Genomic DNA, 72089 nt, shown 5'->3' on the forward strand with positions numbered 1-72089 from the left:
ATACGCTTCCCTAGCGGCTGCTCCACTGCAATTAGCTGCCCCATAAACGAGGTGCATATCTGCCATTTCGCTGTTCGTGTAGCGATTCATCCTTCTGCACGCTCATACACACAAATGATGCTTCATCCTGGCCACCAGTATCGTTCATTCGTCCTTCGAAACGTCCCGTTTTGCGCAATTGACTATGCAGACATCCGAACATGGTATGACAAGGGATGCATCTGTTGGGAAACCGGTAACGATTCACTTCCCTAGCGGCTGCTCCACTGCAATTAGCTGCCCCATAAACGAGGTGCATATCTGCCATTTCGCTGTTCGTGTAGCGATTCATCCTTCTACACGCTCATACACACAAATGATGCTTCATCCTGGCCACCTCCCCCCCCCCCCCGGCGCCTCCGTAGCTAGGTGGGAAGGAGCAGCAGTGCGTAGCACACGCTTCTTGATTAGACCGGGGTTCGAGCCCGTCACCACCAAATACGGAGGATGCGGAAAGGTCAGGGAATGACCACCGCATATCCCGGAGCAATATGGCCTTAGTTGCTAATGCTCCTAAAAACCAAATAACAAATAACAAACCTTTCCTCCCGACATGCAGGGCCCTCTTGCGCATCTGGGTTGCACATGCGACCATATGTTCCTATATGATTCTTGCTTGTTATCGTGTTCTTGACCTCCATGCACATTTCTGAAACAGTTCTGAATCACCCTGTATATATATATATTTACTATATATATACACAAAGACAAATGTGGTTATAATCAGAGACAACCACAGGCTACTCTAGAAGATAAAATCTTTTTACTACAAACTACTAAAGAATGAGGGAACACTTTTTACCACAAAAATTATAACAAAACAGCAAATTAATGCTACCAAGCATATACTTGGCTGGTGCAATTCTACTACCTGACTACAAAAACAGCCTACTAATCAAAATAAAATAACAACAGAAAAATAAGAAGGAAACAAAACACCACTCACCCTGAGTAGTTCAAATGCACAACTCCCTGCCCAAGGATATGCATCCTCACACACAACACAGTATGAGTGCCACTTGCACAAAAATTAAATTCAATAAAGACAGAGAACTCATAAGAGTAGAAAAGCTGCTTCTTGTCCAAATGGTAGTCGAGCATTCTGGTCTCTTGCCAAAACTATTGGTCGCAACTCTTGTTCATCTCTATTCCAACCTCTGTCAAAACCAGATGGTTCTACTGCCACTTCAGCCAAAGATAAAGCTGATCTGTTAGCATCCTAATTTTCTTCTAACTCGTGTATTGATTATCTTGGTAATCCATCTCCTATCATTAACAGTACACTCTATTCACTGCCTCCTCTGGTCTTCCATAAAAAGGATGTCAGAAAAATTTTGAAGTCTTGATGCCAAGAAATCATCAGGTCCTAATACTATTTCACCACTCATTCTCAAAACCTGTGCACTGCTGTTCTCTGTTATCTGTAGACTAGAGACGGTCGTGTTCCAAGCCGCTAAGTGGATTTTTCTTATTTATTGATTTGAAATTATTGTTTTTCTAAAACTTTTGATTTAATTTAGTAGTATAACATTATTTTGTGATTTTCTGATTAACTTGGTGTAATTATTCTTTACTCAGCCTTGTAATTGCATAAAAGTATCGGTAAAGGTTTCCACGTGTTTCAACTCCGGTACCGTTCGTAATTTTCCCGCCATTGTGATACGATAGTTGTATGCCGTACTAGATAGCGTTAGTTGAACTTCGTTAGGAGTTAAATTGTACGTTTAAATAAATACATATAACGACTTAGATTACAAACGTAATATAATTAATTATATTTAACATAATTAATAACATAACATAATTAATTAATAAATTAATAGAATCATGACTCAGACCAGAGCAGCAAAGCAAAAGGCTCAAGCTAATGGAAGCGCTGTGGCTCAGAGCAGAACTGAGGGGGGCAGTTGTCCTCTGACTCACAGCCTTATAAAACGCACTGTTTGCTTGATGTTTGCAGAGCGATCGGGTACGGGACATGATACTGCCAAGGGGGATGTCTTTGTGTGTGCGCGATGCAAGGAGTGTATCGATATCAGGCAACAACTCGGCGTTCTTGTGGGCCTATATGAGAGCTTGAAGGACAGGGTGGATGCCCTCGAAGAAACTAAATTGAGGGGCCCATCAAGCTCTCAGCTGCCCACATCAACGCCAGAGCTTGCACTTGGACATCGCGTGACACAGAGACAACCCCCAAGGCAAAATGCGCTGGTCCCGAAGGAACTAGTAGTTGTTGGTGACTCTATTGTCAGGGAAACGGGGAACATGCTTTGTAAAAAGGATAGGTGGAACAGGACCAGGGTATGTCTGCCAGGGGCAAAGGTTGATGACGTTGTAGAGCGAATATCATCTTTTAAGGGCACAAAAGGTGATATAGTTGTACACGTTGGCACTAACGATATTAAGAGTAGGAGACCGGCAGAATTACTTAACAAGTACAGGTCACTGTTGAACAAAAGCCGAGAATTAGGGTTGAATTTGAAAGCGTCTGCAATTCTGCCCAGACACGATAGGAGGGAGTATATGATGAGAGCCTTGTCGATCAATTTGGCCCTGGAAAGATTGTGCAAGGCTCAAGGGGTAGAATTTTTTTCAGCCTGGACTGTACTTGTTAACAGGAGAGATTGCTTCTACAGGGATGGGATACACTTAAATAGAAAGGGTGCAAGAATATTTGCTGATGCTATCGAGGCAGTGTTAGGTGAGTCGGAAAACTGCTAGCTTGGGGGGAGACAAAGACCAATAGATTGACAGTAGCCACTGGCAGAGGTGAAAGAGATTCTTGCACTGCTTCTATTAGAATGAGCAGAAGCCTGAAAAACAAGATGCATGGTATTTCAGAGACTGCTGGGAGCCATTGCGGTACAAGTAAACACATGGGTTGTGTTAGGGTAGCTAAGAATAGAAACAGGTGCAGGTATACTTGCGTGTACACCAATGCTAGGAGTTTAGTAAATAAATTTGATGAATTTGAGGTATTGCTCAAAACATCAAAGGCAGATATTGTTGGGATATCAGAGATGTGGTGTCACACAGATATAAGGGATGCAGAAATGCAATTTGGGGAGTACAACGTCTACAGAAAGGATAGACAGGATAGGAAGGGGGGGAGGGGTTATGCTATTAGTTAAGAAACACATAAAAACCAAGGAAGTGAAGCCAGTCGACATCGCTGGACAGTGCAGTGTTCAGTCAGTTTGGTGTGACATAAGCATTGGGAGATCAAAATTGAGAGTAGGAGTGTGCTATAGGCCTAATGACTCTGATGAGTATAATAAGGAACTGTACAGGGAAATAGAGTGGGCCAGTAAATCAGAGTCTTATAATGGGAGATTTTAATTTCCCAGATATTGACTGGAATTTGGGGGCTGGTTACTCACACACTAGCAGGGCTTTTGTGGATTTATTGGATGATTTGTTTTCTACATCAGCATGTTCGGGAGGCAACTAGAGGGAGTAATACTCTTGATTTGATTATCAGCAGTGATTCTTCATGCATTAAGAAACTGCAGATAAATGAACCACTAGGTGGCAGTGATCACAGTGTGCTGACGTGGGATTTACTCAAAGAGGTAACTACCATTAGGGGTAAAGGGAAGGGTTATTGCTTCGGTAAAGGCGACTACGATGGACTGAGACAGTATTTAAATTCTATACAGTGGGACCAACTGATGATGTTACCAACAGCAAATTCAAAATGGGAAGCATTCAAAGAACTTATCTTGGAAGCTACTAGGCTTTACATACCAACTAAGAAATATTGTTCAAGGTTTAGGCCAAAATGGATGTCAGATGAACTAATGAGGCATATGGCAGAGAAGAAAAATGCATGGGATACTTACAAATTAACACATGACACAGAAGCCTATGATAGATACAAGTTGATATGCAACCAAGTAACAAAGGAGGTTAGGCAGGCGAAGGCAGATTACGAGAAATCCTTGGCAAGGGATGCAAAGAAAACCAGCAAAGAGTTCTTTACTTATGTAAACTCTAGAAGGAAGGGGATGAATCAGATTGGTCCACTTGATATTGATGGGTCAACTGTTGATGATCCTGCTCAGGTAGCTAACAAACTAAATGAATATTTTGCATCGACATTCACACATGAGGAGTTATTCAGCAAGGGGAATGCCAGAGGTGTATTCAACTCTAGCAGTAAGCTACAGAATCTTGAAATAACTGGGAGTAAAGTGGAGAAGAAACTGTTGAAGATAAACACAAGAAAGGCACCCGGGGTGGATGGGATCTATCCAGTTATATTAAAGGAGGCAGCAAAGGAAGTAAGCAAACCCTTAGCCATAATTATGAGAGCTTCCTTGGACTCAGGGGAGGTACCCATAGACTGGAAATGTGCAAATGTGACCCCAATTCACAAAGGAGGATCAAAGGCTGACACAAGTAATTATAGACCTGTGAGCTTAACTTCTGTTCCAGCAAAATTAATGGAGGCACTGGTTAAAGAAGCACTGCAGGATCATTTAGACAAGACTTCAGTTATAGCTCAGACACAGCATGGTTTTGTTAAGGGGAAGTCTTGCCTGACCAACTTGATTGGATACTATGATGCAGTCACAAAAGAACTGGATGCAGGGAATAACTTTGATATTATATACTTGGATCTTAGAAAGGCTTTTGATACTGTTGCACATGGAAGACTGCTACACAAATTGGAGCAGTGTGACACTGGAGGCAAATTGCTGCTATGGATAAAGGGGTGGTTGAGGGGGAGAAGACAGAGAGTGGTAATCAATGGACACTGCTCATCGTGGACTAATGTTATTAGTGGAGTCCCTCAGGGCTCAGTGTTGGGTCCATTATTGTTTTCTGTATTTATAAATGATATTGATGATGGTATATCAAGCTTAATGTCCAAGTTTGCAGATGATACAAAGGTTGGCAGGGTTGTCAAGGACACTACTGACACTATGCTGCTGCAACAGGATCTGGAAAGGTTGAGCAGATGGGCTGAGAGGTGGCAAATGAAGTTTAACATTGACAGATGTAAAGTACTACACATGGGAAAAAGCAACCCCAGAGCAACGTATCAACTCTGTGGTACTACACTGACAGTGGTAGAGAATGAAAGGGACTTGGGGGTGATTGTGCAGGCAGATATGAAGTTCTCTGAGCAGTGCAGACGGGCTGCAAGAGTAGCTCATGGAGTATTGTCAATGATATACAGGAATTTTTCCAGCAGGGATAAGGAGGTGATTATTCCATTGTATAAGGCAATGGTCAGGCCACACCTAGAGTACTGTATACAGGTCTGGAGGCCTCATTTCAAGAAGGATGTAGAGCTGCTGGAACGAGTACAGAGAAGGGCAACAAGATTAGTGAATGGAACAAAGGGGTGCTCTTATGAAGAAAGGCTTAAGTTTTGCAAATTACAGTGTCTGGAGACTAGGCACCAGCGAGGTGATCTGATAGAGGTGTATAAAGCCTTGAATGGTTTAAGCATGCTCAATGCTGATGGGATTCTTCCTCTAGCTCAGAAAAATCACCTGAGAGGGCATAAATTCAAATTGAGGAAAGACAGATGTAGGATAGACGTGCGGAAATTTGCCTTTAGCCAGCGGGTGGTTGGTTGGTGGAACAGACTGCCATCCCTTGTGGTGGAGGTTGATAGCCTAAATAAGTTTAAGGCTCAGCTGGACAGGTATTTTGAACGAACAGAGGGGTGAAGTGGAAGTGGGTTTTTTTTTTTGGCTGATGCTGCATAAGCTTGCTTTCTTGCATCAAATGCCTCTACTAATGCTAATGCTAATGCTAATCTTTTTTACATTTTCCTATTTCACTGTTTTGTTTTTTTCCTCCCTTTTGCTTGGGAATTTGCTCATATCCATCCAGTTCCTAAAGAGGGTTAAAATCCCCCCCATTCAATTATCATCCGATTGAGAACTTCTACTCTAAAAGAGTACTTCTACTCTTTCTAAAGTAAGGGAGAAATCCATTAACCACTCCTAAACTATCTAGAAATCAACCATATCATAAGTCAATATCTCACAAGTTTCAATCCACTGGTGAGATATTGGCATTTTGTGGACAAATTTAATGGGAAAGTTTGGTAAAACTCAAGCAGTTGCTCTTGATATTTCAAAGGCTTTTGATTGTGTTTGTCATAAAGGCTTTCTAAATAAGCTCCCATCTTATGGTTTGCCAACTGTTTTCTCTCTGACCACTCATACACGGGTGATGGTAGATGCCTGTCTTGTCTTCTAACTTCTCCACTAATGCGGGTGTTCCCCACGGTTCAGTTCTTTCTTCTAGTCTTTTCCTCTTGTATATTAATGACCTTCTTCCGCCAACCAGAAATCCTATCCATAGTTTTGCTGATGATAGTATGATGCATTCCACCTTCCAGTTTGAGAAACTTGCCCTGCATAAAAAGCTTCAACTTCTCAAATATACAATACCAATTCCTTAAATGCTGATCTCCATGTATTATTCTCCAGTGGGGCAAAGATAACTTAGTTGAGTTCAATCCTTCTAAAACTCAGGCTTGTCTTATATCTCGCAAAAAAAAAAAAAAAAGGATTCTTCTGCTCCTATACGTATCTTCGATGACACTCTTATTTCTAGATAACATCCCACATCTCTATTAGGGATTATACCCTGACTATCAATCTCTCTTGGCATAAACATAAATATTGTGAGATATAAGAGAGGACTGAGCCTACCATGGAATACTGTTCCCGCATTCGGGGCAGTGCTCAGAAAACCCTCTCTCAGGTTTCTAGATTCCATTTGAAAGGGGCAGTTAGGTTAATTAATGACCCATATTTAACAAAGTCTCTCTACTCTCTGTCCCATAGACATTCTGTTTCTGCTGCACACCTTTTCTATAGATACTTCCATGGGCACAGTTCTTCTGACTTGGCTTCTGTAATTCCCACTCTCTCTTCCAAACCAGTCTGAACACATAATACAACCAGTCAGCATCCTTTTACTGTCCAAGTTCAAACTCACAGAACCAACTTTTCTTCTTTCTCATTTATTCCTTCAAGTTCTGTTTTTTAGAACAACCTCTCTCCATACTTATTTCCTGAAAATTACAACCTACCGAAATTCCGAGTCTAATGTCAACAAGTATCTTCTCAACCTTCAACCCATGCACAGTACTAAGTACTATACATTCTATAACCTCTCATGCTTAGACTTTTCATTAAAAAAAAAAGTAACACTTCTTTGGGGCACAGAATTGCTTATGGACTCTAAAAAGGATCATATTTCAGTCAATGAACATTGATGTTCTCCTGAAGAAGTAATACTTATGACTTCCCTGTCTTTGTTCAATTTAATTTATTGTAAAAGTGCCCCTCATACTTTGGTGTGAGAGTGCATCTCCTTGGACAGGGGGGGGGGGTCACATGTTTGCACTGCTAAGAGAAGTAATTGCTTTGTTTCTTTATTTTTACAATTTTATCTTATTTTGATTAATAGGATATTCTGGTACTCTATGTCCTATTATAATGAAAACTGCACCTCACCAAGTATAACCCTAAATGTAGAATTAATCTGTTGTATGAGTTTGTGGTACATTTCATATTCTTTTTGTAATGCAATGCATATCCTTTTTTTCCATTAAGTACATACAGCCAATGCCAAATAATCACAGATTATATGATTCATTTTTGGAAAGAATATCTAACGAGTCTACTGACAAAAATTTTATTAATTAATATCACTGTTTTATGCTTTTTAGTATAAATATAACATATTTAGTCTGGATAATGAATATAATATATTCCCAAAATATCCTTAATTATACATATTTAACTTAATAATATACATCTTTAATCCTTTTTGCAATCACAATTAGCACACTGTGTGCAATCATCTTTTACAGGTGGTTTGTAATTTGGTGTCCATGGTCCCAAACTATCTGATTCATAGAAGTCCATTGGGTAATCATTTTGCCATTCAATACTCTTCAAGGCAACACTAGCTTCGTAAGGATTCAAAAGTGGTTTATCAAATGCAAATCCCCAGTCAATTGAAAGCCTTGGACAAGCTATCTGTATCCAAGCATTAATTCCACTAAATAGTTTCAACTTCTCTGGAAATATTTCCGATAGTAAAACAACTACATGTTGTTTTCCACTTTCAGAGACCTGTTTCTTAATCTGCTGCATCACTTTTGGACTTCCCTGCCTTCCTAAAGTGCCAAGAATTAAGCCAATTTTTTGTGATACACTAGCTTTTTTTATTGCACTCCTACGAAGTGCGGCCATCCTTTCAATATCATACTGCTCGTGTGTGAAAGTTTTATCATGTGGATTATATCTGCAAAAGAAATATCCATTAGTATTATAATGGAGAGGATGGAAGAGTAAAAATAACAAAATAAAATAAAAATTATATAAGGTATTACAATTTACAGTTCCATGTCATTAACTAGCAAATATTTAAGTTTACGGCAGAGTTCCTAAACTTTCATATCTTGTGCCCACCCTTAATATATTTCATAAATTTCAACCCCTCCCAGAAAAATTACAAACAGATCTGACTTACAATTTAGCTAAGAGTATTTTTTTTAATATTTTTAAGAGTATTTTTTATATATATTTTTATGACTGTACTTCAATACATTAAATTTTAAGAATTGAAATAAAATATGCTTCATACCTGGATTAGTGGGATTACTACTTTTATTATTATGTTAATGGCCCCTGCACATAACCTGCTATGTGCATACACACACACACACAAGCACACATAATGGGCAAATTTGCATATTGTTTGGGCTGAAAAACCCGGAATAGCACATAGGGGAACCCTACTCTCTCCACCTAAGATTGGCCACCTACATCCTTGATTGAGGATTTTAGAAATTCCTCCCACCAACTCCTCTCCAGATGAATGACAAGTGGTGAAATCACTAAACTATCACAGAGGTCATCAGCTGAATAGTATAGTGAAACTATACTATCACAGAGATTATTATCAGGATTGATCTGTACATGTTTCATAAAAAAAAAGGGCTTCATAAAAACATGCTTCTCACCTCCCCAGACACCCTACATTTGGGTATATCTGGTCTTTTTGTGCCATATTTGAAATGAAATGCACAAATCAGTTTAAAATTAAGTTAAATATCGTTCTTTCAGTTTTACAGATTCTAACGTTAAATTTTGCTTAATCCACAGGAAAATATTTCTTCGTTGTGGTTGATTCAAAAAACATCACCTATATATATAACTGCAAAAGGAATGTAAACTGATTTTAATGTGATGTTTCCGGCTTAACAAAAGCCAGTTTTCATTCAAAAGGTTGGTTTTGTTCTAGCACAAAATGTTAGAATTAGTAATAGCCCCATGGTGCAAAGATGCACCAGCCAAAAATTAAAAAAATTAATAAATAAATAAAATTAAATAAAGTAAAATACTTGTGTGTCCATATGTATGTTCCTAACAAGGTGACTTCTGATTTCCTGCACAATGCCTCAACTACCTATGTTGTTAACTATTTCCGTTAAATAACTTGCTGGCTAAAAGAAAGTTAACTAAACTTCTCCTAACATAATCCAGTCTAAACGGTTCCTAACATAATTACATGCTCCTAACACTGTCTTGCTTGCTGCTGGAGCCTGGGGCTCCAGAGTTAATCATTGTTTCGTTAGAAAGTACCTTGTGGAGGTGCAGGGTTTTTTTCTTATGGCTGTGTCTAGAGCCTGCAGAACAGCTTTGATCATGGCTATGCAGGTTCTCTGTTGTAGGATATCAGTACAATATGAGGTTGTTGTTGTTGTTTGGTTTTTAGGAGCATTAGCAACTAAGGCCATATTGCTCCGTGGTGTCATTCACTGACCTTTCCGCATCCTCCATATTTGGTGGTCATGGGCTGGAACCCCGGTCTAATCAAGAAACGTGTGCTACGCACTGTTGCTCCTGCCCACCTGGCTACGGAGGCGCCGACAATATGAGGTAATTTTTCAATACCTGCAGTATCATCGTAGGAAAAATCTACCAGCTGGTGTGGGAGATTACTTTCTGAATCTCAATTTGTCAGAAAAATATGATATTGCTAGGCTTTGGACTGAATTTTTAGGATACTGGCAACAAAATTAGAGTGAATCTGAGTTAGGTAGAATTACAAATAAATTCATTCCTCATGTCTCGAAATATAATAAACAGATGAACTGGTTTAATCCTGGTCTAAAGGTTACATTTCTGATAACAGGACACAGGAGCCTTAACAGTAACTTATTTGGTTAGCTCTCCTCACTGTCATTGAGGTGCTCCTGACACTGTGGAGCATCTGCTATTTGACTGTAACATCTATTTGGATATTAGACATGAGCCACAAATCCTAACTGGGATATATGATTCAATCAACTTGGCTCGGTTCTTAGAGAGTAAGGATTATTTTATGGCTTTATCTGAATATGCAGATAAGCAATTTAACAGAAGAAAACGTATAATGAATAGAGATATACCTAGAAATAACTAACACAATTGTGGTCCATTACTTAATTAGTATGTGGATTCTAAGATTAACAGAAGACAATGATAAGATATTGAGCTGGTTGTTTCATGAACAGAATATTCCATATACAGCAGACTCTCGATTAACTGGGATCAGATTAACCGGGACACTTCAAGATTCCCAATTAAAAAAAAAAAAAAAAACAACCAGAAATCATAAATTTCAAGTAATAAATAGAATAGGTATAAACAGATGTTTTGAAAGTCATAAATAAAGCGGCATTATAAGTCATCATTGGAAGATTAGTGTGCCTATTATCTTGCAACCCCAGCTGTCTTCACATCCGCCGCTCAAAAAAAAAAAAAAAAAAAAAAAAAACGAAAAAGAGTACAAATGTTAAGTTTGTTTTAGTGCATTGCGTCGATTGTTGTGTTTTGTTGCACCACAAAAAGACAAATTTTGTTTCGTTATTTATGTCAGGGTTGTCAAAATTTTTTTTATAGTAAATTTTCTTTTTTTTTTAGAAATCGCGAAAATGATGGGTAAATACAAAGGAGTTGCACTTTCAGTTAAACAGAAACTTGAAATTATTCAAAAGTTTGAAAACGGTGCATCCATTAATGAACCATTATAATGTTGGTGACTAAACCATACGTAATATCGTAAATAAATATAGGAAAGCTATAGACTTAAAATCAACATTGCAAAAAATAAAGGGAGGCATCGTATTGGAAAGGCAAGGAGTGGGCTGTAACTTCTTTCGTTTTTTATCTATCGCCATATTTTTTTACGTAGGTTGCTGAACATATTTTCGATACAGTAAGTCCCGGACTTACGCAACTACGGATTGATGTAAATTTTTTTTTTTTTTTTTTTTAGTATTGTAAAATTTAAAATGAACAAAAAAAATAAATAAATAAAAAATAATAATAAAATAAGCAATCAATAACAATGATCACGGTACGCACAAATTGCACAAGTTAATGCCGGGAGCTCACATCTTGTGAGTATGGGCTTGGCAAACCCAGGGTCCTGAGTTGGATATCATCATTCTTCTTTCTTGGTGATTCCTCTCTCTCTCTCTCTCTCTCTCTCTCTCAGGGGGTAACTCGGATTTTTTTTTTTTTTTGGCTGGTGCAGTATAAGCCTCAGGCTTCCTTGTACCATATGGCTAATAATAATAATAATAAGATACGGAGTAACAAGCAAAAAAATAAGAACGAAGAGAAGATTCTTACAATTTATTTATGTTTTTTTTTTTTAATATGACTGAAGATTTCAGTGAAGGGGACACACATCATCGTCATCATCATCATCAGCCATTTTCAATCCACTGCAGGATGAAGGCCTCTCCAGCAACTTTCCAGTTCCTTCTGTTTTGAGCACTGGCCATCCATTTACTACTCAAAAATTCATGAATTTCATCTATCCATCTCCGCCTTTGTCTTCCAGGTTTTCTTCTAGCTCCTCTTGGGTACCATTCTGTTATTTTCTTAGTCCATCTGTCATCATGTCTTCGAGCTATGTGTCCTGCCCAAGACCATTTTAGTTCTTTAGTTTTGATAAGAATGTCCTTTACTTGAGTTTGCTGCCTAATCCATGTGTTTCTCTTCTTATCTAACAGTCTGATTCCCAATATAATTCGTTCCATTCTTCACTGTGTAGTTCTTAGCTTCTCTTCCATTCTTTTGGTGAGTGCCCAAGTTTCACTTCCATAAGTCATGGTGGGGAGTATACATTGATTCATTATTTTACGTTTCAGACAAACTGGGATATTGCTCTTCAGTATGTGACTATATTTCCTGAATGCTATCCATCCAAAATTTATTCTTCTCTTGACTTCCATCCATTTATCATTATTACAGCTAATAACTTGTCCCAGATAAGTATATGACTCCACCTTTTCAATTACTGCTCCTTCAATCATTATTTCCCTTTCCGTGGCATACTTGTTCATCATTACTTTTGTTTTAGCCATATTCATCTTTAGTCCAAAATCCTTACTAACTGTGCATAACTGATTAAGATTTTCCTCTAATTCTTTGGGATCGTGGCTTATGACCACAATGTCATCTGCAAATCGTAAATGGTTTAGGTACTCTCCGTTCACATTGACTCCTTTCTGCGACCAGTCTAATCTTCTGAAAGCTTCCTCAAGGGCAGCAGTAAACAGCTTCGGAGATATTGTGTCTCCTTGTCGAACTCCTTTCTCGATTTTAAATTTCCTACTGTCTTTGTCTAGTCTAATAAAGGATGTAGCACTCTCATATATTTTCTTCAAAATCATAATATATGGAGTATCTATGCCTTGTCTTTCCAGTGCCCGAAACATTGCCTTATGCTGTATGGAGTCAAATGCCTTTTCATAATCCACAAATGCCAGGCATAATGGTGTTTTATATTCATTTGCTTTCTCCATTAGCTGTGATATTACGTGAAGGTGATCCATAGTTGAGAATCCTGTCCTAAAGCCAGCTTGCTCTTTCGGTTGATTCTCATCAAGTATTCTTTCTAATCTGTTAGTAATGACCCTTGTGAACAACTTGTAGATATCGGATAACAAGCTAATTGGTCTATAATTTCCAATTTCTGATTTATCTCCTTTCTTATGCAGCAAAACTATGATTGCATTATTCCACTGCTTAGGCATCACACCTTTTCTAATGCACTTTGTGAAGAGCCTTGCCAATTTTTGTGTTATGTCTCTTCCTCCCAATTTTAACAACTCTACAGTAACTTCATCTTCCCCCGGGGCTTTCTGATTCTTCATTTTCTTCAATGCATGTTCTACCTCATCAGGAAGAATATCGGGTATGTCGTATGTGTTGCTACTTTGCAATCCATCTTCCCCACTGCTGGTATCATTCCCTCGCTGCTTGTATAATTCCCTATAGTAGTCTTCTGCTATTTGAATTATGCCTTCTCTGCTGTTTATAATTACACCATCGCTATTCTTCAGTTTCAGTATCATTTGTCTTTCTGTATTACTGCTCATGGCTGCTGATTTAAATCCTTTGTTTTCCCTTAATGCTTGTTCTACTTTTCTTGTGTTAAATCTTCTTATGTCCTCTCTGAGTCTCTTTCTAATGGCTTTGCATAACTCAGTATACTCAATTTTCTCCCTGTCAGTGTTTTTCTTGCTCTTCATTTGTCGTCTTTGGTTCATCATGACAAGTGTTTCTTGACTAATTTTTTCTTCTTTGGATTTCTGTTTCCCTATAGGTTTCTTGGGCTTTATCACTTTCAGAAAGTTGTAATATTCCTCGTCCATATCTTGGTCCTGAGCAGTCTGCAGAAGCTCAAACTTGTTCTTAAGTTCCAGTGCATACTGCTTTTTCTCCTCCTCTGTTATTTCAAAGACCTTTGTATTATTTACTCGAGTCAGTTTTTTCCTTTCCTTTCCTACATCTATATCAAGTGTACATCTTACCATTCTGTGATCACTTCCAACATTTACCTTATTCAGGACGGTAACATCATTCACAATATATCTTCTGTTAGTGAGGATGAAGTCGATTTCATTAGTTGTTAATCCATTTGGACTCTTCCATGTCCACTTTCTGTTCACCCTTTTCTTGAAAAAAGTGTTCATTACTGACATTCCTTGAGATTCTGCAAATTCCACAAGTCTTTCACCTCTTTTATTTCTTTCACCAATTCCAAAATTTCCTATAGTTCCTCTTTCTGCGCTGTTTTGCCTTTTTCCAACCTTAGCATTGAAGTCCCCCATAATAATAGTGTAGTGGGTTTTCTGCTCATCTAGAAGACTCTCAATTTCAGTGTACATTTCTTCAACCTCTTCATCATCATGGCTCGATGTTGGTGCATAAATCATTATAATCTTTAGCTTGTACCTCTTAGAAATCTTGAGTATTAGTCTTGACACCCTTGGTGATGTACTTTTGAATTCCAAAATGTTGTTTTTAAAATCTTTATGGACCAGAAACCCAACTCCACCTTCACTCCTTTCACTGTTTCCATTGGTGTACAGCAGATTTCCACTTGATAAACTTATAAGTGATTCATTTCTTCTTCTTGTTTCAGCCAAACCGATGATATTCCAATTCACATTTTCTAATTCCTTTTCCAGCTCTAATATCCTGTCTTCACCGATGAGTGATCGTACGTTATAACAGGCCAAGTTCAATTTCCGTGCATGGCAGCCTGGTCGTACCCAGAGATTCTTAGCACCCTCTGCTTCCACTCTGATCCTCTCGCTGCCGTAAGAGGGAGAGTGAAAGCTGCTGGGGAGTGAGGGCCATTTGTATTGTTGTGCTCTCATTGCTGGAGGGTTCGGTCTTTTCCTCTTCACGCTGACCAGGCGTCTTGAAGAGAACCACTCTACACGTTCGTTGCCACCTAAGTGACGTAACAGGGGACACACATTTCACCATAATAACGTAAAAACCCACAGGATTCCAGCTATCGGTATTTTTGCAAATGCAATAAGATCGAGTTTACTACCCGTTTATAATTAGATGCACGAACAGAAAAGCCCAATAACATGGAAAGTGCAAATTGTTTTATGGTAGTGACCTCCAGAAATGTGCTTTGGCAAAATGTGAGCTTGCACGGGGTGATAATAGTGAGTTTTTCACAAAACTCGCTATTATCACCCCGTGAAGTTCTTTACAGAAAAGTGAAGAGAAAAGAAAACCCTGTGAAGTTCTTTACAGAAAATTTCATTTTGACCGTTATCAAAGGTGCCGACTAAGAGGATAAGTGACAGCGGTACTAAAAAATCTACAAAGAAAAAGAAAGCAATTGATTTGGATCAGAAATTTAAACTAATAAGGATGTATGAAAATGGTCAAACATTAACAATTATCGCGCTGAATTCAGATTTGTCAATAATAATAATATAGTAGCAATATGTTATTACGCATTCCCGAGTTATGTAAAACTTGACGAAGTAAGACGTTCTGGAACGTATCTCTTACATACGTCGGGGACTTTTGTATTTTTGGATTAACCAGGATTTGGTTTTTACCATCTATCCCGGAAAATCAAGAGTCTACTGTAGTTGTAAATAATCTTTGGACCGAAATTAAGGGTCCGTGTGTCTGTCCAGATTAGTGATTCTGGATTAAAACCAGGAAATTGTATTGATGATGTATTGAATGTATTTATGCATTAAAAAATTGTCAAATTCCTCTGGTAGGAATTTGATTTCTGGAGATCTTTTTAATTTCTGCAATTTTATTTTTAAATTGAACTGGTGATGGTGCTGGAACTATACTTTGCTGAACTGGCCGTGCATGAATTTGTTTTGCTTTATTGCAAAACGTTAAACTATAGTCCTAGTAATATTAGGGTTGAATCAGACAGATGATTGGTTTGACTGTTTTCGACAGTGTTATGTTATGGAGAACATTATGTTTCTCGAATTTGGATTGCACTGTCGATACTTAGCTAATCTATATAAGACTTGGTATGTACATGGTTAGGTTCCTCCTTCCATGTATGCAACATTGGCTCACAGAAGTATTGTAGAAATTATTGATAGGTTTGTCCCAAGCTGTTGATCTAGCAGTTGTGGATGAGGCAAAATCCTTGGGTCTCTGGCTTAATATGAGAAATAGATGTTTTTATTCATTTGGTCTTGAGTTGATTGTATGGACCAAACTTAAGATAAGGTTTCATTTGTTTGTATTAATTGTTGATTTGTTGGGCAATATTGAGAAACCTGACAAATAAAGCATGGAAAGGATACATGCTGTACATTTATGTTCTCTTTTAGGTGTACATGTGTTGGTTAATCTACTCGGTAGGGTTAATTAAGTGTATCCTCCACAATGGATGGAGATTAGATGATAAAGCAGATATCATCATTAATGCTTTGTTACAGAATGTTAGAGTTTTCTTTACTGTCTTATTAAGAATGTTCTAACTGATGGCTTGTGTCTTATGATTACTTCTTCACATAAGTGAAATGTTAAAGTGATATCTTTGTAAATAATGCATATATTAGTTTTACTATTGATCTGGTTGTGCGGCTTTACTGATTTGCATTTTTTACTCTTTAAACTCTTGCTTTCTTCCTCTTCTAGGGATGCCTATTTCTTTCATCCCCCTTGTTTTTCTTCTCTTTCCCATCCATTCCCTTACCCCTACTTCTCATGCTATGTTCTCTCCTTTTCATATTCCACATTTATTGGGATAACAAGTTTTCTTGTTATCCCATTAAGAGTCTTTGCCAGATAGTAGTCCCTAGCATGTCTCCAAGTGGCTTGGATTGGGAGTCAGGGGGCAGCTGACCAGGTGTTCGCTGCCCCCTGAACTTATGTTGACATGCCAACACATGTTGCCATGTGTCGGCACTCAACATAACACATACGTAAATTTACATCAACACTTATTCACACTTGCCAGCTTTGGCATATTTGCTTTTCAGATGTTACTGCGGCACAGCACTATCCGGTTGGATCTCACAGCCACGATACACGAAGGAAGCAGGACAAAACTGGTTCCTTCGTGTACTGGTTCCTCTCATACAATTTAAAAAAAAAAAAAAAAACTGTGGCATATAGAGGAAACCCTGGAGACCGCCTCAAAAAACAAAAATACCTTGATCTCATCAGGCACGTTATCCATCTTTGGACCATTTGAAGAAGCTCAAAGTGTTTTTTTTAGATACCATCTACATGCTTGAACAAAATACTGTTCACATGTAGTGGGGTTTATAGTCTGGTCATGATCCCAGACTATAAACCACTACATGTTTTATAGTCTGGGATCTTGACCACCTTATCTCTACGAGTAATTGTTTGATAACTCATTGACAGGACACCACAGGCCCCATGGCAGTCTACACTTCATAGAGAACTTCTTGTCCATCTGTATAGGATGCAATATGGCCTATGTAGCCCTTGTGTCAGAAAACACCACAACAACCATCTGTGTTATCATAACCTCCAAATACCTTTCTTCCTCTTCATTATTGTGCCATTTATAACTAAACTGCACAAAGTGCAGCTGAATTATAAATAGCATTAGCATTAGTAGAGGCGTGATGCAAGAAAGCAAGCTTATGCAGCATCAGCCAGAAAAAAAAACAAAAAAAAAAAAAAAAAACACTTCTATTTCACCCCTCCATTCATTCAAAATACCATTTAGGCTATAAACTTCCACAATAAAGGATGGAAGTCTGTTCCACAAACCAAATACCCGCTGGCTAAAGGCAAATTTCCGCACATCTATCCTACATCTGGTCTTTCCTCAATCTGAATTTATGCCCTCTCAGGTGATTATTCTGAGCAAGAGGAAGCATCCCATCGGCATTGAGCACGCTCAAACCATTCAAGGCTTTCAGATCATATCAGATCACCTTGCCAGTGCCTAGTATCCAGACACTGTAATTTGCAAAACTTAAGCCTTTCTTCGTAAGAGCAACCCTTGGTTCCATTCACTAATCTTGTTGCCCTTCTCTGTACTCGTTCCAGCAGCTCTACATCCTTCTTGAAATGAGGCTTCCAGACCTGTATACAGTACTCAAGGTGTGGCCTGACCATTGCCTTATACAAGGGAATAATCATCTCCTTATCCCTGGTAGAAAAATTCCTGTATATTATTGACAAGACACAATGAGCTACTCTTGCAGCCCGTCTGCACTGCTCAGAGAACTTCATATCTGCCTGCATAATTACCCCCAGGTCCTTTTCATTCTCTACCACTGTCAGTGTAGTACCACAGAGTTGATATGTTGCTCTGGGGTTGCTGTTTCCCATATGTAGTACTTTACATTTGTCAATGTTAAACTTCATTTGCCACCTCTCAGCCCATCTGCTCAACTTTTCCAGATCATGTTGCAGCAGCAGCATAGCATCAGTAGTGTCCTTAACAACCCTGTCAACCTTTGTATCGTCTGCAAACTTGGACATTAAGCTTGATATACCATCATCAATATCATTTATAAATACAGAAAACAATAAAAGACCCCCTAAATGGATGTCACGCGTTAATTTATATGTATCCCATACAATTTTCTTCTCTGCCACATGTCTCATTAGTTCATCTGACATCCATTTAGGCCTAAATCTTGAACCATATTTCTTAGTTGGTATGTAAAGCCTAGTAGCTTCCAAGATAAGTTCTTTAAATGCTTCCCATTTTGAATTTGCTGTTGGTAACATCATCAGTTGGTCCCACTGTATAGAATTTAAATACTGTCTCAGACCATCGTAGTCGCTTTTACGAAAGCAAAAACCCTTCCCTTTACCCCTGATGGTAGTTACCTCTTTGAGTAAATCCCTCTTCAGCACACTGTGATCACTGCAACCTAGTAGTTCCTTCATCTGCAGATTCTTGATGCATGAAGAATCACTACTGATAATCAGATCACGAGTATTACTCCCTCTAGTTGCCTCCCGAACATGCTGCTGTAGAAAACAGTCATCCAATAAATCCACAAAAGCCTTGCTAGTGTGTGAGTGACAAACCCACAAATTCCGGTCAATATCTGGTAAATTAAAATCTCCCATTATAAGACTCTCTGATTTACTGGCCCACTCTATTTCCGTGTACAGTTTCTTATTATACTCATCAGAGTCATTAGGCCTATAGCACACTCCTACTCTCAATTTTGATCTCCCAATGCTTATGTCATACCAAACTGACTCGACACTGCACTGTCCAGCGATGTTGACTGGCTTCACTTCCTTGGATTTTATGTGTTTCTTAACTAATAGCATAACCCCTCCCCCTTCCTATCCCATCTATCCTTTCTGTACACTGTACTCCCCAAATTCCAGTTCTGCATTCCTTATATCTGTGTGACACCATGTCTCTGATATCCCAACAATATCTGCCTTTGATGTTTTGAGCAATACCTCAAATTCATCAAATTTATTTACCAAACTCCTAGCATTGGTGCACACGCAAGTATACATGCACCTGTTCCTATTCTTAGCTACCCTAACACAACCCATGTGTTTACTTGTACCGCAATGACTCCCAGCAGTCTCTGAAATATCCTGCATCTTGTTTTCCAGGCTGCTGCTCATTCCAATAGAAGCAGTGCAAGAATCACTTTCACCTCTGCCAGTGGCTACTGTTAATCTATTAGTCCTTGTATCCCCCCCCAAGCTAGCAGTTTTCTGACCCACCTAACACTACCTCGATAGCATCAGCAAATAGTAGAGGAAGAAGAGGGTGGAATAAATTTTGGGATTGCTATTTCCCAAGTGCGATAAAATCTTGTATTCTGCTGCATTAAAATATACCTGTCACTTTTCTTATCCATCCCTCAAGCCCATTCATGTCATAATAAAGGAGTGCTACCTGACAGCAATCACTGATCAATCTCATGACCTTGACATCATTTACAAAATCTGACATTGTGCCTTGTATCACTCTGTCAATATTATTAAATCAGAAACAACAGCGATCCAGTACAGATTACTGATGGATCCCACATCTAATGTCAGCTCAATAATCACAACCCTCTGCCTCCACCCTATTTGATCTATTTCAACAAGCATGTTCCAACGTATAATACAACCTCTTGTGACAAGGACAGTGCACGATTATGTCATCCCTGCTTTATTTCTCATTATCAGCAACAAATTTTCAGGCATTAAGAATCTCCAGATGTATGAACCACTACATGGAAGTGATCATAATAAACTGTGTTGACGTGAGATGTACTTAAAGATATAACTACTGTCAGGTAAAATGAAGAGATTTTACTTTTACAGTGAGACCATCTAATATCCATTTAGATCTAATGAATATCAGATCAACTTATGAGACTAGCTGCAGAGAAGAAAAAATGCTTAGAATGATAAGTTATAAATTAAACACAGAAACCTAGAGTAAGTACAAATTAGCCTGCTATCTTGTCACTAAGGGAGATCGGAAATCTAAGGCAGATTATGAGAATTTGTTGGCTAAGAACACAAAGAAAAGTACCAAAGAATCCTTAGCTTATGTTAATATGAGAAGGAAAGGGATGAACCACATTGTTCCACTAGATATCAATGGCATAACTATTGATGATCCCATTCAGATTGCTGACTAAAGGTGCCTCCGTAGCCAGGAGCAGCAGTGCATAGCACACGCTTCTTGATTAGACCGGGGTTCAAGCCCGTGACAACCAAATATGGAGGATGCAGAAAGGTCAGGGAATGACCACTGCATATACCCGGAGCAATATGGCCTTAGTTGCCAATGCTCCTTAAAAAAAAAAAAAAAAAACCAAATAAATAACTGCTGACTAACTGAATAATATTCAGCTTCTAATTCACATGTGAAGTTTTTCAGGAATGGGAATACCACAAGTATACCAAATTCTAACTGAAAGTTAAATGATTTTGTATTTAACTGAAAGGAATGTGGAAGAGATATTGCACTAAAAGTGAAATAAGGGTAAAGTGATTCTTGCATTGCTTCTATTGTGACTTAAGCGACGTGTCCTAATAGAAGCAGTGCAAGGATTACTCGGGAATTACAAGGCATGCTGGAGCTCCTCATGAAACATGCACATATGTGGACTCTGTTAGGGATACTAAAAGCAGAAACAGATGAAGACACTTGTTGTATATAATGGTTAGGCCATCAAATACACATGTTGTAGAGTTATCAGAGACATAGTAACAAGCAGCCATAAGGGAAGCGGAATATATTGCGAGTACAATTTCACAGAAAGGGTTGAAGTGCTTCTTAACCAAGAGGATCTGCTCTTGGTTAAGAAGCACTTCAAATCTAAGGCAACAAACCCATGTGACATGGGTGGCCAGTATAATCGGAAGACAAACATGAGTAGGAGTGTGATATAGGCCAAATAAATCTGATGAGTATAATGAACAAATATACAGACATACTGAGTGGGCTAGTAAATCAGAATGTCTTATAAAGAGAGATTCTAACACTCCATATATTGACTGGAACTTGGGGTAGATCGCTTAGACAGGTCTTCCTGAATTTATTGGATTACTGTTTGATACTAACGTGACAGAGAGGCAATGACAGAAAGCAATACTCTTGATCAGATTACTGGCAGTGACACTTCATGCATTAAGAATCTGTAGGTAAAAGAAACCACTAGGTAGCAGTGATCACAGTATACTGATGTGGGATTTTTACATAAAGATATGACTACTGTTGACAGCAAAGGGAAGGGCTTTTCTTTTGTTTTCATAAAGGTCTCAGACAGCTTTTTTAAATTCTATGCTACAGGACCAAATGATAATGTCACCAACAGCAAATTCGAAATGGGAAGCATTTAGGGACATGATCGTAAAAGCCAATATACTTTTTTATGCCAACTAAGAGATACTGTTCAAAGCTTAGACCTAAATGGATGTTAGATGAACTGATGAGACAAGAGGCGGACAAAAAAATAAAAAATAAATAAAAAAGGCATGGGGTGCATATAAATAATCAGATGATAGAGAAGTTTACTGTAGATGTAAACAAGTCTGACATTGTAACAAAGGAGGTTAGGCAATCTAAAACAGATTACAAGCATTAATCTGTCTTATCTTGCCTAATTTCTCTGGCAAAGAAAAGCAGCAAAAATTTCTTTACTTATGAGAATGCTAGAAGGAAAGGGATAAACTATACTGGCTCACTAGACATGAATACCATTGATGATCAACTACTGTTGATCCTATTCAGGTAGCTGAACAGGATCATCAATAATTATGGTACTGGATAAAGGTTGTGCATCTACATTCCCCTATGAAGGAGGGATGGGAATATCAGGATGGGAATACCAGGAGTACACCAAGTTATAACTGGGTGCTGAATGGTTTTGAGATAACTGAGAAAAGAGTACAAGAGAAGTTGTTGAAGTTAAAAGTTACTTTTAAATTAGGTGCTGATGAGATCCATCCATTTCTACAAAAAGATGCTGCTGAAAAAGTAAGTAAATAAAAGTTTAGCTATAATTATGAGGGCATCCTTGGATTCATGGGAAGTCCCTATGGATTAGAGAAGTGCAAATGTTTCTGAAGTTCACAAATAGTGATCAAAGGGTGAAATCGGTAATTACAGACCTGGTACACTTGACTTTTGTTTCAGGGAAAACAATGGAGTCACTAGTAAAAGTGATACTGCAGTCATAGGCGGAATGTATTAAAGGGAGATCTTGTCTGAGCAATCTGAACGGATATTATGATGCGGCATCAAAGCAACTGGATGCAAAAAATAATTTTTACATCATATGTTCATATTTATCAGCAGTGATTCTTCATGCATTACATCCTTCCTAAAATAAGGCGTCCAGATATGCAGTACTCAATACCTGACCTTTACACTGCAGTCCTAGCAGCATTTCGGCTACTGATGAGGGTATATCAGGCTTAATATTTAAGCAATGTCTTATACAATGGGATAATCACCTCCATGTCCCTGCTAACAAAATTCTTGTAAAACATTGACAGTGATTTTGCTAGCAGGTTGATATTCTATGGAAAACACTTCATTACATAAATAATGGAGTTGCTGGTTAAAGATGCATTGCAGGATCATCTAGACAAGACTGCAGCAATAATTCAGACACAGCATGGGTTTGTTAAGGGAAAGTCTTGTCTGACAAATTTGATAGAATATTATGATGTGGTTACAAAGGAACTGGATGCAAAAAATAATTTTGATATCATATATTTGGATTTCAGGAAAGCTTTTGACACTGTTGCGCATGGAAGACTATTGTACAAATTGGAGCAGAATGGTATTAAGGGTAAGTTGATACAATGGATAAAAGGATGGTTAAGTGGGAGAAGACAGAGGGTGGTAATCAATGGGTGCTGCTCTTCTTGGACTAATGTTATTAGTGGAGTCCCACAGGGTTCAGTGTTAGGTCCACTGTTGTTTTGTATATTTATCAATGATATTGATGAAGGTATATCAGGCTTAATGTCGAAGTTTGCAGATGATACAAAGGTTGGCAGGGTTGTTAATGACAGTAATGGCAGTGTGCTACTGCAACAGGATCTAGATAATTTGGGCAGATGGGCTAAGAAGTGGCAACTGACGTTTAACCTTGACAAATGCAAAGTACTGCATATGGGTAGAAGTAACCTCAGAGAAACATACCAACTGTGTGGTACTACACTTAAGGTGGTAGAAAATGAAAAAGACCTGGGAGTAATTGTGCAGTCAGATATGAAGTTCTCTGAGCAATGTCGACAGGCTGCCAGTGCAGGTCATGGGGTTTTGTCAATGATATATAGGAATTTTGCTAGCAGGGAAAAGGAGGTGATTATCCCTCTGTATAAGGCAATGGTCAGGCCATGCCTTGAGTACTGCGTACAGGTCTGGAGGCCTCATTTTAGGAAGGATGTAGATTTACTTGAGCATGTACAGAGAAGGGCAACAAGATTGGTGAGGGGAATGAAGGGATCCGCTTACCAAGAGAGGCTTAAGTTCTGCAAATTGCAGTGGCTGGAAACTAGGCACCTGTGCGGTGATCTGATTGAGGTATATAAGGCCTTGAATGGGTTGAGCACGCTGAATTCTGATGGGATCCTTCCACTTGTTCGATTACGAACCTAAGGGGGCATAAATTCAAATTAAGAAAAGACAGATGTAGAATAGATGTGCGGAAATTTGCCTTTAGCCAGCGGGTGGTTAATTGCTGGAACAAACTTCCATCTGTCGTTGGGGAAGTTGATAGGTTGAATAAATTTAAGGAGGAACTGGACAGGCATTTGGAGGGAATGGTGTGATTTTTTTTTTTTTTTTTGCTGATGCTGCATAAGCTCATACATTTGCTTTCTTGCATCACATGCCACTACTACTACTACTACTACTACTACTAATTTGTCATTTCTTTCTTGAATTTATTCAAACTACAGGTAACCCTCATATAACACAGCAGTTTGGTTCCTACAAAATCTCGTGTAATGCGAAACTGTGTTATATGGGACCAAGAACCAGTACAAAGGGGGGGGGGTTACGTTCCAAAAGCTAACAAAATACACTATTTTTTTATAACTATCGGAAACTTAATTTTTATATTAATAACTTAATATTTTAACTTTATTTTTATAATAGTAGTAATTTAAATAGTAATAATTGAACATACATCTTACCTTACAAACTGTGATTCTTATATGTGAGAGAATGTACGTTCATTTAATTTTCTACCTCTTCATCGCTGCTAAGCACAATCTCTTCTGCACATCTGGATTTCGTGTGCCTTCTGCTCTCTTTAAAAGCCATGAACTGCACTCTTCAAAATAACAATTACTTTTAATGGTCTCAAACAAGCACAAGTTCAATAGCCCAGAACCTAACCCAGAGATTTTCCAACAAAATACAGTGGACCTCCACTTTAAATAATACATGAAAATCGGAGGAATATTTTACAGTTAGCAAAATAAAAATAAATTTTTACTTACATACATAGCTTAATGCACTCTAATACAGAACTTAACATATGTATTGTAATATCATCATCATCAGCCATTTTCAATCCACTGCAAGATGAAGGCCTCTCCAGCAACTTTCCAGTTCCTTCTGTTTTGAGCACTGGCCATCCATTTACTACCCAAAAAATCACGAATTTCATCTATCCATCTCCGCCTTTGTCTTCCAGGTTTTCTTCTAGCTCCTCTTGGGTACCATTCTGTTATTTTCTTAGTCCATCTGTCATCATGTCTTCGAGCTATGTGCCCTGCCCAAGACCATTTTAGTTCTTTAGTTTTGATAAGATGTCCTTTACTTGAGTTTGCTGCCTAATCCATGTGTTTCTCTTCTTATCTAACAGTCTGATTCCCAATATAATTCGTTCCATTCTTCGCTGTGTAGTTCTCAACTTCTCTTCCATTCTTTTGGTGAGTGCCCAAGTTTCACTTCCATAAGTCATGGTGGGGAGTATACATTGGTTCATTATTTTACGTTTCAGACAAACTGGGATATTGCTCTTCAGTATGTGACAATATTTCCTGAATGCTATCTCTTCTCTTGACTTCCAGCCATTTACCATTATTACAGCTAATAACTTGTCTGGGATAAGTATATACTTATACTTAGTCATATACTTATCAATTACTGCTCCTTCAATCATTATTTCCCTTTCCGTGGCATACTTGTTCATCATTACTTTTGTTTTAGCCATATTCATCTTTAGTCCAAAATCCTTACTAACTGTGCATAACTGATTAAGATTTTCCTCTAATTCTTTGGGATCGTGGCTTATGACCACAATGTCATCTGCAAATCGTAAATGGTTTAGGTACTCTCCGTTCACATTGACCCCTTTCTGCGACCAGTCTAATCTTCTAAAAGCTTCCTCAAGGGCAGCAGTAAACAGCTTCGGAGATATTGTGTCTCCTTGTCGAACTCCTTTCTCGGTTTTAAATTTGCTACTGTCTTTGTCTAGTCTAATAAAAGAGGTAGCACTCTCATATATTTTCTTCAAAATCATAATATATGGGGTATCTATGCCTTTTCTTTCCAGTGCCCGAAACATTGCCTTATGCTGTATGGAGTCAAAAGCCTTTTCATAATCCACAAATGCCAGGCATAATGGTGTTTCATATTCATTTGCTTTCTCCATTAGCTGTGATATTATGTGAAGGTGATCCATAGTTGAGAATCCTGTCCTAAAGCCAGCTTGCTCTTTCAGTTGATTCTCATCAAGTATTCTTTCTAATCTGTTAGTAATGACCCTTGTGAACAACTTGTAGATGTGGGATAACAAGCTAATTGGTCTACAATTTCCAATTTCTGATTTATCTCCTTTCTTATACAGCAAAACTACGATTGCATTATTCCACTGCTTAGGCGTCACACCTTTTCTAATGCACTTTGTGAAGAGCCTTGCCAGTTTTTGTGTTATGTCTCTTCCTCCTAATTTTAACAACTCTACAGTAACTTCATCTTCCCCCCCGGGGCTTTCTGATTCTTCATTTTATTCAGTGCATGTTCTACCTCATCAGGAAGAATATCGGGTATGTTGTATGTGTTGCTACTTTGCAATCCATCTTCCCCACTGCTGGTATCATTCCCTAGCTCCTTGTATAATTCTCTATAGTAGTCTTCTGCTATTTGAATTATGCCTTCTCTGCTGTTTATAAGTACACCATCGCTATTCTTCAGTTTCAGTATCATTTGTCTTTCTGTATTACTGCTCATGGCTTCTGATTTAAATCCTTTGTTTTCCCTTAATGCTTGTTCTACTTTTCTTGTGTTAAATCTTCTTACGTCCTCTCTCTGAGTCTCTTTCTAATGGCTTCGCATAACTCAGTATACTCAATTTTCTCCCTGTCAGTATTTTTCTGGCTCTTCATTTGTCGTCTTCGGTTCATCATGACAAGTGTTTCTTGACTAACTTTTTCTTCTTTAGATTTCTGTTTCCCTATAGGTTTCTTGGGCTTTATCACTTTCAGAAAGTTGTAATATTCCTCGTCGATATCTTGGTCCTGAGCAGTCTGCAGAAGCTCAAACTTGTTCTTAAGTTTCAGTACATACTGCTTTTTCTCCTCCTCTGTTATCTCAAAGACCTTTGTATTATTTACTCGAGTGAGTTTTTTCCTTTCCTTTCCTACATCTATATCAAGTGTACATCTTACCATTCTGTGATCACTTCCAATCTTTACCTTATTCAGGTATTCTGTGATCTTTACCTTATTCAGGACGGTAAAATTATTCACAATATATCTTCTGTTAGTGAGGATGAAGTCGATTTCATTAGTTGTTAATCCATTTGGACTCTTCCATGTCCACTTTCTTGAAAAAAAGTGTTCATTACTGACAGTCCTTGAGATTCTGCAAATTCCACAAGTCTTTCACCTCTTTTATTTCTTTCACCAATTCCAAAATTTCCTATAGTTCCTCTTTCTGCACTGTTTTGCCTTTTTCCAACCTTAGCATTGAAGTCCCTCATAATAATAGTGTAGTGGGTTTTCTGCTTATCTAGAAGACTCTCTATTTCGGTGTACATTTCTTCAACCTCTTCATCATCATGGCTCGATGTTGATGCATAAATCATTATAATCTTTAGCTTGTACCTCTTAGAAATCTTGAGTATTAGTCTTGACACCCTTGGTGATGTACTTTTGAATTCCAAAATGTTGTTTTTAAAATCTTTATAGACCAGAAACCCAACTCCACCTTCACTCCTTTCACTGTTTCCATTGTCCCCTTATAGCCCCTCTAAACAGAGACCAAGTATCCTCCCTGGCGTCTACTCTAATTTCATAGTTTTCCTCCATTTATTTAGGTCCTAGCCACTGAAATCCGAGGAAAGTAGATGGCAGAACCTGCCAGAGCACTTTAGAAACACTTTAGCCTCCCCAAGGCAAGGTGTGGTAATGTCGGGTCCCACTAAGGGCCTGGGCTAATTGAGCAGATGAACAAAGGTTACAACACACTACATAGCACATAACCCATGCACCTCAAAATCTCTGGCCTGATACAAATCTCACTCACGGAAATAGGAGAAATCTCAAGAGCCATTAGACACCAACATACATTACATCTTATCTAACTATACAAGTTTTCTTCCAAATTTGGTCATTTAGGTGAAATTTTATGAAGGATGTGCTTTGTTTAATCGGCTTCTAATAATAAGACTTCCTGCTTCCTCCATTGACGAATCATCTCAGTAGGCGGTGGTCCGAAATTTCATTCTGCTGCTCTGTTCCCGTGTTCTTTGGCATATTGTACTACTTTTAGCTTAAATCCAATAGTATAATTTGTCCCAAATAAATAGCTACCGCAATTAACCGGCAGTCCAAATAACTGGAATACACTGTATATTAATTTTATCTAACATTTTATTGCTTTTAATTCTAGTTGTTAATGTATTTTATTTTTACAAAAAAATTTTATCCTGTCTTATTTTATCTTATTATTATTTTAATAAAGTTTCAGTCATAGACAGTTGGTGTATTCCATTGCAGTTATTATGAGTCAGACAATTGCCAACCCGACAGACCTATTTGAAGAATAGGCACTTGCCATTAATTAGGGCTCAAATGTATAAATGGTTGTAAATGTAAATCACTTGTTATTCGAACAACAGCCTGGTAAAAAGTGTACTAAACATAGCAGTTAAATACTTTATTATTAACTCTCAGTTTTGTACATGTGCTGTATTGCCACTTTTGGGCACTTTTTTTTTTAAGGTAAAGTAGACTCTCAATTTTCCGGGATAGATGGTAAAAAAAAAAATTCCCAGTTAATCCAAAAATACAATAATTTCCCCGACATATGTAAGAGATACGTTCTCAGATTTCTTATGTAACTCGGGAATGACTAAAAAAATATTACTACTATATCCCTGATATGCCAAAATTACAAAAACCACATAATATCCTCAGAAGAATGAAGAAAAATAGTTATACATTTTTAATTAGTTCAATTAAAAACTTTATCTGGAGAGAGCAGTGAAGTAGCCAGAGTGGCACATAAAAAAAGAAAACAACATGAAAGAAAAAATACATGTTATTGTAATGTAAAAACTGATTTATATTTCATAGCCTTGGTTATTATAGTTGACCTCATTGGTGCTGATCACTTCGCTTCTCGTATTCTGTCTTTCTCCTTTATTGTGTTCACCATTGCCACTGACAAATCTGAATTCCGCGCGGGCCATTTTCCTACATCCTTATTATTTTAATTTTCTGATCCAACTCGATCGCCTTCCTTTTCTTGATAGACTTAATAGTACCGCTGTCATTCTCTTAGTCAGCACCATGATAACGGTCAAAATGAAATTTTCTGAAAAAAACTTCATAGGGTAAAGGCAAAAACTCACTATTATCACTCCACGTGAGCTCACATTTTACTAAAGCACATTATGGAAGTCACTGCCATAAAATAATAAAAACAATTTGCACTTTCCAAGTTACTGGGCTTTTCTGTTAGTGCAATTAATTATAAATGGGTAGTAAACTCAATCTTATTGCATTTGTGATAATACCAATAGCTGGAATTCTGTGAGTTGTTATATTATGGTGAAACGTGTCCCCTTCATATGAAATCTTCAGTCATAAAAAAATTATAAATAACGTAATGCAAGTCCGAAGTTACGTAAGTCGAGGACTTGCCATATCAAAAAAAATGTTCAGCAACCTATGTAAAAAGTATGGCGATAGATAAAAAACTTAACACGTAGAAGTTACGTAAGTCGAGGACTTGTTATATCAAAAAAAATGTTCAGCAATCTACGTAAAAAGTATGGCGATAGAAAATAAACTTACCACATACTACTCACGTGTCCAATACGATGCTTCCCTTTATTTTTTACGATGTCAATTTTAAATCTAATAGCTTCCCTTTATTTTTTAAAATGACATATATGGTTTGGTCACCAACATTATAATGGTTCTTTAGAGCTTTTAACGGAAGCACCATTTTCAAACCTTTAAATAATTAAGTTTTTGTTTAATTCTCTTGCGTTTGCCCATCATTATCGCAATTTCTAAACAAAAAAAAAAATTCTGACATTCCTGACATAAACAGCAAACAAAATTTGTCCTTTTGTGGTGTGACGGAACCGAACAATCAACACGATGCACTAAAACAAACTAAACATTTGGTCTCTGTTTTTTTTTTTTTTTGAGTGACGGGTGTGAAGCCAGCAGGGGTTGCAAGATAATAGGCACAATAATCTCCTAATGATGACTTATACTGCTGCTTCTTGTGGCTTATTTACAACTCGGAAAACATCTGTTTATACCTATTCTAGTTATTACTTGAATTTTATGATTTCTGGTTTTTTTTTTTTTTTAATTTGGAGTCGAAGTGTCCCAGTTAATCCACTTCTCGGTTAATCTGATCCCGGTAAATTGAGAGTCTGCTGTATTTATAAGGCAAAAAGTGTCTTATAAGTCGACAAATATGATATTTCTCCCCATTATAACTGATTATCTCTCGCTTTGCAGTGCACATTTTTGTTTAATTTTTATTTAGTTTTACATAATTACTCTTCCAAATACTTATTACATCCTAAACGAAATCATGCCACCAGAGGTCATGATAACTTAGTGAACTTGGAGGTTCCTCATTTGTTTTTTAAAATAAATAATGTCACAATATCCTGTTTTTAGATTTTTAAGATTTTGTCGAGTCCATTGCTAAGACAATTATGTGTAGTGTAATAAAACAGAAGGTACTATCCCTCTCTCTTGGATCATCTTTCTTTCATTAATTAAAGCATAACGAATTGTTATTTTATTATTATGGTATTAACCCTGATAGGAGAACTGGTTATATCGATCTTTAAAAGAACCACAAATTATAATTATTACTGAGAATGAGGAAATGTGAACCTATTGGAAGGGGTAGTGTAAAAAAAGGAGGGAAGGGTGGATGGCAAAACAAAGTACAGTCAGTCCTCGTATAGCATGATAGTTGCGTTCCTAGAAACCCTCGTGCAATGCAAAATCGTGCAATATAAACAACAGGCCCTATGGGAAAAATGGGGTTAGGTGCCGACCACCCAAGATTGAACACACATTTGTAACCAAAACATTATCAAACACAATAAATTATCGTAATAAAATACTTACGCATTTTATTACGACTATTACATAATAAAATATTACTAATGCTTTTATTTCTATCGTAAGCAAGCTTGTTTTTTGTTTGATTTTCTATCCAAACAGATGACAGCCATTCCATCTCTACCAATTCTTTGCATCTTAATCTAATGGATTTTAATTACACTTTGATTTGTTCCTGCTATGAAAGTTGTTTTTATTTTCTCTGCATTCTTTCTAATTCCCGGTGTTGCCTCATTTAGGTCTGTAGCACGGGCAATATCACATGGTCTTTCATTTTGCTCAAAGCATTTCACAATTTCATATTTTTTCTCTATCAACAGAGGCGGACTGGTCATAAGCCTTACCAGGGAAACCCCGGTGGCCCTGAGGCCGGTGTGATTTTGGGCATAAACCATAGTATGAGGCCACTATAAATTTTCCCGGGTAAGAATTTTTGACCCAATCCGCCTCTGTTTATCAATATTGCTTTTCTTTTTCTCTCTGAATCTACAGTATCTTCACCAGGATGCTTCCTTTTCGCACTTTTTAAGTATTTTACTCATTTTTAGGGAATAAAGCACAATTACAAAACGAGGAGGCAAGCTTGATACATGTAAACAAAGCTGCACGTGTGTAGCAACTGAATAAACAACACCGTAAAGGCTGAGATTAACACCTCACATTTTACTAAAGCACATTTCTAGGGGTTACTACCATAAAACAATAAAAACAATTTCCAGTTGCATTTCTGCTAGTGGAATCTGTTTATAAACTCGATCTAATTGCATTTGCGATTATACCGATAGCTTTAATTGTGTTGGTTTTTAAGTTATTATGGTGAAATGTGGTTCTCCTTCACTGATATAAAAAACATAAATACATTTTCAGAATCTTCTCTTCATTCCTATCGTGTTGCGTTATGTTGGGGTGATTCCGTGTTCGACTGCCATTTCTTGTAAACACAAAGGCGAATCGTGCATAAGCAAATTCGGTTCGTGTTATATAAGATATCGTTCCCCTATTTATAAATCGTGTATGATCGAATTCGTGTAGTGTAAACACGTGTTATACGAGGACTGACTGTACTGAAAACAACTTCCTATTAAGTCATATTACATGAGTATTAGCAGTAACCGCTTTTCCTAAGAGGTCCCCACCAGAAACACAAGTTGATGTTTGTATAAGCCTGAAATTTATAACAATGTCCCTTTAGGGATTGGATGGATGAATGGAGGATTATTGAATCAGAAGTTAAACTGACTCTCCCCAGAAAAACATAAAACAATGCTGAAATTTTGATGTCGATCTAACTTTCTTGAATAATATCCAAAGGTCCAACTAAACACATTTCTATAGGGTTGCTAAATGATCCTAAAATATTCTTAGAGACTAACAGATCATCAGTTGAAGATCTCATGTCAATCCCACTTAATGGGTAATGACAAAACATACTTCCACATGTGCACCTGCGGAAGGGGGTTAAGTGGGCTAAAGATCCCCCAGGTACTTTTTTTTACATTATATAATTGTATTCTCAAATGTTGATGCTTAAAAAGCTACCAACATGGAACATAAGAGATCACCCCTACCAGAAATTTCTGGGTATGCCACTGCATATTTTCATTTATATATAGACAGAAATAACTCTAGACCTCATAGGAAAAACCTGTAACATTTCTGTAATAATGTTACCCATTTATGGACTAATTCAATGGAAAGGTTCGGTGAAACACAAGTAGTTGCTCTTGACATCTCAAAGGCTTTTTAACCTGTTTGGCATAAAGGTCTTCTAAACAAGCTTCCATCTTATGGTTTGCCAACTGTTTTTAGTAATTGGTTATCCAGTTTTCTCTCTGATCGCTCACTGAAGGTGATGGTAGATGGCTCTCTGTCTTCTAACTTCTCCATTAATGCCGGTGTCCCCCAAGGTTCAGTTCTTTGCCCCACTCTTTTCCTCTTATATATCAATGACCTTCTTCCATTGACTGGAAATCCTATCCATAGTTTTGCCGATGATAGCACATTGCATTCAACTTTCCATTTTGAGAAACTTTGTCCTGCTCAATCAGCTTCAAGTTCTCGAAAATCTGCTGCCAATTCCTTAAATGCCGATCTTCAGATAATTCTCCAGTGGGGGAAAGACAACTTAGTTGATTTCAACCCTTCTAAAACTCAGTCTTGTCTTATATCTTGCAAAAAGGATTCTTCTGCTCCTATGCTTATCTTTAGTGACACTCCAGTTTCTAGGCAAAATGATATATCTCTTTTGGGGATTACCCTGACTTCTAATCTCTCTTGGCACATGCACATTACAAATATTGCTTCCTCTGCATCTAAAAAACTTGGTTTTCTCTTTCGCTCTCGGCGTTACTTTTCTTCCAAACAGCTGCTCACTCTGTATAAATCGCAAATCCGCCCTGCCGTGGAATATTGTTCCCACATCTGGGGTGGTGCCCCCAAAACCTCTCTCGGGCTTCTTGATTCCATTCAGAAGAGGGCAGTTAGGTTAATTAATGATTCATCTCTAACAGAGTCTCTCCACTCGCTTTCTCATAGACACACTGTTTCTGCTGCATGCCTCTTTTACAGATACTTCCATGGGCACTGTTCTTCTGAATTGGCTTCTATAATTCCCGCTCTCTCTTTCAAAATAGTCCGAACACGTGCCGCCACCAGCCAACATCCATTTACTGTCCAACTTCAAACCCACAGAACCAACTTTTCATCTTCCTCATTTATTCATTCAACTGCCGTTTTCTGGAACAACCTTCCTTCATACGTATTTCCTGAAAATTACAATCTACAGAAGTTCAAGTCCAATGTCAACAAATATCTTCTTTCGTCTTCTCAACCTCCAACCCAAGCACGGTACTAAGTATTATAGGTTCTAATACCTCTCGTGTTTGGGGTTCTCATAAAAAAAAAAAAAAAAAAAAAAAAAAGGATAGAAGTGCATCAGAACCCAGTATTTCTGCCAGGAACAACTGATGTTACCAACAGACCCTCAGATTTAAAGGAAGAACCAGGTGTTTCTGCTGGAAGCAACCATGCATGTTACCAACAGTGTCAAATTTTAGAGGAAGAGAATAAAGAAAGCATTATTATTCATGTGACGTGAAGAATTATTTATTAATTAATTATTATAATTCATGGGTAGAGAGAGCATTAACAATTGAATATCGTTAACATGTAGTAAATTCAATATCAATGAACCCTGAGAAACTGCACTAATAATAAGAATAGTGCCCACTGATAACCACTCTGTCTTCTCCCAATCAACCATCCCTTTATCCATAGAAGTAACTTACCATTAATGCCACAGTGCTCCAATCTGTAAACAGTCTTTTACGCATATAACGTGTCAAAAGCCCAGTTTTTGGGATGTAAAGAAAGCAATAATCGTGATGTGCTTATGAAAAGTGAGAATTAAAAGCCACGGTAATCCCTAACACAGAGATATGTAATCATCATGTCCAGAGATCTGAGTATCATCAAAGATAAGCATAGGATCATAGACTACTTTTTACAAGATATGACTGAAATTTAGAAGGATTGAAATTATCTAAGTTATCTTCACCCATTAGTGAATCACCTGGAGAAGAACGTACTTAAAGAACTGGTGGTGGAGGTTATTTCAGATGAAGTTGTTTGTGCAGGGCAAGGTTTCTCAAATCTGGAAGGTGGAATGTAACATGCTATCATCTGAAATACTAAGGACAGGATATCTAGTCAGTGGGAAGGTCAATAAAATACAAGAGGAAGGAATGGAAGAAAGAACTGAACCTTTGGATTCAGTTCTTTCATGAGTAATTACAGACCTGTTAGTTTAAATTCTGTTCCAGGGAAAAAAATGAAATCACTGGTTATACATAATACAGGACCATCTAAACAAGAATGCAGTCACAGCATAGATTTATTAAGGGGAGATATTGTCTAGACAATTTGAATGGATACTACGATGCAATGACAAAGGAACTGGATGCAAAAAAAAAAAAAAATTTTTGATATCATATACTTAGATTTCAGGAAAGCTTTTGATACCTTTGCACATAAAAGACTACTGTACAAACTGGAGCACTGTGACATTAAGGGCAAGTTACTGCTATGGATAAAGTGATGGTTAAGTGGAAGAAGTGGTCATATGGGCACTACTCTTCATGGACTAATTCCAGAGTTCAGTCATTGTTCTTTTCAATATTTATTAATAATATTCATGAAGGTATATCAAGATTAATGTCTAAGTTTGCAGATGATACAAAGGTTGACAAGGTTTAAATGACAGTAATGATGGTATGCTACGGAAACAAGATCTACAAAAATTAGTTCAATGGACTGAGAAATGGCAGTTGAAGTTTAGCACTGGTAAATGCGACATACTGCATATCGGTAGCAGTAATCCCAAAGTAACATATCAACTGTGCACTATTACACTCAAGGTAGTGAAAAGGACCTGGAGTCCCACAAGGTCTGGTGCTAGGCCGATTGTTGTTTTCTGTATTTATTAATGATATTGGTGAAGTTATATCAGGCTTAAAGTCTAAATTTGCAGTTGATATAAAGGTTGGATGGGCGGTTAATAACATCATGCTGCAACAGTAAAATCTGTAAAAATTATGCAGATAGAATGACAAAAGGCAACTGAAGTTTAACATTGACAAATGCAAGGTACTGCATATGGCTAGCAGAAATCCCAGAATAACATATCAACTGTGTGGTACTATACTGAAAGGGTAAAGTGTATTTAATGTCAAACAGCACCAGGGATTCCCCCATCTCCACGCTGCTTTCATTGTAGGTGTAACAGTTCACTGTAAAGGCCAGAGATTTAAAAGTGTGGATCATGTATATGTGTAACGTTGTGTACTGTTGTTCTTCTGGCCATTTAGCTGCTAGGCCCCTGATGGGCCCCAACATTGTCCAACTTGGCCCCATAGAGACAGACCAGGTAACCAGTAGCTCTATATTTTACCCTGGCAGGCAGGCAGGCCCTGCCACCTAGTTTCCTGAGATTTCGGTGGCTAGGGCCTATGTAAAAAAAAATGGGGGGGGGGGACGCTAGAATTGGAAGGCCAAATATCGCTGATCACAGTTCAGTTTTGCGTGATTAAATTTAGATGTGTGGGATGTATGCTGGTGTACTGACAGAGTAGGGAAGGAGACTGAAGGCTGGGGGAAAATGACAGAAGTATGGAAAAGACAGAGAAGATGCCCCCAGATAGTCAGTGAGGCATGCCCATCAGAAGAGAGGAGCAGCAGGGAGGGGGGAACAGAGTTGTCCCCCCTGCCAGGGAGGGTAAATTAAAGCGAGCTAGGCTAGGGTCCGGTTCGGATCACCCACTGGCATGCTGTCAACAAGGTTCATTGTCCTACATTGATAGTTGGTCTGAATGTCATACGTCAGGCGATGGTCTCATTCTTGTGCATGGTCTCATTCTGATTGTTGGTCATATTCAGCAGGAGTCATGTCCACTATTATTATGGGTCCACTTCCTTGGGATATGGCGTTGGGTTTTCTTTTCATTGTTGTCTATTGTTGTAAAAAGACCTGGGGATAATTATGCAGCTTGATATAAAGTTCTCTGAGCAGTGCAGACAGTTCAGTGCAGAGAGGGCAGCTCACTGGGTTTTGTCAATCATATAAAGGAACTCTGCTGGCAGGGTTATGAAGGTGATTATCCCATTGTATAAGGCAAAGGACTGCAACAAAATATTTATTGTTGATGACTCACTGGTTGGAAATTAGTAGTTGTAACTTTATGTACCTTCTTAATCGTATCTTGTATTTGCTGCAGTTTGGATTATGAAGACAGATTACAAGAAATCTTTGGAAAAGGATGTGAAGAAAAACAGCAAAGACTTCTTTACTTATATAAACTCTGGAAGAAAGGGGATGAATCAGATTGGTCCACTTGATATCGATGGTTTGACTGTTGATAATCTTGCTCAGATAGGTGGAAACTGAATGAATATTTTGCACCTACATTCACACATGAGGAATTTTGTAGGGAAGTAGAGAACAGAAGCTTATTAAACTAACAGGAAGCTAAATGATTTTGTAATAACTGAGAGAAAAGTGGACGAGAAATTGTTGAAGTTAAACATAAGGCATCTGGGGTGGCTTTCTTAAAGAGGCAGCAAAGAAAGTAAGCAAACCCTTAGCCATAATTATGACAGCTTTTGTGGACTCAAGCGAGGTCCCCACAGACTAGAGATGTGCAAATGTATCCCCAATTCTTAAAGGGGGATCAAAGGGTGACACGAGTAATTACAGACCTGTTAGTTTAGCTTCTGTTCTGAGGGAAAATAATGGAGTCACTGGTTAAAGAAGCATTAAAGGATCTAAACAAAACTACAGTAATAATAATACAGACACGGCATGGGTTTGTTAATGAGAAGTCTTGTCTGGCCAATCTGATTGGATACTATGATGTTGTCACAGGAACTGAATGCAATAATAATTTTCATATCATATACTTGGATTTCAGGCCAGCTTTTGATCTGTTACACAAGGAAGACAACTGTACAAATTGGTGTGGTATGGCACTAAAGGCAAGTTACTATAATGGATAAAAGGATGGTTGAGTGGGAGAAGACAGAGTGGTAATCAATAGACACTGCTCTTAGTGGATTAATGTTATTAGTGGAGTGCCCCAGGGTTTGGTGTTCGGCCCATCGTTGATTTGTATATTTATCAAAGATATTGATGAAGGTATATCAGGCTTAATGTCGAAGTTTGCAGATGACACAAAGGTTGGCAAGGTTGTTAATGACAGTATGGTACTGCAACAGGATCTAGAAAAGTTGGGCAGATGGGCTGAGAAGTGGCACCTGAAGTTTAACATTGACAAATGCAAAGTACAGCCACTCCTCGACTTACGTAAGGGTTGCATTCCGCAGAACTCTATGGAAGTCGAATTTTACGTAAGTTGGAATTTCCCACAATGCTTATGCAACATTTCTTAAAGGAAAAATTACAAATTTCAAAATTATAAAATTAAAAAAGAGAGGAGACAGGCATAACGTCAGCAAGTTTTACCTATCAAGCATCGTTGCCAGAATTAACTCTCCAGCTGATAAGCACACTGCTGCGAAAGTTGAGGGCTCTGGAGATTTAGAAAGAGTTTTCCCAACATATCACTCATAATCGGCACTGGCGACTTCACTGCATACTTTAACATTTTGGAAACCAGCACAATGCTTGAACCTATTAAACGACCCGTTGCTTACCACGAATTTGGCTTGCGGTTCACCGTACTTATCCTTAATATCTTCATAAACACTTCTTGCTTTTGCTTGAATGGCCACTGGACTCAGGAGCACTTGCTTCTGAATCTGATTTTCCATCCATATTATTAATAGCTGTTCCATCTTCGATATAGCACCTGAACGCTGTTTTGTGATCACTGTTGATCTTAAATGCATTGATCCTTTAACATGTTCTTTTATACATGCACTGTCCCTTAAAATAGTATTCACTATTGAAGCAGTGAGACCTAATTCCGTGCAACAACCAAATCTTTATGTTAACGCCTTTGTGGCTCGCCACGTACAGTTTGTTGATAGTGGAGCATATTCTTTCAACACAATGCTTTGATTCATATTTTCAGTTTTATGTTTGAATTATTATATTAAAATGGATCTTTTGTTTATTATTATATCTTTCTTTTCATTATGTGATTTTTCCCATTCCACGAAGGGTAGTGGTATCCGGTGAATAGGGTAGTTATGTCTGGTTACTATTACTGGTCAAGGAACTCTGACTATCCCACAGGTGTTCAGGATCATGACTTTCTGAGTTCCTTGTAGGTGTTCTCTGGAAAGCTTACTGCTGCTAAGCTCTTATGTAGGTTCTTTGTAACTATGCTGATAGTCGATGTGACACAATTAATTGCCACACCCATTTGTACCACATGACCCATATCCCTCTTCCCCCATTGGCTATGCCGATAGTCGTGGTTGTTACTCATTCAATATGCCACATCTCTCTAACTTCCTGTCTAAAGTCTGTGCACTTCCTGCTCTTTTCCTCATAGGTTTTCTGGAGGTTTCTAGTGTTGGGCACTGCTATGTCAATCAGGTAGGTAGTCTTTTCCTTCTTGTCAGGAAAAAAATGTTCAGTCTGTTAAGAAAGATTATCTTGTCCATTTTTATGGCACAGTCCCAGTAACCTGTGGGTCTCTAGTACAGCCTGAGGTTCATACTTGTAATATGGTATATTTTCTTTGATCAACTGGTATTCTCTCACTAGTTTCCTAATGTATTATCTTGGCAACCCAGTTGTGCTTATGAGTGTACTGTGTCTGGGTGATCACACTACATCCCACGATGTGCTGGATTGTTTCTGGGGCAAGGTGGAATTATCAGCATGTGTCGTCTGTCACTCTGGTCTTCATTTCTTCCTATCTTCCATTTGGCTCAGTAGATTGACGATGTTTTTCAGGAAATATTCCTTCGAGCTTTAAATCTTTTTACTCTTGTTGTTCAAAGAGGTGTATCAAACTCCTTCCTTTTTTATAGGCTATGGTCAGTTTCTCAACAGTCACTTTCAGATGGTGTTGGCAACTTTCATCATCACTGCCCTGGTCCTTCTCATGATCTTCCCTGTATGGTATTAGTCCACTCTAAGATCCCAAATGTTAGTACTGTGACTGAGTACCTTTTTATAGCTTTGACTATGTTCCCTCCATTTAGCTCTGCTTTTAGCAGGCTCCTTAGTCACTGATGCTACTTCTCAGTCAGGCATTCCTTGATCTCCTTGTGTTCCAGATGTGCAGCTAGCATCATCATCCCCAAATACTTGTAGGTCTCATCATCTGTCATGGCTTTGATCTGTTTACAGGTTTTCCTTTTGTAGCCTTGTCCAACAGCTACTCAAGGTCACATCAGGATTGCCCCCTGGTGTGATCAAATAGCTGTTGGAGTTGCCACCTAGGGCTTGATGTCATCCATGTACATCGGGTGGGAGACTGTGTGTACAGGTTCTTCCTCCATTCTTTAAGGGTATATCCATACTTGCTGGTATTAAGCATGATAGATAGCAGGTTGAGTGCTAGACAGAACCGCAGTGGACTCAGAGTGGAAGATTACTCTCCTGATAGGGATTAGTTTGGTCTTCGTGATCCCCTCGATGGTGGTCTTCCATATCACCAGTTGCTTCTATGAAGTTTGTCACTGTCAGGTTGATTTTGTAGACATTCAATGTCTCTATCAGTCAGCTATGGAGCCAGACCTTGTGATAGCTGATATAGGCTATGTATAAGCTGTAGTTCTTTTTTGTAGGCTTGCTATATAACTGCCACATCAATGATCAAATGCTCCTCCCATCCTCTGCTTGCATTCCTTCTGCTGTTTGGCCATGATATTCTGGCGTGGTCTGATAACTTCTTGATTATGCATGTGGTCAGGAAACTGTACGTTGTTGGGAGACTAGTTATCAGTCTGTACCTTGCTGGTTTTTGGTATCTTTGCCTGTAGGCTTCAGGTAGGTGATACCTTGAATCAGATACTCTGGGATTGTCTTGGGGTGCCTTATTACCCAAGTGAACTGCCCCACTAGGTGCTTATATGTGTTCATCCGTTGCTGAACTTCTTGTACCAGTAGTGTGGATTTTGTCTAACCCTGGGGTAGACACCAGTAATGGGATTTTCTAATCTGTTGTACTTCTTCCTCATTAATCTCCCATTCTGCCATTTGGGTATCCTTAGTTTTTTCCATTCTAGGTTTATCCAGGGGGAATTAAATTTATGCTCCACAAGTTGTTCCAGTTCTCTTCGATCGCCTTCTGGTTAGGTGGTTGTTACACTCCCCCTCTCCTCTTATCAGATATTGCTGTAGAAAGCTCTTTAATTTTCAGTGAAGCTCCAGTTTTTTTCCCTCTAAGTGCTCTTTCTCTCTCTCTCTCTCTCTATTGGTGCAATACCTTGTTGAGTGCAAGAAGGTTCAGGATGTCTAAATATTCTTCTATTCTCTAATTCTTGGTCTGGTGTTTTTTGTGAGTGTTATCTTTCTTGAGAATGCGCTTTACTTTTCCAGTCGGCTTCTTGCTTCTATTTCCCCATTGGTACTGGGTTAGCTGGCTTATCTTGACTCTTAGCTCTTCTATTTTCTGCTGAAGCCATTTTCCTATGCTGGTAGGTCCTTGTTTTTGTGTTTCTTGTTCTGCTGGTCTCTCTTCCATTAATCCTGGTGGCACATAATATAGCTGTGTGGATGGTGTCCATTATTACTTCATTGTTGTTGTGGTAATCTGATATTATTCATTAATTGAGGTGGTCTCTCACTTAAAGCAGGATTCTACTGGGTCTCTGCTTTGGTATGTGTGAGGTCCATTCTCTCGAATTCTGCTGCACTGGGTTGTACTCCTTGTTCTTCCTCCTCCTCCTCTAGTTCCAGTTCAGTGTTTTCCGTATTATTTGTTCTTTTCTATAGTTTGTCACTCACATCCTGTTTGATTTCTTCCACGACTGCAGGAGCTATCAGGTTATTTGTGATAACGGTCCATCTCTAGTCCATTATTTGCTTTTTGGTGACCTGAACTTTTTGGAATCATTTCATCCAGTTGCCGTGTAGTTCGGTTTTGTACACTGTCATATCAGACGAACAAATTCATTTTGATGCTACACTTCATGCATTGGCATTTCTTCCCATCATGGGTGGTCACTAATGCAGTTGTACTCGAAGGACTTCCAGTTGGTTGGGCTGGATGATTTTCCCCTTTCCTTGTAGTAGCTATACAGGGGACAGTACCACTTGCTTCACTGTTTTCCATGGAAGATGGATGCCAACTTTTCAAACCGACTCCTCCATCTAAGGCCTGAATGCGAGTAACTTCATACTGTGCCACACTCAATGCAGTAATCTCTCTCTATACATTAAAAACATTTTCCTCCTGGCGATACTTATTCGACCTTGAGAATGCTGCATGGTAGGATAGCGAATGGGATAAGAGGGATATGGGTCATGTGATACAAGTAGGCGTGGCAATTAATTGTGTCACTATAAATGCACATGTAAATAATTACATAGGTCATTCCCTGATTAGATATCGATTGGTGAGTTTCAACAAGTGTCTGGAATCCATGACGTTTTATTTGCTAACGTTAACACAATGCCACTACCTAGATTGGCAATCACCGATTCCAAGAGAAAACGACGTCTACAGTCTGCACGGAAATATAAAGAGAAACATGCTGAAAGGTTATGAACTAATCAGAGAATAAGTTCAGTGACAAACGGAGCAAGTGGAAAATCAATGCGACAGGAAGTGTAGTTAATATGGATGAAGAACATGCCAAAACTCAGCGAACCATTAAATGGCTTAGGCGTAACGTAAGATAGTCACAAGATCCTGATAACAAAGAAACCACTGAAGTATCATATTGAGATTTAAGTGTGGCACAGCGAGCATGGGGGTTTCAAGAGCGAAGCGAGCAGAGGATAGAGCCCCCTAGTAATTATTATTATTACTATTCAAATATTCTAATTTTCATATAAACAAACCACACACAAACGGGTTTTCCACAGGTCCGGACTGCCACTGTTTTAATACTTGCAATAATTCCTTGCTAAATAATTATATTTGAAAACTTTAAAAACTGAAAATTAAAAGTATAATTTTTTTTGTTTATAGCAAGCCCACACATGAGAAGCTTTATCAGTGATTTTATCCTGCAAATCTGAACAATGGCAGCCACGGTCTTAAGGAAAAACTGCTCTTGTGTCACTGCCAAATGTAACAGGAAGCTTGAAAAGAATATTAACGAGTGATTTCATGAAATTATTTCAAATTTACAATTTAGTTCAACATGGGAATAAATAATTTTTTTTTCATTTAAAAATATTAAATTCAAGGTGTTTCCTGGATTAATTTGTACTGCTGGAATAATGTCAAAATTTTGTGCAATAAACATCTATTTAAATTTGGCAGTAATTAATAGTACAGTGGGGCTTAGACTTATGATGACATCAACATGTCTGAGACCATTGTAGTCACCTTTGCGAAAGCAAAAACCCTTCCCCTAACTCTTTATTTAGAGTCAAAGATCTCAAAGAATAGATCATCATGAGGTTATGTTTATATTCTTTACAAAAATTCTAATTTAATAAATATATGTTAACTATAACTATATGCAGTGAAATGTTTCTCTTATTCTAATTTACAAAACTACTTAATACTCATATCATATACCACAGTGTTTAAAGGGTTGATTCAGCATCAATCAAAATGCAAAATAAAAATTTGCCATTAACCAGGCAAAAATTTAAACTATGACTGACAAGGTCCTAAACTGAAATCAGAAGTGTGTTCTAGTGAGTAATTTTGATAAATAAGTAGTAAGTAAGAAGCTTCCTATATCTAAAATAAAGGTAATCCCTGTTGATTTATAATATAATAGAATATAGGAATTATTGAGCATTTAATAGCTCTCAATTATCAAATAAAATTTACTGACCATAAGCTTTCACTTCCTGAAGCTCAATGATTGTCAGTAACAAAATCACAGTAAGATATTACTGGACAATTCACTGACAATAAAACTCAGCAGTGCTTGCTTTTCATTCATTGCTCCTAATATAAGGCATAAATTCAAATTGAGAAAAGGCAGTTTTAGGATAGATGTGCGGAAGTTTGCCTTTAGCCAGTGTGTGGTTGATTGCTTGAACAAACTTCCATCCATTGTTGTAGAAGTTGATAGCTTAAATAGATTCAAGGCAGAACTAGACAAACATTTGGAGCGAGTGGATAGGTGAAATTAGATTTGTGAGGGGGTTTTTTGGCTGATGCTATATAAGCTTGCTTTCTTGCATCACGTGCTAATGCTAATATGGACTGAGAGGGCCTGTTATCAAATCATATTAGGTCCTCCTACAAATTTTCCTAACATAGCATAATGTTTGCATATCATTCAGTGGAACTCAGTTGTGTAATTAGTAATGTAAACCACTAGAAAACAGACTCTGGCAAAAAAAACTTTTATTTATAATCAATAACAAAGCAACATCAAGAAACATATCAAACATTTTGATCATTACGTATTAACAGGCGAATCTAGTTTTAAAAAAACTAGTACTCTTTCAAATATTATATAACCTAAAATTTGAAAGCATGCTTTATTTTTTTTTAAATTAGTGGCATGCAATGGCATAACATTCTAGAAAAAAATAAAAAAGGCTTGATCTTAATGTGCAGTTTGATTGACAGTAGCTATCAGTCCTGATTAGAAGCAACCAAAGAGAAACAAGCATTACCGAGTCTGATTGTCAACCTAGCCACCCTCCAATAATAAAAGATTATAGTTTTGAATAACACAGGCAAACATAAAGCTTTTTATTACTCGTATAAAATAATAAATTTTCTGTTTATACTCCGGGACGACCAAACAGTCAGAGGAGTTCACAAGATAGACAGAATACAAGAAACAGCACCGTATTCAGCAGTCACTCAAGGCATGTGTACTGATGCACCCACGCACCTGATCACTAGGCTATGGCGGCCTGAACATATATTACATGTACTGTCATTTTGTTCTAATAAATAACTTTTAATAAAAATGTTTAGTTACAGAGTGATAAAAAAGGGTGTATTTTTATGTATATATTACATAAACATACAAGAATTGCTTTCACACAACCCCCCCTACCAACAAATCATTTTCAGGTCACAGATTCTGAAGGATGAAAACTCTAGAGGTAAGAATAATTAAGGGGCCTAGATGCAAAACTTGCCAAAGTCCATTTTTTTTATAATGCAGGACTTGACAAATTTCAAACCTCAACTAGTTTTGAATCTAAACTAAAATGTTACATTAGATTTTATACTGGACTTGAATTTTGCAGCTCTTTCAATTAACATTTGATAGATTTCAACCTAAGACTCGTGTGACACTCATAACTCAATCACAAAGAAATGGTGAATTTTGCATCTAGACCCCTCAATTTCAATATCTGCAGATTTCAGTAAACCTTTTCGCACATGAATAACTGCTGTATAAATTGGAGCAGTGAGACATTAGGGATAAGTTATCACTACTTAGATAAAGCAATTATTAAGTGGTAGAAAACAATGGTAGTTATAAATGTGAAATGCTCTTTGTAGACTAATGTTATGAATGATGTACTAAAAAATTCAATGTTGAGCTGATTATTTTGAATATTCATTAATGATATTGATGTAGATAATTTCAAGTTGTCTAAGTTCGCTGATGATACAAAGGTGGGCAGCGTAACCAGGATAGGCCACTTTAAGATCTGAAGTAGGCAGATAGGCTGAAAAATAGCAAATGAAGTTTAAAATTGATAAATCCAAGATACTGCACTTCAGTAGTGGAAATTCCAGAATAATATACCATTTGGGGAGTCAGGGTTGTTGATAATCAAAATGACGTAGAGATAACATATTGTTTTTTTTTTTTTTTTTTGATTTGGTAGTTATTGGCGCATCGGCTTCTGTGGCCATATTGCACCTCCCAAGGTTTTTGCAGTACTTTGATCCAAGCCCGAGGCGGGAATCGAACCCGCGACCTTTGGGTTGCCGGGCAGGTACTTTACCCACTCGGCTAGCCCGGTCGGCCCATAACATATTGTCTAACAAAGTTCTCTGACCAGTGCACTCATGTGGTTCTCTCAATAACGTGCTGAAACTTTGCTAGCAAGGATAGGAAGGTGATTATCGCATTTGTAAAAAGCTATAGTTAAGTCATTGCTTTATACAGTGCAACACATACATACATACAAGGGGATGTGTTTAAACTGAGAAAGGCTGAAAACTAGTCTTTAGTTGGTAACTGACTGTTGGTATGAATTTCATCTAGTATTTGAAGGGGAATATATGCATAAATTTAAAGATGGAAAAAACAGCTAGTTAGGCTGGAATACTAATGTTACAGTTATGCATGACAGGAAACTATGTCAATATTCTAAATAACTGTAAAAATTTGTTTTTTACTAGCTCAGCATTACACTTATCTAAAAACTGTTACATTTAAAATAGTTATGCATGAAAGGAAAGTATGTCAATATTCTAAATAACTGTAAAAATTTGTTATTTACTAGCTCAGCATTACACTTAATAAAAATTGTTACATTTAAAATTTTATATAAAACGAAATAAAAATCACCTGTATGCTAGAAGTTCTGGGTTAGCAATCATTATTGCTTCCAAATGAAACCGTCCATCACCCAAAAAGATAAGTGCATCAGCCTCAACTTTCCTGGGTGCTGTACAACCCAGCACTTCACCTGGAGAGAGAGGTTTACTTTGGGGAATCAGTATGCGAAAGCCTTCATTTCGCAAATCTGCGGATACTGTTTGAAGTGTAGAAATAAACTGAACTGTACTTACCATAGCGAGGGAAGTCTCTGAAGCAAAATTGTGTCTTATGGTATTTGCAAAATGCAGTGAATCAATTTTAACATCAACAAATATATATAACATTTGGATACCATTCGTAATATCTACTGGTACTAAACAACTGTGTCCATAATGCACCAGAAAATCAGCACCCAGGGCACGTGCAGTAAAATCATCAACGCAACATGCACCAAATGTTACATCTCCCATTATTATTGTTTCGATGTCTACAAATTTTTCGAGAATATCTGCAATTGTTAAAGCAAACATGAGTAATCCTTCTGGGAACTGAAGGGCAACACATTTCGCGTTGTTCTGCTTTATTCTCCACAAAGTCTTGGGAATTTCAAAGTTATAATTTGAAGGTAACACTTCAAGGGCCTTTTGCAGTTCGGAGTTGTCTAACAGCTCCTGTGGAATTTTGCTTACGAGTCTTCGGGGGAACACGCCGTCTTTTTTCCAGTTTTTCCCATATTTACGTCTATCGGGGTTTGCTTGAATCACGACAGTGGCACTATTGTCTATTACCTCCATAGTATATTTTGTTCGCAAATAAAGTTATATTTCCACAAAAAGGAAACAGCGCAAAAACGAATTTAAGCCACAACACATCACTGCATCACACAGCCTGGTTAGCTATCGTTTATTATCAGCGCCACCAGTGAAAGAGTGGGACCTAACAATGCACAGAGTAGTATTTACCTGGTTTTTTTTTTTTTTTTTTTTTTCATTTGAGAAATATGCCCCAGAGGCTCACTTCTGGTGAATATGGGCTTGGCACACCCAAGGTCCTGAGCGGAATAACCTCTCTCTCTCTCTCTCTCTCTCTCTCTCTCTCTCTCTCTCTCAGGGTACCTTGGAAAATTTTTTTGGCCGGTGGAGCACAAACCTCAGGCTTACTTGCACCATATGACTAATATTAATAACAACTTGTTGAAACCTTTCACCGTGTTCATAGGAGACCGCTCACAACTTTTCAGGAAAAAAAGTCTAAATGGGAATGTAGGAAATTAAGCTTTAACAACAGGTCTTGTTTTTCGGTCATTAACCTACGATATTTGAAAACTGAGGGTGATAAGAACTTTTAGGCACATATCTCAGTTTTTGAACTTATTTTCTATGACAATGTGTTGAAATTATTACAGGGAGGAGGAAATTGATGATATGGGTAGCAATAAACCAAGAGAAACGTACCAACTGTAGTGTACGTTTAGGGAAGTGGAAAGTGAAAAAAGACCTAGGGGTAATTGTGTAGTCAAATATGATGTTCGCTGATTAGTGTAGACGGGCTGCCAGGGCAGGTCATGGAGTGTTATCAATGATATGATCATTGCTTTGTACAACTGGACAAACATCCAGTTGTAAACCGCAATGGCCAAGACACACGTAGAGTACTGTGTACAGATCTGGAGGCCTCGTTTTAGGAAGGATGTAGAGTTGCTAGAACGAGTACAAAGAAGCGCAACAAGATTGGTGAGGGGAACGAAGGTATTCTTACCAAAAAAAGGCTTATGTTCTGGGTGATTCCATGTCAAGTGGCTTAATTTTGAAAATGGTCCCTGCTCAACCATCTTCAGTATTGTTGATACTTGGTGTAGATGTTTAAACAGGTTTCTAAAGAAGCTGTACAAAAATTTAGTTCAAAATATAGTATGCTTGGGGCACCAGCACCCTTTTGGTTGAGGTCTCTTGTGTTACTCGGAGCAAATCACAAAACGATTTCAGAGTTTTAAGTGCTACTGTTGCACAACATTGATAGATAGTGCTCTGAAACTTGATATACCTAGTGAACCTTTGGCAGAGAATGCAAAATTCACGTATTTTACATTGAGTTCTTAAACTTGCACCAAAAATTTGTCTCTACAAAATTAAGCAAGAATTTTGAAAGTCATAAATTTAAAAGAAAAAACTTTAGTACCTTCTTATTCGGGCATTCCATTTAACATATATATGAATTCAGCCTAACTAAATTTGAGCTATGATACTTGTTTACTAGCTGAGATATTTTCCTTCAAAGATAGACTCAAAATATGAACGTAAAAATTTGACCTATTTCAGGTGCATATATCTTAATGTGGTCCACCTTCAATTCTCTCGTTTTTGGCGCCATTGGAAAGAGTAGGCATTAAGCAACAAGAATCATAGATTTTCAGTTATGTGTGTTGCTAAAAATGGTCTTAAACATTTTATATTTTCCACCTAATATTTGCATACTTATTTGATGGTGAAATTTCACATCTCAATAAGGACAGAACTATTGCATTTACAAGAGTGAAATTTTCTGCAATTACTCTGCTCTTTGGTTTAAGGAGAAAAGATATATTGCCAATGCACAAAAGGATCTGTATTTTTCACAATGAGGGTGCAGATGGTAAGAAAGGAAATTGCATGGGTTTCTTTAGTGCAAGTTCCCAAGCCTGAAAAGGGGTCTTTATTCAGGATTCCAAGCATAAAGTTGATGTTCTATTGGTTTCTAAGTTTGAAAGAAGTTATATCTGCAATAAAATTTATTTAAAACACAGTACAATTTGAAATAAGCAAGTGATTGTGAAGATATTGAATGACTGCTTCGTAATGGACTGGAATTTTTCTTTCATGGTTGATATTACTACTTCAGGCAAGCTATATTGTCGTCCCATTGTTGTTGATTTTAGAGCTGGAAGAATGGCAATAATTTGTTGTTCAGGAATTCAGCAGACATCTTGTGTAGCAGGCCAGTGAAATGAGCAAGCTGCTCCATGAGGATGCATGAAATTACAATACATCATGTTCTTCAATTGAAATTTCACAAATATTTCCAATCCACCATTTATTGAGATAAATACAGGCAATCTGTAGGCCACGTTGTAAATTAACAATTGGCAAATTAATAAGAGGAGTTTCCCTCAATATAGTACGTGGAACACTTCCGTATGATATCCTCCAGAAATTAAAACGGAAAAAACGAAAAAATCGACAACTTACCGGTCCATTAAAGTAAAATATAAATAATTAAAGTAAAATATAAATAATTAAATAATCAATTTAACACAATTCAAAATCAATTCAAAACAATTAAAATTCAAATTAACGCAATTAAAAGAATAACGAAAATATTCAAAACGATCTTCCTTCCTGAAGCTGACAATGCTTTTCGACCGACTGTCGTGATCACAGGAATGAAAATCACCGAATCAGGCTAAACCTGCAACTTAAATAGTGATTATGTGTCTTCGCGCATGCGCGTAAAGGTCCACGCATCGGAGATCAAATATGGCCGCCGAACATTAACAGAATTCTTGTGTAATTTAATTTCAATGGTTTCTGCAATTAATAGTCGCGTATAATTACGTTGAACGTTAAGTATTTTGGCCTCGTTAAATAAAAAAGTATGTTTTTCGTTAATGGCATGAAAGGCTAATTCTGACGCTGCTGAACGAGAAGCACGAACTGAGGCTTCGTGTTGATTTACACGAATATTAAGAGAAAACCGCGTCGAACCCTGATAAGACGAGTCGCAATCACCGCAAGAAATGTTGTATACTAGATCATTAATTTGTGTTGCGAACGCGGAAAGAACCGAGCGATTGTTCAGTACAGTGTGTAACTTCCGTATAGGCCTAGCTATAATTTTAAATTCGGTATCTTTAAAGAATCTGTTAAGCTGTTTGTGCCACTGTTCAACGTATGGGTCAGAAATAAAGTATTTTTTGATATTACTATTGTTGATTGGTGCAGTATTTTGTATCCTATCCTTAGCTTGTACCCTAATTCGATTTATTGTGTTAATGGGATAACCCCTGTTCAAGAATCTGCTAGTTAATATTTGTATTTCTGAGTCCAAAGCAGAATCCGTCGTTGAATATTTATAGGCATTTAGAAATTGATTAAAGATAATCGATCTTTTGTAGGTGAACGGGTGGTAGCTATTATAATGTAGAAGCATACCGGTGTTTGTGGGTTTTCGATAGATGCTAAATTGTATTTTGTTCGAGTCCCGGGTAAGCGTGAAATTTAGAAAGTTTAATGACTTATATCCGTATCTTCCCTTTCCAATGTAAATTTGAGTCTAGAATGAATATTATTAAACGAATGTAAAATGTCTTGGATAGTACTACTATCGGTAATAACTAGAACATCGTCTAAATACCTCCCATAGTATGTGATACGGGGACGAAAAGGTGTCAAATGTATCTGCTCAATCGTTGAGAGATAGATCTCTGACATTAAGCCACTCAGGCTCAAACCCATTGGTAATCCAAAAATTTGTTTGTACACCTTGTCTCGAAAGGTGATGTAGTTAGTCTCAACTAATAGTTTAATTAAGTGAAAAATTTCCTTAATAGGCAGCTTCGTATAATTAATCGGTGTCGAGTTTTTATTTAACATATCCCAAATAATATCTAATGTGTATTCAACGTTTACATTCGTATATAATGAGGTAACATCTAATGAGAATAAATTGTCATTGTCGCCGAGTCTACAGTCTTTAAGATTATTAAATAATGTATCGTAATTCTTAATCCCAAATTGTATAACCTGTCTAAAAGGTTTTATAATGTTATATACATGTGTGGCCAAGGCTGAAAATGCCGAGTTCCTGTAGGAAACAATAGGTCGAATCGGAAATCCAGGCTTGTGTAATTTTACCTGACCAAAAAGTGCAGGAATATTGTATGTTCTGGACTTCAATTCCTTCAACTGAACCATAGTAATGTAGTCGTTTTTACGATATGTGGTTAACGTTTTATTGTATTGATTTACCAAATTGGTAAACAGTGTCGGGTCCACTTCACGATAAGTGGAGGTATCAGACACAACTGAATCTAACTTATTAATATAATCATGTTTATCTAGTATTACCACTGTGTCTCCTTTATCTGCCCTCTGTATAATAATGTCCTTATTTTCTCGAAGTTCTCGTAAAGCTGAACTGTCATGTGTATTCAATTTAGGAAGTCGCGTTTCTTTTATGTTATTCACTACTTGGTTAACTTGTTGAATAAATACATCTTTTTGTGGAACACTACGAAGTCCAAATTCAATATCAATTACGCATTGTTTTTTTGGCAGCTTTCGAGGTGGTAAATTATAATTTAATCCTTTGGATAAAAGTGAAATCTGGTCCTGCGATAGTGTACACGAGGAAAGATTTGTAACCTGTTGATTCGTTGGATACTGGGTGAGGGGGTGTTCGTGAACTAGCCGACATATTCTGTGGTTGTGCGTTATGTGTCTGTGGGGGGGATGTCACCCAACTCGTGTGAACTTGGTCGCAAGCTCGCGACAATGTGTTAGAATTCGCATGAACGTGTCTTGAACTATTCGATAATGTTTGCAACTTATTAACGTGTCTGTTTTTTATCTCTGAGGCTTGTGCTTCCCGTCGCAAATCTATGGAGGTCTTCAATACAGACCAATCGTTCGGATGTAGATAATTTTTTAATTTATCGCGAAGCTTCCTAACCTGGGAAAGGTATTTTTGTTTATCCGAATATCGGGATTTTAAGGCAAGCTTAACAATATTACGTGATGTCGCCAGTGATAGTTGTTTTATGCCTGAAATTTTTTGATTTAAATTCACCCTGGCAAACTTCGGAACGATGTTGTTTTGAAGGCAATATTTTAGGAAAGAAATATGGTAACTTTGGGCGGAGTACCTTAGTGTAGATTTAAATCAAACCTTAGTGGGGTGAATTTAAATCAAAAAATCAATTAAATTACACGAGAATTCTGTAAATGTTCGGCGGCCATATTTGATCTCCGATGCGTGGACCTTTACGCGCATGCGCGAAGACACATAATCACTATTTAAGTTGCAGGTTTAGCCTGATTCGGTGATTTTCATTCCTGTGATCACGACAGTCGGTCGAAAAGCATTGTCAGCTTCAGGAAGGAAGATCGTTTTGAATATTTTCGTTATTCTTTTAATTGCGTTAATTTGAATTTTAATTGTTTTGAATTGTGTTAAATTGATTATTTAATTATTTATATTTTACTTTAATTATTTATATTTTACTTTAATGGACCGGTAAGTTGTCGATTTTTTCGTTTTTTCCGTTTTAATTTCTGGAGGGTATCATACTATATTGAGGTAAACTCCTCTTATTAATTTACTAATATTATTATCAACGTAGAACATATTGAGTATTACAGCTCTGATTCATACTATCTAATTAACAATTGGCATAAATTGAATATTGGTTTTACAAGTCTGACCTACATAAGCTACAAATGACTATGGTATGTCATTTCATACTCTGCAAACAAGAATCTGTCTTGCATCAATAGGAATAAAATTATGATTTTTTCTTGTTCTAGCAATACTATGACCGTCTATAAATCTTTTCTCTTGAAATGGGTCAGGCGCCTCCGAAGCTAAGGAAGGAGCAGAAGTGCGTAGCACACGCTTCTATATTAGACCAGGCTTCGAGCCCGTCACCACCAAATATGGAGGATCTGGAAAGGTCAGGGAATGACCACCGCATATTACCGGAGCAATATGGCCTTAGTTGCTAACGCTCCTAAAAAAAACCGAAAAAAAAAAAAAAAAAACAACCAGTCTTGAAATGGCCTTACTTGCTCAATTTTCTCTTTAGAAACAAAACAGAATTTTATTCCAGTCACATGCTTGTCACAGAATTCAAACATGTTTCTTGGTTTCAGAATTTGTGTTTCATTTGGGCATTCGAGACTTGCACGTGCAAGTCTCGAATGCCCAAATGAAAGACTTAAACGTGCTGCTAATCATTTTATTGTTCCACCAATTCCATCACATGGTGACACAAGCAATAAAATTCTTGAAATTCTTGTATTGAGCTGCTGAACCATCATTGAAGTAGTAAATGTGCTTGATTTCTGTCATGAAGCTCTTCAAATATTCAATTAAGCTGGTAAGAAAAACATCCACTGCAATTGGGTCGTGTCGAAGGCAGTCACTGATTATACAGAAACTTATATTCTGAAGTTCAACACCTTTGTAACAAATAACAAATGGATGCAATATAGCCTGGCTATTCTCCCAGTGGAACTCTTGAACAGCATCTTGCAAAAAAAAAAATGAATAAATTTCCACAAAATCCATCAAGATGACTAATTCTCTTGTTATTAGGCTTTCCTTTGTTGACTACAAATGTTTAGCATTGTAATTTTGATGTTTAGGAATGTGCTACATTGCTAAACATCAAATACATCACTACTTTGAATGTAGTGATGTATTTTTGACGTTTAGCATGTATTGAAGACAGGAAAGGTTAAATATATTTGTACACAACACTTCAAGAAAATCTTGTGTTGTTAACTGCTTTGTGTCCAGTGTATATCTGTCAGTGTGTATCCATTGCTTGAACTCAATATCTTCCGGTTCATTGTTTTCAAAAATATTCCCTTGAAATTTTTTGATTAATCTATCCCTGGACATTTTTCACATCGATGAAGAATGCAATCTTTTGATTCCAATTTCGCTTTAGCATTAGTACAGGCATACGAGGCAAGAAAGCAAGTTTTAGCAGCGTCAGACAAAAAAACCGCTCCAATTTCACCCTTCCGTTTGTTCTCAATACCTGCCCAGCTCAGCCTTTAATTTATTTAGGCTATCAATTTCCACAACAAAAGATGGAAGTCTGTTCCACCAATTAACTACCCGCTGGATAAAGGCAAATTTCCGCACATCTGTTCTACAACTGTCTTTCCTCAATTAGAACTTATACCCTCTGAAGTGATTATTCTGAGCAAGAGGAAGGATCCCATCACCTTGATCATGCTCAAACCATTCAAATTTTTATATACCTCAATCAGACCACCTTCCAGGTGCCTAGTCTCCAGACTGTAATCTGCAAAACTTTAGCATTTGTTCGTAAGAACAACCCTTTGTTCCGTTCACTAATCTTGTTGCCCTTCTCTACTTGCTCCAACAGCTCTACATCCTTCTTAAAATGACGCCTCTATACTTCTATACACTACTCAAGGTGTGGCCTGACCATTGCCTTATACAAGGGGATAATCACCTCTTTATCCCTACGAATGTGTTCCTGGAGCACCAACTGTGACATATCACTTGGTTTGAAATTCACAAAATTTAAAAAATCCAACGTCAGATCCATATCTATCTCGATAAGTTACAAACTTTTCTTCAAGTTTCTGAATAGTAGTCGCTTCTGCATTTGTATATTTATTCCCTCTGCATTTATAATCGAAATGTAATCTTTCTTTCCAGAGCATATCTGACTAAATTCATCATCTTCAAAAAGTTCCATCACCTTTTGCTTTTCTTGCTCAAAAAGCTTTTTTTCAGGTTAGGCCATGATTCCTTCTTTTGCTTTAAGTTTTTTAGCTTTCTTGACCATTCTTTCTGAGACAACAAACTGTTCCATTGTTTTCTTTATGGGACCCACTAACTGGAGCTATAGCTCCAGTTAGTGGGTTATAGCTCAGACACAGCATGGTTTTGTTAAGGGGAAGTCTTGCCTGACCAATTTGATTGGATACTATGATGCAGTCACAAAAGAACTGGATGCAGGGAATAACTTTGATATTATATACTTGGATCTTAGAAAGGCTTTTGATACTGTTGCAAATGGAAGACTGCTGCACAAATTGGAGCAGTGTGGCATTGGAGGCAAATTGCTGCTATGGATAAAGGGGTGGTTGAGGGGGAGAATACAGAAAGTGGTAATCAATGGACACTGCTCATCGTGGACTAATGTTATTAGTGGAGTCCCTCAGGGTTCAGTATTGGTTTCTGTATTTATAAATGATATTGATGATGGTATACCAAGCTTAATGTCCAGGTTTGCAGACGATAGAAGGTTGGCAGGGTTGTCAAGGACACTACTGACACTGTGCGACTGCAACAGGATCTGGAAAGGTTGAGCAGATGGGCTGAGAGATGGCAAATGATGTTTAACATTGACAAATGTAAAGTACTACATATGGGAAACAGCAAGCCCAGAGCAACGTATCAACTCTGGAGAGTTGATACGTTGCTCTGGGCTTGCAACGTATCAGGAGACTGAGGACGAGGGTTGCCGGTGTGGACGTGCCTTTCTGCCGCTCTTGGAACAGAAGTTTTTTCTGATTTTTTTTCTGCTTTATTAGTTTAAATTGACATATTAACTTATTTTCTAGAGTAGCTTTATATTCCTTTTTACGGTACTTAAGTTTAAAGTAACTTAGATAGAGATTTTGTAGGTATTACTTAGTATCGGAAAGGGTATCAAATCCAGTTTACCGTTCGTAAATAGCCGCCATTGTTACGGGAAAATTAATCAGTAAAATCTATTAATCTTGTCGAACTTCATTGGCAATTAAATTGTACTTTTAACTATACATACACCACTTAGGTTACGTAACATAAATAATTAGTAAAAAATTACTACATAATTTTTTGATACGGAAGTTATATAAAGGGATTTCGTAGATAGCACTCGTTACTGAAACGTAAATATTTCGTAGATAACACTCGTAGATTTCGTAGATAACACTCGTTACTGAAACATAAATATTTCGTAGATAACACTCGTTACTGAAACGTAAATTTTTCGTAGATAACACTCGTTACTGAAACATAAATATTTCTTAGATAACACTCGTTACTGACACATAAATATTTCGTAGATAACACTTGTTACTGAAACATAAATGTTTCGTAGATTTCGTAGATAACACTCGTTACTGAACCATAAATATTTCGTAGATTTCGTAGATAACACTCGTTACTGAAACATAAATATAGCGTTATAAGTGTGTTGGGATACAATTTTAGGATTTAATTTTGTACAAAAATTGAAATTTTATTGAAAGTAAATCGAAATCATGACTCAAACCAGAGCAGCAAAGCAAAAGGTTCAAGCTAATGGGAATGCTGTGGCTCAGGGGAGAAATAAGGGGGGGGGGGGAAGTTGTCCTCTGAATCACAGCCTTTTAAGATGCACTATTTGCTTGATGTTTGCGGAGCAGTCAGGTATGGGACATGATACTGCCATGGGGGATGTCTTTGTATGTGCGCGATGCAAGGAGTGTAAGAAAATCAGACGACAACTCAGCGTTGTTATGGGCCTATACGAGAGCTTGAAGGACAAGGTGGATGCTCTCGAAGGATAACAAGTGAGGAGCCCATCAAGCTCTCAGCTGCCCACACCAATGCCAGAGCTTGCACTTGGTCATCGCACAACACAGCGGCAACCCCCAAAGCAGAATGCGCTGGTCCGAAAGGAACTAGTAGTTGTGGTGACTCTATTGTCTGGGAAACGGGAAACATGCTATGTAAAAAGGATAGGTGGAACAGGACCAGGGTATGTCTGCCAGGGGCAAAGGTTGATGACGTTGTAGAGCGGATATCATCTTTTAAGGGCACAAAAGGTGATATAGTTGTACACGTTGGCACTAATGATATTAAGAGTAGGAGACCGGCGGAATTACTTAACAAGTACAGGTCACTGATGAAAAAAAACCGTGAATTAGGGTTGAATTTGAAAGTGTCTGCAATTCTGCCCAGACACGATAGGAGGGAGTATATGATGAGAGCCTTGCCGATCAGTTCGGCCCTGGAGGGATTGTGCAAGGCTCAAGGGGTAAAATTTTTTTCAGCCTGGACTGTACTTGTTAACAGGAGAGATTGCTTCTACAGGGATGGGATACACTTAAATAGAAAGGATGCAAGAATTTTTGCTGATGCTATCGAGGCAGTGTTAGGTGGGTCGGAAAACTGCTAAATTGGGGGGATACAAGGACTAATATATTAAGAGTAGCCACTGGCAGAGGAGAAAGTGATTCTTGCACTGCTTCTATTGGAATGAGCAGCAGCCTGGAAAATAAGATGCAGGATATTTCAGAGACTGCTGGGAATCATGGGGGTACAAGTGAACACATGGGTCGTGTTAGGATGGCTAAGAGGAAGAGCAGGTGCATATATATTTGCATGTACACCAATGCTAGGAGTTTAGTAAATAAATTTGATGAATTTGAGGTATTGCTCAAAACAACAAAGGCAGATATTGTTGGGATTTCAGAGACGTGGTGTCACACAGATATAAGGAATGCAGAACTGGAATTTGGGGAGTACAATGTCTACAGAAAGGATAGACAGGATAGGAAGGGAGGAGGGGTTATGCTATTGGTTAAGAAACACATAAAATCCAAGGAAGTGAAGCCAGTCGACATCGCTGGACAGTGCAGTGTCGAGTCAGTTGGTATGACATAAGCATTGGGAGATCAAAATTGAGAGTAGGAGTGTGCTATAGGCCTAATGACTCTGATGAGTATAATAAGAAACTGTACGGAGAAATACAGTGGGCCAGTAAATCAGAGAGTCTTATAATGGGGGATTTTAATTTCCCAGATATTGACTGGAATTTGGGGGCTGGTCACTCACACACTAGCAAGGCCTTTGGGGATTTATTGGATGATTGTTTTCTACATCAGCATGTTCGGGAGGCAAGTAGAGGGAGTAATACTCTTGATTTGATTATCAGTACTGATTCTTCATGCATGAAGAATCTGCAGATAAATGAACCACTAGGTGGAAGTGATCACAGTGTTCTGAAGTGGGAGTTACTCAAAGAGGTAACTACCATTAGGGGTAAAAGGAAGGGTTATTGCTTTCGTAAAGGCGACTACGATGGACTGAGACAGTATTTAAATTCTATACAGTGGGACCAACTGATGATGTTACCAATTCAAAATGGGAAGCATTCAAAGAACTTATCTTGGAAGCTACTAGGCTTTACATACCAACTAAGAGATACTGTTCAAGGTTTAGGCCTAATTGGATGTCAGATGAACTAATGGGGCATATGGCAGAGAAGAAACATGCATGGGATACATACAAATTAACACGTGACACAGAAGCCTATGATAGATACAAGTTGATCTGTAACCAAGTTACAAAGGAGGTTAGGCAGGCGAAGGCAGATTACGAGAGATCCTTTGCAAGGGATGCGAAGAAAAATAGCAAAGAGTTCTTTACTTATGTAAACTCTAGAAGGAAGGGGATGAATCAGATTGGTCCACTTGATATCGATGGGTCAACTGTTGATGATCCAACTCAGGTAGCTAACAAACTAAATGAATATTTTGCATCAACATTCACACAAGAGGAGTTATTCAGCGAAGGGAATGCCAGAAGCATATTCAACTCTGGCAGTAAGCTAGAGAATCTTGTAATAACTGAGAGTAAAATGGAGGAGAAATTGTTGAAGATAAACACAAGAAAGGCACCTGGGGTGGATGGGATCTATCCAGTTATATTAAAGAAGGCAGCAAAGGAAGTAAGCAAAGCCTTAGCCATAATTATGAGAGCTTCCGTGGACTCAGGGGAGGAACGCATGTACTGGAGATGTGCAAATGTGACCCCAATTCACAAAGGAGGATCAGAGGCTGACACAAGTAATTATAGACCTGTGAGTTTAACTTCTGTTCCCGGAACATTAATGGAGGCACTGGTTAAAGAAGCACTGCAGGATCATTTAGACAAGATTTCAGTTATAGCTCGGACACAGCATGGTTTTGTTAAGGGGAAGTCTTGTCTGACGAATTTGATTGGATACTATGATGCAGTCACAAAAGAACTGGATGCAGGGAATAACTTTGATATTATATATTGGGATCTTAGAAAGGCTTTTGATACTGTTTCACATGGAAGACTGCTGCACAAATTGGAGCATTGTGGCATTGGAGGCAAATTACTGCTATGGATAAAGGGATGGTTGAGGGGGAGAAGACAGAGAGTGATAATCAATGGTCACTAGTGATCATGGACTAATGTTATTAGTTGAGTTTCTCAGTATTGGGTACTTTATTGTTTTCTGTATTTATAAATGACATTGATGATGGTATATCAAGCTTAATGTCCAAGTTTCCAGACGATACGAAGGTTGGCACGGTTGTCAAGGACACTACTGACATTATGCTGCTGCAAGAGGATCTGGAAAGGTTGAGCAGATTTGCCGAGAGGTGGCAAATGACATTGACAAATGTGAAATACTACATATGGGAAACAGCAACCCCAGAGCAACGTATCAACTCTGTGGTACTACACTGACAGTGGTAGAGAAGGAAAGGGACCTGGGGGTTGTTTTGCAGGCAGATATGAAGTTCTCTGAGCAGTGCAGACGGGCTGCAAGAGTAGCTCATGGTGTATTGTCAATGATCTATAGGAATGTTTCTAGCAGGGATAAGGAGGTGATTATTCCATTGCATAAGGCAATGGTCAGGGCACACCTAGAGTACTGTATACAGGCCTGGAGCACTCATTTCAAGAAGGATGTAGAGCTTCTGGGACGAGTACAGAGAAGGGCAACAAGATTAGTGAATGGAACAAAGGGGTGCTCTTACGAAGAAAGGCTTAAATTTTGCGAATTACAGTGTCTGGAGACTAGGCACCAGCGAGGCGATCTGATAGAGGTGTATAAAGCCTTGAATGGTTTAAGCATGCTCAATGCTGATGGGATTCTTCCTCTTGCTCAGAATAATCACCTGAGAGGGCATGAATTCAAATTGGGGAAAGACAGATGTAGGTTAAAATATGCGGAAATTTGCTTTAGCCAGCGAGTGGTTAATTGCTGCAACAAACTTCCATCTGTCGTTGTGGAAGTTGATAGGTTGAATAAATTTAAGGAGGAACTGGACAGGCATTTGGAAGGAATGGTGTGATTTTTTTTTTTTTTGGCTGATGCTGCATAAGCTGATACATTTGCTTACTTGCATCACATGCACTACTACTATTACTGTCCCTAATTGGAACGAATGCTGAAGGAAAGAGCTTATTTTCAGATCAAGCAGATCAAGAACTGTGTATGCTTATCTATGAGCCAAGATCGGATATCGTAGTTGGCACCTCTATGTATTGAGAAAGCTATTACTCGTTATATGGACTCTTCGAGGAGAAACCCAACCAAGAAACTTTTGGAATCTTAAGAAATGTTACAGGATATTGACGTAATTATTGACGATATTGACGATATTGCAGATTTCGATTTTTTTAAAATTTCAAGTATAATGTTGAAGTTTTATAGTTACCTTATTTTTAAATCTGAAAACCTGTTCCTCCCTAAAAGCCCCAAAAACTGTTGTAGGCCCTAGGCACAGAGCCTCTTGGCAAATCCGGCCTTGTTATTAAAGATTAATTATTACTGTAACTGACTAACCTAATCTAACGAAATTAATTTTCAAGTCCACTTGAAAATTAATTATTTCATGAAATGTTTTATTATATAAAATTAATAATCCACCTCACACTTTTGTTAACTGATCAATGTCATAAAATCCAAATAATAATTTTCGATTTTTATATCCTATCGTAAAAGAGTTCATAGAATAAGAGAAATGTATTTCCCTTTTTCTGCAATGTGTGGAAAAGTCGCAAGTTATGCAAAAGAGAAGAAGAAACAAAAGAATGATGCTAATTTTTATTTTTTAAGACAACGTATTGGCTTAGAAATTCAAGTCTTAAGTTTCAATTTTGTCGGCTTGTGTTATTTAATTGTGTGGTGCTGGGCACGGTTTTTGAAACTGTTTGAAAATGGCGACTGCAGGTAACGAGGAGGTAGCAACGTGGGTATGTATGTTTTTACTTTGCGCACTTTACTTACACCGTTTGGACAACAGAATTAAACATACCTCACGAAGGTAGCTTGTTCAGATGTATATGAGCAATGACCTTGTGAAGGTTTTTGGAACGTGATGCTTGTTACAAAAATTATTTATTTTTGTGTGTAAGGTGTTAATTGGTTGATGGATAACAAATGCGAATAAAACGCCTCATTTATTAAGAAGGCATTATTATTATTAGCTATATGGTGCAAGGAAGCCTGAGGCTTATGCTGCACCAGCCAAAAAAAAAAAAAAAAGCAACCCAGAGAGAGAGAGAGAGAGAGAGAGATAGATAGATAGATAGATAGAGCGAAGTAGAAGGGAATCACCAAGAAACAAGAATGATGACATCCAGGTCAGGACCCTGGGTGTGCCAGGGTCTTGAACTGGATATCATCATTCTTCTCTTTCATGATCAAAACAACCTGTATTTGACGTTTTTGCCAAAAAGAATAATTAGAACCACTTGGCGAACTTTGTTTCTTACAGTGTTATTCTTTATTTGGAAAGCCCCATACACCCCACATACAGAAATGGACTCTGTGGAACTAATAAAATTATTCTTTCAATGTATTGCAAATTGATGATAAATAAAGTTATTATTATATATCTATGTAAAAATGTGATTAAAGTTGAGTTGTTTTTAATGTAAAACTTTGAATTTTCTTTTCAGAAAATTCAGTGTTTATACATATATACACACACAGAAACATATGCCTATCTATGTATAGGGGTCCGTAAACTTTTTTTGAATTTTGAAAGGGTCCATAGATCTCAATAGTTTGGGAACCACTGCCTTACAGCATTGCCCTCGTGGGTCACAGTTGGTAGGATTGCTGTCCTCCCCACAAGGGGGTGGAAAAGACCCTTGTTTGAATCCTGTCGATGATGGGAGGAATTTTTATGGGTCTTTTTCAGTTTGGCTGAGTTATAGTTAGTCTCAGGTGAGGGTAGCATGGATTTTTTTTCCTGGAAACGTAGGTTTTTCATTCAGACCCAGCAAACAGCAAATGATCTCAGAACACATGCAATTTACAGGCAATATACACAGAGCAACATGGCCTTAGTTGCCAATGCTCCTAAAATCCAACAACAACCAACCTTACAGCATTACTGAATATTAGTAGTGGCAAATGTTGCAAGAAAGCAAGCCTACACACCATCAGCCAAAAAAAAAAAAAAAAAAAAAAATTCCTTCCTGGTCTCCAGCACAGAGTAGTAACATAGAGAATGGACACTATCATAGTAATGTTACACCAAGGTGAGCACATGGAAACAGGCCAGAACATTGTGAAGAGTTGTAATTGCAATGGACAGTATATTGATTCGCTGATTATTAGTATGTAATATTCACAATTAATTATTGTTCCAATACAAAAAGAATACTTTATAAAAGACGGAAGAATAGTGAAATATAAACATAACTAAATTTATATTAGGTTATGGTAAAAATGTGGTAACATTAAACAAAGCCCCTTTCTCCTTCCCCAGTTCAAAATCCCTGCCGTTTTCTTCCCTTCTTTAAATTCATTTCTGAAGTATACAAATGGTAATTATATCTACATATGAGACGAGTGTACCTGTCTCACTGTACTGAACCCTTTTATTATCAACCACCTGAACACAGTGGTGTGTGTATATAAAATTCTTTGTTTATTAATGTTTATTGCAACTGGAACACAGAACTTATTTTAATCCCCTCTAGGTTGCATTTTAGCCAATTCCTGGCCATTATATTTAAAAATATTACAGTAAATTCTGCTATAATGTGCATTTTCGCAACACGAATTTGCTCCAACACGATTGATATGTTAGGGAACAATGTGACTATAACGCGATTTTCGCTTTGGCTCAAGCGCAATTTCATCTGCGAGTACACCTTGTGAGCATAAAACCCAGTACCAAGCTGAACAGAGCAACCCGCACAGCAATACATACAAGTTTACGAAGCTTAAAAAATGTCAAACGTCATATGTGTGAGAGCTATATTTCCCTTTTACTGTAATTGTATTGGTTGAAGACACTTAACAAAATTATCATTCACTGTACTTGCAAGATTTTCTGTTCGAACAGAAATTTCGTGAGGTAGGATAGCGTGAGCAGAGGAGCATATTTCTGGAGGTCTCTACCATAAAACAATAAAAACAATTTGCAATTTCTGGTTTATTGGGCTTTTCTGTCAGCACAGTCTAATTATAAATGGGTAGTTAACTCAACCTTATTGCATTTGCAATAATACCGATAGCTGGAATTCTGTGGGTTTTTACGTTGTGAGATGTGTTCCCCCTTCCTCTTCAATCATACAAAAAAAAACAAATAAATTTTCGGAATCTTCTCTTTTGTGCATGCCATTTTCGTCTTTATTGATTGATCCTCTTTTTTACTGTTTTAAATTTTGCAATCCAAAAAAAAAAAAAAAAAAAAGTCAGTGAACAGAAATATCAATCAAACAAACTTGATGTCGTGTCAAGGTAAAGTGCTATATTTACTGTAATATTTATTTATTTATTAGAAATTTAAGATGTTTAAACCTGTGTTAGCAATATAATTTCAAGTTTGTAGACGATACAAAGGTTGGCAGGGTTGTTAAGGACGCTACTGACGCTGTGCTGCTACAACAGGATCTGGAAAGGTTGAGCAGATGGGCTGAGAGGTGGCAAATGAAGTTTAACATTGACAAATGTAAAGTACTACATATGGGAAACAGCAACCCCAGAGCAACGTATCAACTCTGTGGTACTACACTGACAGTGGTAGAGAATGAAAAGGACCTGGGGATAATTGTGCAGGCAGATATGAAGTTCTCTGAGCAGTGCAGACGGGCTGCAAGAGTAGCTCATGGTGTCTTATCAATGATATACAGGAATTTTTCTAGCAGGGATAGGGAGGTGATTATTCCCTTGTATAAGGCAATGGTCAGGCTGCACCTTGAGTACTGTATACAGGTCTGGAGGCCTCATTTCAAGAAGGATGTAGAGCTGCTGGAACGAGTACAGAGAAGGGCAACAAGGTTAGTGAATGGAATGAAGGGTTGTTCTTACGAATAAAGGCTTAAGTTTTGCAAATTACAGTGTCTGGAGACTAGGCACCGGCGAGGTGATCTGATAGAGGTGTACAAAGCCTTGAATGGTTTGAGCATGCTCAATGCTAATGGGATACTGCCTCTTGCTCAGAATAATCACCTGAGAGGGCATAAATTCAAATTGAGGAAAGACAGATGTAGGATAGATGTGTGGAAATTTGCCTTTAGCCAGCGGGTAGTTGGTTGGCGGAACAGACTTCCATCCCTTGTTGTTGAAGTTGATAGCCTAAATAAATTTAAGACTCAGCTGGACAGGTATTTCGAATGAACGGAGGGGTGAAGTGGAAGGGTTTTTTTTTTTTTTTGGCTGATGCTTCATAAGCTTGCTTTTTTGCATCATATGCCTCTAATGCTAATTGGGTTTTCAACTTATTTTTACTGTTTAACTTACCAGACTGGACATTTTATTTTGGGTGCTCTGCTCCTATCCCTATTTTTTCCATAAGTCCTGTCGTTTTTAATGCATGAAACTCAGAGATTTTTAGTAACACATGTACTGCATTATAGAAGAACTGACTGTATTTGACTTTGACTCCACAAATCTATATCTGGACACTTTGACTAATCTCAGCTCTTGTTTTAGGTTTCAATTTAATGAATTGAACTTCTTTTGACTTTGGTTTTAATTTTTATTTAATTCTTTTTCTTTATTTATTTATAATTATAGGCCTGGCATCCTATGAAATGAACACTGCATCATTTTGCTTTTAACTAGAGCCACTAATAAATCTTTTTTTTTTTTTTTTTTTTTTATATACTTCACGAAAATACAAAGAATCTGGAATCAATGAAAAATTTACAAGATAATTATCTGTGACTAAATTTTGACTGTTTTATTGCTTAGTTAGTTATTTTCTTTAAAAAAAAGTAATTTAGATTACTATTTATTTGAGTTAGCATTACAAAAAAAAAAAAAAGACAAACATCACACTTTATAATCAAATTCTGTTAAGAAATGAAGTTTCTCATTACGTAAGAAAGATATTTGAATTACATGCAGTCTTCTGTAAATTGAAATAGTAATATCACCACATGAATTGTCCTGTAATATGTAAAAAAAAAGGCACGTTGATTCCAAAGGTTTACTGAAGACTATGAGTAAGATGAAAATACAATGTATTTAGTGTGTAACGAGACTATGTCAGTTTTTAAAGAATTTTCAAATAACATTATGATTCCAAGCATAACTGTTATGATCAATATAAAGGAGTGTTCCAAAAAGAAAAGTGTTCAAAGTTACAAAATGAATTAAGAAAACAAAAAAAACAAGACTGAAAACGTATCAGTCAAGAAATTTCTCTGCTGTAAGTGCCAGTTATCAAGTTGCACATTTGATTGCTTTTGAAAGTAAACCATTCAATGGTGGTGAAGTTGGAAGAAATTAGTCCGGAGAAATGAAAAATGATACAAGACATTAATTTGTCTCGACACACAATTTTGCGAAGAGTAGAAGACATTGGAAAGAATTTGGTCGAACAACTTTTGAAAAACATAAAACAAATGAAATATTTTTGTGTGGCACTGGATGAGAGTACTGATGTAAATGACACAGCCCAACTCCTTATCTTCATACGTGGAATTAATGATAATTTTGCAGCAGTTGAAGATTTAACTGATCTACAAGAGTATGCATGAAACAACTACAGGTGAAAATCTTTTTGAAAATTTTTGCCAATCTATTGAAAAGTTAGGATTAAATATTAAAAACCTGGTAGGAGTTACAATTGATGGTGCAAAAAATATGATTGGTAAAAACATTGGGGTAGAATAACCAAAAAAATTATAGATATCGGAGCTGAACCTCCAATTGGAATTCACTGCATCGTGCATCAAGAAGTTCTTTGGGGGGGAAGTATTGGTTCTCCGACACATTATGAATGTGGTTATTTTAACTGTAAATTTTATGAGATTGTATGGCCTTAATCATCTATTTTAACTGTTCGTTACACCAGTTTATTTCAGAAATTGAAGCTGAATACGAAGGTGTAATTTTATATTGTGCAGTGACATGACTTAGTCATGGCAAGGTGTTATATCGTATTTCTTTAAACTGCGCCATGAAATGCATAGTGGCTGTTTGATCTTGTAATTCTTAAGGACATTTTCAATCATTTAAATGCTCTTAATTTAAAAGGAAAAGGGATAAGAAAATTGGTCTCTGATTTGTATGGTGACATCAATTCATTTCAAAATAAGTTATTATTTAAATCACAAATTGGGCAAGACCATTTAGTTCACCTTGAATGTTGTATTGAGCTAAAAGAGAAACGCATATTTCCAAAGAATCATTGCCTCTTGTTATTACAATTACTTTTTGACGAGTTTGAAAGTCAATTTGCTGATATAAGATTCCCATGAAAAAGACAAGGTTATGTCTTGTTTGGGAATCCATTTACTTCTATGGCTGAAAACTACAATCCCAGCTTGCAACTTGAAATTATTGATCTTCAAGCCAGAACATGGTTCAAAAATAAGTATGTGGACTGCGAAAATAAACTACAGTCCATTCCGATTATTTGGGACACATCGGGACTAGTGCATTTTGGCCCGATTAAGCGGCTGCCCCATCCGAAGTTTCACGTAAATAGTTAAAAATACGATGTACCCCCTCCCCTTTACAATTGATTCACTGTACAATCAAATCATGTTACGACGAACTCACCATAGTAAAGTACCGTTCACTATACGATGTGCAGTAAGCGTCAGTCATTGTGATCACGTTTGTGAATTGAATTTTAATTCTATTAAACAGCAATTCTAATTAGCGAAAATAGGAAGAATATTATCCACAGGCTATAAAAGCAAAGATATATTAAGCACAAATTTACCCTTTATTACCTTACCAATTAAAAAATTAAATGATATGTGAAAATCGGAAGAATATACGTGATAATCAGAATAATTAATACAAATTTGTACGTACTGTAATATGTACATACTAACTAGTTGACATTTCTGTTCACTGACATTTGTGGGTGAGGGTTAAAATTTAAAACAGTAAAAACATAAGCAATCAATAACAAAGAACACGGCACACACAAATTGCAAGTAACACAATACGTGCAAGTGAGAACGGAGTAACGAGTTACAAAGCTTTAAAAATAGGAATGAAGAAAAGATCTGAAAATGAATTTTATTTATATGATTGAAGAGTTCATGGAAGTGTAAACACATTTCGCCATAATAACCCACAGAATTCCAGCTGTCGGTATTATCGCAAATTCAGTAAGATCGAGTTTACTGTCCGTTTATGATAACTTTCACTAACAGAAAAGCCCAATAACCAGGTGGCTGCTAATTGTTTTATGGTTGTGACCTCCAGAATTTCGACCGAACCACGTGGTACCATCGGAGACAATCATAGAGAAATCTCCAGTGCTGCTGTCTTCTGCCCCGATTAAACGGCATGCTGTCCCAAATTAAGCGAAGTAAACCCTGGCTATTTTTTCGATTGGTTTCTATTTTTTAAGATTTGCCCCAAATAAACGGCTGCCCCGATTAATTGGTGGCTCAAATAACCGGAATCCACTGTACTTGAATTCTACAAGGCTCTCTCATTTGAAGATTTACCACTAATGAAAGAAAATGCCACAAAAATGACTACTTTGTTCGGATCCACGTATGTTTGCGAGCATATTGTTTCACAGATGAAATCAAATAAATATTTAAAAAGAAACAGAATAACAGATGAGCGTCTTCATTCCGTATTGTGAATTAGCATCCCAAATTTTCAACCAAATTTTGAACAGTTATCTAAAATTATTTTAGATAATTGTTCAAAAGTTTTGTTCAGTAAATGTTATTGTGTACTATACTTAATAAAATTTTCAATTTTAGGTGTATCATTATATTTGTTTTTTCACCTTAATATTGAAAAGCAGTGATCTTTTTCAGGTTGTAAATTTTCTAAAGTGAGTATTTAAAAGCAAAAGTAAGGTATTAAAAAAAAAAAAAAGTAAAGTATTTAAAAAAAAACAAAACAAAAGTCATATTTATATAATTTTAATGAAATCTAAAAAAATGAATCAGTGACATAGATTTGTTGCACATAAAAGGGTTAGGAATTTAAATTTTTTATATTTAGTCTGAAAATAATAAGCGGTTACTTGTAAATAGAAACTTCCTTTTACATGTAACAAGATATAGAAAATGTAACACACTGAATTTTCTGGAATCACTCAGTGCGGCCCCGCAAAACATATTTTTGAATGTGGCCAGGGCCGTTTTAAGAACTCTCAGGCCCCTTGTGAATTTCCCAATGTGGCCCCTATTCAGTTTAAATTTTGTTTTAATTTTTTTCTGGGTCTCTCTCTTAGTCGCATTCACTAACCCTAAGTGAGGCCCCTGGCATCCGCCGGGTGCGCCCATTCGTTAAAACAGCCCAGGATGTGGCCCCTGTACGGGAAATGTTTGGACACCACTGGCATAGATGGTAAGGGTTGAATAACTTGGACTACAGGATATAAATGATGTAACTTGGTTGTAATGATATAACCTATTCATGCATTACTTTTTTTACCACTCAATCCGTTATTTTCACTGGAACAAAAGTCAGACTTACAGGTCTAATTACTCACTACTAAGGCTCACAATACCAGTCAAAATCGTAATACTTATTTAATTTATGGAACTGGGATACCGGTAGTAGTAGTGGTGGCACGTGATGCAAGAAAGCAAGTGTTATGAGCTTATGCAGCATCAGCCAAAAAAAAAAAAAAAAAACACACCATTTCCACCAAATGCCTGTCCAGTTCCTCCTTAAATTTATTCAACCTATTAACTTCCACAACAACAGATGGAAGTTTGTTCCACCAATTAACCACCCGCTGGCTAAAGGCAAATTTCCGCACATCTATTCTCCATCTGTCTTTCCTTAATTTGAATTTATGCCCCCTTAGGTTCGTAATCTGAACAAGTGGAAGGATCCCATCACAATATAGCGTGCTCAACCCATTCAAAGCCTTATACACCTCAATCAGATCACCGCGCAGGTGCCTAGTCTCCAGCCACTGCAATTTGCAGAACTTTAGCCTCTCTTGGTAAGAGGATCCTTTCATTCCCCTCACCAATCTTGTTGCCCTTCTCTGTACACGCTCAAGCAAATCGACATCCTTCCTAAAATGAGGCCTCCAGACCTGTATGCAGTACTCAAGGCGTGGCCTGACCATTGCCTTATACAGAGGGACAATCACCTCCTTTTCCCTGCTAGCAAAATTCCTATATAGCATTGACAAAACCCCATGACTTGCCCTGGCAGCTTGTCTGCATTTCTCAGAAAACTTTATATCTGACTGCACAATTACTCCCAGGTCTTTTTCATTTTCTACCACCTTAAGTGTAGTACCACCACACAGTTGGTACTTTTTTCTTGGGTTACTTCTACCCATATGCAGTACTTTGCATTTGTCAAAGTTAAACTTCAGTTTCCACTTCTTAGCCCATCTGCCCAAATTATCTAGATCCTGTTGCAGTAGCATACTGCCATTACTGTCATTAACAACCCTGCCAACCTTTGTATCATTTGCAAACTTCGACACTAAGCCTGATATACCTTCATCAATATCATTGATAAATATACAAATCAACAGTGAACCCAACACTGAACCCTGTGGGACTCCACTAATAACATTAGTCCACGAAGAGCAGCACCCATTGATTACCACCCTCTGTCTTCTCCCACTGAACCATCCTTTTATCCATTGTAGCAACTTACCCTTAATACCATTCTGCTCCAATTTGTACAATAGTCTTCCATGCAGAACAGTGTCAAAGGCTTTCCTGAAATCCAAATATATGATATCAAAATTATTTTTTGCATCCAGTTTCTTTGTAACCACATCATAATAACCAATCAAATTTGTCAGACAAAACTTTCCCTTAACAAACCCATGCTGTATCTGAATTATTGCTGCAGTCTTGTCTAGATGATCCTGCAATGCATCTTTATCCAGTGACTCCATTATTTTATCCGGAACAGAAGTTAAACTAACTGGTCTGTAATTACTCGTGTCACCCTTTGATCCCCCTTTGTGAATTGGGGATATACATTTGCACATCTCCAGTCCGTGGGAACCTCCCCTGAGTCCAAGGATGCTCTCATAATTATGGCTAAGGGTTTGCCTAGTTGCTTTGCCGTCTCCTTTAATATAACTGGATAGATCCCATCCACCCCAGGTGCTTTTCTTATGTTTAACTTCAACAATTTCTGTTCCACTTTGCTCTCAGTTATTACAAAATCATTAAGTACCCTGCTACAATTTGATAACCTTCTGCCATTTTCAAACCCTAATAATAATTCCTCATGTGTGAATGTAGATGCGAAATACTCATTCAGTTTGTTTGCTATCTGAGCAGGATCATCAACAGTCGAACCATCGATATCAAGTGGACCAATCAGATTCATCCCTTTCCTTTTAGAGTTTATATAAGTAAAGAAATCCTTGCTGTTTTTGTTAGCATCTTTTGCCAAAGATTTCTCGTAATCTGCCTTCGCCTGCTAATCTCCTTTGTGACCTGATTACAGACTAGCTTATATCTGCCATAGGTTTCTGAGTCGCTTGATAATTTATATGCATCCCATGCATTTTTCTTCTCTGTTACGAATCTCATTAGTTCATTTGATAACCATTTAGGCCTAAACCTTGAACAATATTTCTTAATAGGTATGAAACTTTTAGTAGCATCCACGATTAATTCCTTGAATGCTTCCCACTTAGAATTTACTGTTGGTAACATCTTCAGTTGATCCCATTGTACAGAATTTAAAAACTGAGACCACCGTACTCACCTTTATGGAAGCAAAAACCCTTTCCTTTACCCCTGATGGTAATTAAATCTTTAAGTAAATCCCACATCAGTACACTGTGATCACTGCCACCTAGTGGTTCCTTTATCTGCAAATATATTAATAATATATTTGGTATTCCAAAAAAAAACAGTTTTTCTCAAATTTTGATGACATTTAGGTGCAATAAAGTAAGGAAAAAACAAGCAATTACTTGAATTCATGATTTAAATCAAACTTTTATTACAATAATAAATATTCAGAAAAAAATTAAACATACAGTTATTCTAAAAACAAAAAAAAAATATATACATATTTGATACTGAAAATTTAGTTATATTTAAGCATCCACACTACCTGTCCAAATAAAGTGGCTCTTAAGAAACATAAGCAATCAATAGTATGATTTTTTAAAATGGATCTAATTTTGGTACATATTTGATTAGCAGAAGAAAATGCCCTTTTGGATGCTATGCTGGATGGTGTTATTGTACTGAGATATTTGCAGGTTTACCACCTCTTAATCCCTCATCTTATTTCTCTTTTATCAGAAATAAAAAAAAATATATTCCCTTTTTGACTTTTTATGGCACTATATCTGTATTAATGAAAGAAAGGAATTGACATTTAAGCTTGGTGAAAAACCAGTATTTTTCTATCAATACTGGTATTGATTGATTGATTCCTGAAAAAAATTACTGGGATCCTGGAATCTCGGAATTGTAAACCCTACTCACTACACCCTTTGATCATATGAATTGGAGAGGCATTTTCACATCTCCAGTTCATAGGGACTGCCCACAATCCTAGGAAGCCCTTATTATTATGGGTAAATGTTTGCTTACCTCTTTTTGTTGCTCACTTTAATGTAATTGGATAGATATCATGAGCCCTAAGTGCCTTCCTTACTTTGTCTTCAACAATTTTCTTTCCAATTGCTTTTTAGTTATTATAAAATATTTTGCCCCTTAGAATTGGATGTACTTCTGGCATCTTCATCCCCCAAAACGTCTTTATGTGTAAACGTAGGTGCAATCTGAGCAGGATCATCAACAGTATATCATTCATATCTTCTAGACAAAATTATTCAATCCTTTCTGTCTAGTGTTGATATAAGTAAAGAAGTCTTTTTGTTACTTTTCTTTGTATGCTCTACCAGAACCTTCTTGTAATCTACCATGCTTGCCTTAACCCCCTTTGTGGCTTGGTTGCAGACTTCTTTATTCTGTAGGTTTCTGCATCATCTGATAAATTATATGCATCCCATATGTTTTGCTTCTTTGCCATAACTTTCATCATTTCATCTGACCTCCATTTAGGCTGAGGTCTTGAATAGTACCTCTTAGTTGGTATTAAAAGTCTATAATTTCTACTATTAGTTCCTTGAATGCTTCCCATTT

The 72089-nt window shown here is 37.4% G+C and overlaps 2 protein-coding genes across 2 annotated transcripts in view; one reads left to right on the forward strand and one right to left on the reverse strand.

Annotated features, from left to right (window-relative positions):
• Positions 1-7835: 7835 nt before the first annotated feature.
• Positions 7836-46880, reverse strand: Dph1 (diphthamide biosynthesis 1). Its single transcript, XM_090388240.1, has 2 exons — positions 46023-46880; positions 7836-8325 (listed from the first exon to the last, which is right to left on the reverse strand). The coding sequence occupies exons 1-2, from the start codon at positions 46787-46789 to the stop codon at positions 7836-7838; spliced, it is 1257 nt and encodes a 418-aa protein (XP_090244366.1). The 5' UTR covers positions 46790-46880.
• A 13805-nt stretch (positions 46881-60685) lies between these two features.
• Nup75 (nuclear pore complex protein Nup75) overlaps positions 60686-72089 on the forward strand; it is a 459526-nt gene continuing 448122 nt past the window's right edge. The window contains exon 1 of the mRNA XM_090389073.1: positions 60686-60788. Coding sequence (XP_090245199.1) covers positions 60753-60788 — 36 coding nt within the window. The 5' untranslated portion in view covers positions 60686-60752. The remainder of the gene's footprint in view (positions 60789-72089) is intronic.

Source organism: Mastigoproctus giganteus, chromosome 14 (assembly GCF_048544385.1).
Source record: "Mastigoproctus giganteus isolate SK-2022 chromosome 14, ASM4854438v1, whole genome shotgun sequence".
In the NCBI taxonomy this organism is placed as follows: domain Eukaryota; kingdom Metazoa; phylum Arthropoda; class Arachnida; order Uropygi; family Thelyphonidae; genus Mastigoproctus; species Mastigoproctus giganteus.

What these genes read in the sequence shown, in the direction of transcription:
- Dph1 (XM_090388240.1), bottom strand. Translation starts at nt 46,789, where the DNA reads ATGGAGGTAATAGACAATAGTGCCACTGTCGTGATTCAAGCAAACCCC. An exon ending in CCAGAACTTCTAGCATACAG is followed by an intron (nt 8,326 to 46,022) that starts GTGATTTTTATT and finishes TTTCTTTTGCAG; the next exon opens with ATATAATCCACATGATAAAA.